The following is a 62,263-nucleotide window of genomic DNA, read 5'->3' as shown; positions in this document are numbered from 1 at the left end:
TTAGGGCGCCTGGGTGGCTCAGTGGGTTGAGCCGCTGCCTTCGGCTCTCGGGTCATGATCTCAGGGTCCTGGGATCGAGTCCCGCATCAGGCTCTCTGCTCAGCGGGGAGCCTGCTTCCTCCTCTCTCTCTCTCTCTGCCTGCCTCTCTGGCTACTTGTGATTTCTCTCTGTCAAGTAAATAAATAAAAATCTTTAAAAAAAGATTTTATTTATTTATTTGTCAGAGAGAGAGAGAGAGAGAGCGCACAAGTAGGCAGAGTAGCAGGGAGAGGCAGAGAGAGAAGCAGGCTCCCCACTGAGCAAGGAGTCCAATGCGAGACTCTATCCCAGCATCCTGGGATCATGACCTGAGCCCAAGGCAGTGGCTTAACCGACTGAGCCAACTTATAAAAAAATTTTAAGTAAACTCTACACCCAATGTGGGGCTTGAACTCATGACCCCCAGATCAAGAGTCACATGCTCCACTGACTGAGCCAGTCAAGTATCCCTAATAATAACTTTAAATCATAACCAAGCAAGGCTTATTCCAGAAAGTCAAGGATGGTGTAATATTGGAACTCTGTTAATATAATGATAATATTAATAGGAAAAGTAACGGGGATAAGAGCAGGTTTATCAATATACATGAACAGGGCATTTGATAAACTGCAACATATTTTTTTATTAACATATAATGTATTATTAGCTTCAGGGGTACAGGTCTGTGAATCATCAGTTTTACACGATTCACAGTGCTCACCATAGCACATACCTTCCCCAATGTCCATCACCTAGCCATCAACATATATTTTTAATAAACATTCTTGACAAAATAGAGTAAGATAAACATAAAAACAATCTAAATGTCATCTTCCTGAAGCTCTTTCATTAAAGTATGAAACAATACCTTCTTCCATTTATTCTTTAACCTTTTCTGGAGAAGCAGCTAACGCAATTGGACAAGAGAAAGAAATCAGAGGTGTGAAACAGGAAAAGAGTAGGTAAATTCATCGCCATTTGCAGATTATATTATTATAAACGTGGAAAACTCAAAAAGAATTAGCCAAAACACTATTTTTGTTCTTTTTTTTTTTAAAGACTTTATTTATTTATTTGACAGAGATCACAAGTAGGCAGAGAGGCAGGCAGAGAGAGAGGGAGAAGCAGGCTCCCCGCTGAGCAGTGAGCCCGATGCGGGGCTCGATCCCAGGACCCTGAGATCATGACCTGAACTGGAGGCAAAGGCTTAACCCACTGAGCCACGCAGGCGCCCCAGCCTAAACAGCGCTCTCAACAAACAATAAGAGAATTCAACAAGGTGCCATTTATATATGCTAACAAGAATGAGAGAAGATACAAAGGAAGAAAAGACATAAAACACCTAGGAATACACTTAACAGATATTCAAGATAAAGATGAAGAATATAGGAAATGCTGAGCATACAAAACACGTGAGCAAATGGAAAGGCCTCTCGTGTTCCTGAATAGGAAGAGACAAGATCACGAAGATGTCAAACCTCCCGCAGACATTTGATTAACTTGTTAATGCTAGCCTACCAAAAATGTCAGAAATTTCACAGAAACCATCTCCAACTGAAAAAAGCAAGATGCAAAAATGCCGTGCACAGTCTGCTACCATTTCTGTAAAAGGAAGGAAAAAACCAGTATTGGGGGATAGGTAGGTGAGTAGGAAGGCAGATAGACGGAGACTGTCTGTTGAAGGCTCTGTAGGAACTGCCTCTCACTGGCTGCTTCTGGTTAGAAAAACAGGAAACTGAAACAAGAATGGAAGGGCACTTGTCACCGTATAACTTTTTGGTATAATTCTGAACTGTACCGGGGCACCTGGATGGCTCAGTGGATTAAGCCGCTGCCTTCGGCTCAGGTCATGATCTCAGGGTCCTGGAATCGAGCCCCGCTTCGGGCTCTCTGCTCAGCAGGGCGCCTGCTTCCCTCTCTTTCTCTGCCTGCCTCTGCCTATTTGTGATCTTTCTTTCTCTCTCTCTCTCTCTCTCTCTCTGTCGAAAATAAATAAATAAAATCTTAAGAAAAAAAAAATTTCCTAAGGGCTCTGTGTTGCCAGCAAGGGATTTAGGTAGCCAAGACCTACCCCAGTTAGGTTCCAGATAACATTAATGATGGCAGCAGGAGGTGGGGACAGCAAAAGCCACCACCAGCCGCGCGGCCATCATGCAAGTCAGCAAACTACAGGGAACTACCGCCCAGGCCAAATCCAGCCCACCGCCTGTTTTTATAAATAATGGATAATTGCCACACAGATTGTAGGCCCCACAAAGCCTGACATATTTAGTGTCTGGCCCTTAAAAGAACACATTTGTTGACCCCTGATGTCAATCAAGTGGACTCTGGGGAGCCTGGGTGGCCAGTCAGTTAAGCCTCTGCCTTCAACTTGGGTCATTATCCCAGGGTCCTGGGATCGAGTCTCCCATTGGGCTCCCTGCTCAGCAAGGAGTCTGCTTCTCTCTCTCTCCCTCTGCCTGCTGGGCTGTCCCCCTGCTTGGGCTGTCTCTCTCTCTCTGTCAAATAAATAAGATCTTAAAAAAAAAAAAAATTATGTCTTTTTTTTTTTTTTTAAGATTTTATTCATTTGACAGAGGGAAAGGCAGCAAGAGAGGGAACACAAGCAAGGGGAGTGGGAGAATGAGAAACAGGCTTCCCCCTGAGCAGGGAGCCAAACGAGGGGCTCCGCCCCAGGACCCTGGGATCACAACCTGAGCTGAAGGCAGATGCTTAAGGACTGAGCCAGCCAGGTGCCCCAGAAATAAAAACAAGTGGAAGAAAAAAATCAAGTGGACTCCAACATCCAAGTTCTCCCAATCAAAGAGGGATACCCTCAACCCATCCCCTCCAGATCCCCCTGCCTTCTGTTCTACTCCAGCCTGCTGGTCTCCTCCCTGTCCCCCAGGAAGAAAGAGAACAGATTCCTCCTTCTCAGGTGCTGAAATGGAAGATGAACCAGGTTCCGGCTCCTCCTCAGCAATACTGGGGTCTGTGGAAAAGGAGACCAGGACTGGGAGGGGACCATCGGCTGCTCCCCAAATCCTGCCTCGCACCATCCCCAGCTGGAAGCTAATGGCCACAGGAGGGAGGGAAGCAGGCCCCCGGTTTGCTCTGTGGTTGCTTGCCTCCTGGAGCCTCCCAGATCCTCTCTATTGCAGCATAAGGGGTAATAGATGGAGCCTAAAAGCCCTTCTAGGAGACAGACCGCAGCCTCCCAGCCCCATTCAAAGGTAAAGCAAGAAAACAGCCCTCAGCCCAACACAGTCGTAAAAATTCACAAGCCAGAACGGGCCACAACAGAGTCCTGGTAATGCCTCACGGCTGCAGGGGTGGGCGCATACCCAAGGGGGAGGAGGCCAGAGAGGGTTACGACCCACCCTGGGGCGCAGTGGGCTGGGGCAGTGACAGTGTCTCCTGCTTCCTCCATCCTAACCCACCTCGACCACGCTGGGACGGGCTCAGTGTGCCCTCCTCACCACCCCGCCCCGCCCCTCGCTGCCGCCCCCCCCCAGCCCCGCCCCCAATCTGGGACCTAGGTCTCCCTGCACTTCCAGGCCAGACCACTGGGAAACATTACCCAGGATTAGAAATACTTTCCAATACTTTCTTGATCCTATTGAGACACACACCCTCCCTTTCTCTGCCAGCCTCTCCCACCCCGCCCTCCACCTTTGCTTTTAATTCAGTGAACACATTCAGAAATCTGGCGTGTTTGCGTTGGTTTTCTATTGCTGTTGGAACATAGGACCATCTCGTGTCTTAAAAAACACATCCATGGGGCACCTGGGTGGCTCAGGGCGTTAAGCATCTGCCTTCAGCTCAGGTCAAGTACTGTACCCAGGGTCCTGGGATCGACCCTAGCGCCGGGCTCCCTGCTCAGGGCGAGTGGTCTGCTTCTCCCTCTTCCTCTGACCCTCTCTCAACTAAATAAATAAAATCTTTTTTTTTTTTTTTAAGATTTTATTTATTTGACAGACAGAGATCACAAGTAGGCAGAGAGGGAGGCAGAGAGAGAGGAAGGGAAGCAGGATCCCTGCTGAGCAGAAAGCCCGATGTGGGGCTCGTTCCCAGGACCCTGAGATCATGACCTGTGCCAAAGGCAGGGGCTTTAACCCACTGAGCCACCCAGGTGCCCCAATAAATAAAATCTTTTTAAAAACCACATCCATTTCTTCTCTCACCGATCAGAAATCTAGAATGGCTCACACTGGGTGCTCTACTCAGCCCTCTGGGAGAAGGCGAAGTCCAAGTTTCCACCGGCTGTGATCTAACCTGGCGCTCAGGCTCCTCTTCCTAGGTCATTCCCGTGATTGGCAGGATTCAGTGCTTCGTGGGAACCTGCTGGACTGGGGTCCCCCTTCCAGTTGGCTGGGATCCCTCCAGCTCCTTGCTGCTGCTCTCGGGTCCTCCCCCAAGGCTCCCATCTTCACAGCGTTTCTGATCTCTCTGATTGCCTCACTGCCACCAGCCAGAGAAGCTTTCTGCTTCTCAGTCGAGGGTGCCGAATGACATGCTTACAGCGGTGATGCCCCAGCAGTCTTGTGGGTTCCGGGGATTAGGGCAAGACCTCTCTGGGGGGCTGTTTTAGAAATTCTCCAGACCCACCTGCCCTCTTCCCCACCCCCACAGGCAGTGGGCTGCATCCATGCTACACATTGCTCGCGTGGATTCCCTGACCGCCCCCCTCGTGGCCAGCACCCTGAGCTCCTCGTGGCTCATCTTTCTCCCCCTTCCCCAGGCTCCACTGCCCACCTCCCCCTTTGCCCACAGTGGCCGAACGATCTTCCAAATGCATGAAGCCGACTGGCTTACTCCCCAGTTTATTTTATCATTTTTAAAAGTTTATTTATGTGTTTTGAAAGATTTTATTTTAGGGAGGGGGTAGGGGCAGAGGGCGAGAGAGAATCCCAAGCCGACTCCCTGCCGAGCAACCCTACCATCCTCATGTCATGACCTGAGCCTGAGATGAAACAGCCAAAATCAAGAATCCGACACTTAGGGCGCCTGCGTGGCTCAGTGGGTTAGGCCGCTGCCTTCGGCTCAGGTCATGATCTCAGGATCCTGGGATCGAGCCCCACATCGGGCTCTCTGCTCAGCAGGGAGCCTGCTTTCCTCTCTCTCTGCCTGCCTCTCTGCCTACTGTGAACTCTCTCTGTCAAATAAATAAATAAAATCTTAAAAAAAAAAAAAAGAATCTGACAGTTAACTGACTGAGCCACCCAGGAACCCCTTTTGAATTAATTGATTGATTTATTTTTTTAAAAGATTTTATTTATTTATTTGACAGAGAGAAATCACAAGTAGATGGAGAGGCAGGCTGAAAGAGAGAGAGGAAGAAGCAGGCTCCCTGCCCAGCAGAGAGCCGGATGCGGGACTCGATCCCAGGACCCTGGGATCATGACCTGAGCCGAAGGCAGCGGCTTAACCCACTGAGCCACCCAGGCGCCCTTAATTGATTTATTTTTAAGATTTATTTATTTGCAGGAGAGAGAGAGCAAGTGCATACGCACAGGACTGGGGGGTAAGGGCAGAGGGAGGGCGAGAATCCCAAGCTGACTTTGTGCTGAGCACGAAGGCAGACTGGGGGCTTCATCCCATGACCCTGAGATCACAACCTGAGCCGAAACCAAGGTCTGATGTTCAACCAACAGAGCTACCCAGGCGCCCCTATTTATTTATTTATTCTTTAAGGGTTGTTTGTTTGGTAATTGCTACACCCAACGTGGGGCTCAAACTCATGACCCCAAGATCAAGAGTCACATGCTCTTCTGACTGAGCCAGCCAGGCGCACCTACTCCCCAATTCAAACTCCAGCAGTGCACCCCACCCCCCAGCGTGAAGTTCATTCACTCCAGTGTTTTCCGAGCACTCACTCCCTGCCAGGTATCCCATTCTGGAGCTTTCTGTGTCATAACACAGCAGACCCCCAACAAGAGAGCAAGGCTGCAGTGAGCACTGAGGGTGGCCATCCCCAAGGACCCTCGCCCCTCCTCCCTGCCCTCCCAGCTCCTTACTTCCAGGCATTCCCAGAACCCCTCCTCCAGGCATCTCGCAAATCTCAGCAGGGAGCAGGTTCCCCCAGATCCCTTCCAGATGCCAGGGCTATCTTCTCCCCGCCCTTAGCAAGGGCTTTCTCTCTCTAGTTCACTGTCTCTCCCTCCAAAGCCTAACAGACTCCAGCGGCTCAGTACGTTTTCTGGAATGAATGACAAGTGCCCTACGAGACCCAACGCCTCCCCAGCGTCCCTTCTACTCCCAAGCTCCGGCTGCTCAGCCTTCCAGCCCCGGGGAATGAGTGGCCCACGCTGGCCCCCTCTGCCCTGGCTTTGGCGGTGACCTGCAGCCGGAGCCCAGGATGGTGCTGCCTGGGGATGAGCTATTTAGGGAACAGAACAAGCTCCGCAGCATGAAGTCTGGCAGGCATGCCAATGCTGGTTCCAGGGGACTGTGGAAAAAGAGCACAGGAACAGACAATGTTCAGGAAGCACAGGCTCCAGAATCCTGTTCTACACTGGGGAGGTGGCATGGGACCCTGCAAAGAGGGCAGGTTACACGTGCATGCGTGTACGCACGCACACACCTAGTTACACCCCGCCAAGTTTTACCAAAACAGGAGAGTAAACGCCAGAGGAGAATCTCCAGCAGAGGAGAGCTCCTGGGAGATTTCGAAGCCCACAGCAGAGGGTGACAGACAAAGCCCGCCCCTCCCGACACCCACAGGCATTGGGATGGTGGAAGTGAGAGTAAGAATTGAAACAGGGCGACACCCCGCCCTCCCCCACCCCACCTCTTCCTCCAGGCAGCCCCAGACAAAAAAAAAAAAAAAAACAAAAAAAAACAAAACAGAAACAACCCAGCTGAGAAAAACACCTTGTGGACTGGTGTTGGTGGCCTGGAGTGGACCCTGCTTCAGGCTCTGATTAGGGCTGGAGTGGGCTGAATAATGCAGCCACCCCCTTCCCACCCCCAGTGGGAGCCATGGTCCACAGCCCCGGCTGCCCTTCTCTGCACAGGCACCCAACACAGAACACGGAGCACCTCGTAGAATTGCCTCAGATTCCCGTCTGTGAAATGTCTGGATTAGGTAATCCCCAGGGTCCCTCAGGCTTCCAAAAGTCCAGGCCGCCCCTTCTAATTATATCCCTGCCAGAAATCAGAGCCACATGTCAATGCCTGCCCCAGGCTACCAGCTGGGAAAGTGGAAGGAAGAGTCAGTGGTGAAGCTTGTGACCTAGTGACAGGAGTCCCTCCAGGCCCAGCCCTCAGTGCTATCACCACCCCAACCCGGCCAGATGGCCCACGAGGCGGCCACAGCCTCACCCCATCCCTCGGCTGCCTGTGGACCTCCAGATCATGCCATGCAGATGATGGACTTTCCAGTGCTGGGATGAATTGTGTCTCCCCCTCCGGCCCTCCCCCCCAAAATATCTGTTCAAGCCTTAACCCCTTATGTGCACACATGACCATCTGTAGAAATAGGGTCTTTGCAGATGTAGTCAAGATGAGGTTATGGCGGCAGGTCCTGATCCCATAGGACCCGTGTCCTTAGCAGAAGAGGAAAACGCCCTGTGGAGAGAGATGCCCAGAAGGCAAGCCACAGCAAGCCTTTCCCTGAGCTTGGTTTTACTTTACATGTGTATGTATGTATGTGTATGTGTGTGTGTGTGTGTGTGTGTGTGTGTGTGTGTGTGTATAAGATTTTATTTATTTATTTGACAGACAGAGATCACAAGTAGGCAGAGAGGCAGGCAGAGAGAGAGAGGAGGAAGCAGGCTCCCCATTAAACAGAGAGCCTGATGCGGGGCTCAATCCCAGGACCCCGGGATCATGACTTTTATCAAAGCAGGGGTGGGAGGGATGCATCCACAAGCCAAGGAACACCAGGGCCCAGTGGCAATTCCAGAAGCTAGGAGAAAAGTGTGGAACACATGTTCCCCTAGAGCCTTCAGAGAGAGCCTGCCCCGGCTGGCATTTTGCTTTCAGATTTCTCATCTCTAGAATGGCCTGAAGATATGTCTGTGCTGTTTTAAGCTACCTGGTTCGTGGTGCGTTGTCAGACCAGCCCTAGGAAGCTAATTCTGGGACCCAGTCCATCCTTTCCCAGTCCCTGCTTATTGACAGGATGGATACATCCCGCTCCCCACCACTTCCCCCAGCCCTGCCACCTATCAGTGAGGGAGGAAGGAGATGGAGGCCCACTCCTCACATTGGAGGGTTCAGAGCAACAGTACGGATGGGGTCCCTGACCCCCACCTCTTCTAGTCCTATCGGCCCCTCTCTGTCCTTATAGTGAGGGGCCCACCTGTGCATAAGAAGATGCCCCAAGGCAGATGTCTTCAGTCTGTCCACACCCCAACCACCCATGCCTCGGCCGCCCTTCAGATCTAGGGGGACAGTTTCCCTCTGAAGAGGAGATTGGGGGAGAGGGCTGAGCAGGTCCTGCTAATGGACTCAGGGACAGCCAGAGGATTGTGGGTGAGGGGACCTGAGCTCCAGGCCTTGGTCGCTAAGGTTTCCTCACCCCAGTGCTCTAACATCAGGCCCAGAAGGGAACCTGGCACATGGTCAGCCAGAAGCCTGAGAGCACCCTGGGGGTGCTTTCCTGGTGCTATCTCTTTCCTTCCATCCTCATCTGATTTCAAAGGCAGAAAAACCAGAAGCACAGTGAAGTTAGACAATGTGCCCAGGGCGGGGGGAAAAGCTGATAACCTGTCCACCCGGGATTCAAATCCTAGCCTGTTTGACGCCCAGGCCCTTCACCTCTCCCCATATCAAGCCTTTCCCTGGGCTTGGTTTTACTTTATATATATATATATATATTTTTTTTTTTAAAGATTTTATTTATTTGACAGAGAGAGATCACAAGTAGGCAGAGAGGCAGGCAGTGAGAGAGAGGAGGAAGCAGGCTCCCCATTAAGCAGAGAGACTGATGCGGGGCTCGATCCCAGGACCCTGGGATCATGACCTGAGCTGAAGGCAGAGGCTTAACCCACTCAGCCACCCAGGTACCCCTTTATTTTATATTTTTAAAATTTTATTTAGGGGTGCCTGGGTGGCTCAGTTGGTTAAGCAGTTGCCTTTGGCTCAGGTCATGATCTCAGAGTTCTGGGATTGAGCCCCACATCAGGCTCTCTACTCTGCTGGAGAGCCTGTTTCTCCCTCTCCCACTCCCCCTGCGTGTGTTCCCTCTCTCTCTCTGTCCAAAAAAAAAAAAAAGAATCTAGTACACCACAGAGGAATTTTAAATGAATGCACGGCTCAAGTAAGAATTCAGTAGATCAGTAGATAGCATCAGGACAGTGGCTGAGCCATCTGGAAGAAAATCAAGCTGGAGCCCAGCTTTGCTCCAACATCACTTTAAACCTGATGGATCAAACATTTTCATATAAACAGTGAAACCACAAGAGCACTAGAAAACTCTCCTCAAAGTACTAAAAGCTTTTCTAAAGTGGCAAGAGACAAACCCTATAGAAAAACTGGACAAGAATAGCACACAAAAGAGCTACAAAAATATGAAATATCCAGCTTTCCTGAGAACTAACGAAATGTAAATGAACATGAGACACCATTTGTCCCCACTGGATCATCACCAAGCTCCTTCCTTCTCAAAAAAGTTGCTAAAACCCAGTCTTGGCAAGTGTTGGCAAGACACTGTTCCGAGCCATTGTAAATCATACCTCTGTAGAGGATACTGGGTAATACAGCAGATAGCAAATTTTTTTTTTAAGATTTTATTTATTTATCAGAGAGAGAGGGGGGCAGAGAGCAAGCACAGGCAGACAGAATGGCAGGCAGAGGCAGAGGGAGAAGCAGGCTCCCTGCCGAGCAAGGAGCCCGATGTGGGACTCGATCCCAGGACGCTGGGATCATGACCTGAGCCGAAGGCAGCTGCTTAACCAACTGAGCCACCCAGGCATCCCGCAGATAGCAAATTTTAAGTGTTAGGAGTTTCTCCTGGAAAGACTCACAAAAGTACCAAAAGTATAATATTCACTGCAATCTCACTCAAAATAGTAAAAACACTAAAAACAAACTAGTCCATTGGTAGGGGCTCCTTAAATAAATTATGGAAATCAGGGGTGCCTGGGTGGCTCAGTTGGTTAAGTGTCTGCCCTCAGCTTGGGTCATGATCTTAGGGTCCTGGGATCGAGCCCCGCATCAGGCTCCTTGCTCAGCGGGGAGTCTGCTTCTCCCTCTGCCACTCTCCCTGCTTGTGTTTCCTCTCTCTCAGTGTCAAATAAAATCTTCAAACAAACAAACAAACAAAAATTCATGCTCAAGGGGCACCTGGGTGTCTCAGTCAGTTGAGGGTTGGGGCCTCAATTTCATCTCAGGTCATGATCTCAAAGCCATGTCTTGGGGCCCAGAGCTCAGTGGGGAATCTGCTTGAGATTCTCTCTCTCCCTCCATCCATACTCCCCCCTCGTGCACATGTGCTCACCCTCTCTCCTGCTCATAAATAAATAAATCTTCAAAAAAGTCTTCCTCTGCAGAGAAAGGGAAACCTTTCTACACTGTTGGTGGGAATGCAAACTGGTGCAGCCACTCTGGAAAACAGCATGGAGGTTCCTCAAAAGTTGAAAATAGAACTGCCCTATGACCCAGCAATCGCACTACTGGGTATTTACCCTAAAGATACAAACGTAGTGATCTGAAAGGCCAAGTGCACCCGAATGTTTATAGCAGCAATGTCCACAATAGCCAAACTATGGAAAGAACCTAGATGTCCATCAACAGATGAATGGATAAAGAAGAGGTGGTATATATACACAATGGAATACTATGCAGCCATCAAAAGAAACAAAATCCTGCCATTTGCGACAATGTGAATGGAACTAGAGTGTATCATGCTTAGCGAAATAAGTCAAGCAGAGAAAGACAATTATCATATGATCTCCCTGATATGAGGAAGTTGAAAGGCAAAGTGGGGGGGGGGGTGGTGGGTAGGGGAGGGAATAAATGAAAAAAAAATGGGATCGGGAGGGAGACAAACCATAAGTGACTCTTAATCTCACAAAACAAACTGAGGGTTGCTGGGGGGAGGGGGGTTGGGAGAAGGGGGGTGGGGTTATGGACATTGGGGAGGATATGTGCTTTGGTGAGTGCTGTGAAGTGTGTAAACCTGGAGATTCACAGACCTGTACCCCTGGGGCTAATAATACATTATAGGTTAATAAAAAATTAAGAATTTTTTTTTAAAAAGTCTTCCTCAATTTAAAAATGGGCAAAAGATCTGAACAGACATTTCTCCAAAGGAATGCAAATGGCTTATTGGAAAGTTGCTCACGATCATTAGCCACCAGGGAAATCCAAATGAAAACCACAGGGTGATTGAATTTCACAACCACTGGAATCACTACAATAAAAAAGTCAGATAACATCAAGTGTTGGTAAGAATTAGGGAAAACTGGAATGCTCATATGTTGCTGCTAGGGACAGAAAATGGTGCAGCTACTTTGGGAAACAGCTTGATGGTTCCCCAGAAAGTTAAACATAGAAGAATTCTAATTCTAGGTGTATATCCAGGAGAATTGAAAGCATATGCCCACACGGAAACTAGAAGCACTATTCACAATAGCCAGAAGGTAGAAACAACCCAGTCACCCATTAACTGACAGACGGATAAAATGCAGAACATCCATACAGTGGAATTTTACGTAATAATATTCACACATGCTGATACCTGCTGCAATGTGGATGAACCCTGAAAACATTACGCTAAGTGAAAGAAGCCAGACACAAAGGCTTCTTTCGAAAGGATTCCCTTTCGAAGGCATGCCCAGAACGGGGAAATCTATAGAAACAGAAAGTAAATGAGGGGTTGCTTCCAGCTGGGGAGGCTGAGGGGGTCAGAGGGTAATAACCACTGGGTGCAGGGGTTTTTTAGTGAAGGGGTGAAAATGTTCTCAAATCAATTGTGGTGATGTCAGTGCAACTCACAAAATATACTAAAACCACTGATTTGGGGGTGCCTGGGTGGCTCAGTCGGTTAAGTGTCTGCCTTCAGCTCAGGTCATGATCTCAGGGTCCTGGGATGGAGTCCTGCATAGGGCTCCCTGCTCAGTGGGGAGTCTGCTTGTCCCTCTGCCTCTCCCCCTGCCTGTGCTCTTTCTCTCTCCTAGTCTCTCAAATAAATAAGTAAAATCTTAAACACACACACACACACTGATTTGTACACTTTAAATAGGCAACCTGTATGGTATGTGAATTTCATCACAATTTAAAAAAAAAACCACCCTCCCCAGCTTTTCAAAAGATGGGACCTTAGTACATCTGGGTCTAGCTTTCTCACTTTACAGACAAGGGGCTGAAGCTGAGAGACTTTAAATGAATTGCCCAAGGTCACTTGTCCTTCAGAGCCCTGGTCTATTGCCCATTGGGCATAGCCATATTGTCTCACCCAGTCTACACTGCTTCAAGTGAGCTCCAATAGTCGTTAGAACAAAATCAGCGAAGTCACAGAAGCCACTTCACACTCAGCACAGAGGTCTGAGCCTGGTTTTAAAAATACAGGGGGGTGGGGTGGGGAAGGGACCTGGATGACTCAGTGGTTAAGCATCTGCCTTGGGATTGGCTCTGGTCATGAGGGGCCTGGGATCAAGCCCCACATCGGGCTCCTCCCTGCTCAGCGCAGAGCCTGCTTCTTCCTCTCCCTCTGCTGTTCCCCCTGCTTGTGCTTTCTGTCTCTCTGTCAAATAAATAAAATCTTTAAAAAAAAAATGCATGGTGGGGCACCTAGGTGGCTCTTCCGGTTAAGCATCTGCCTTCAGCTCAGGTCATGATCCCAGGGTCCTGGAATGGAGCCCCATGTCCGGCTCCCTGCTTGGTGGGGAGCCTGCTTCTCCCTCTCCCTCTGCAGCTCCCCCAGGTTGTGCACACACGTTCTCTCCCTCTCAATCTGCCAAATAAATAAACAAAAAATCTTTAAAAAAAAATGCATGGTGTAGTTGAGTGAGGACGTATCCCAGGGCACAGAGTGTAGGCTTGCAGATAAGTGGACCTGGATGGGAATCTAGCTTCGTGTGAGCAGGACTGAGCTATTTAGCCTGCGAGCCTCCATAAGTTGTGAATAACAAAGGTATTCTTTGTGAAGAAAGGATGAAATACTCCGTGTAATGTGCTTGGCACATACGTGTTGACTTCCTTCCTCCTCCGGCCCTATACGAACAGGGAGGCCTTCAAAACGGAGACCTTGGTAAGGTGAGTGAAGCAAAATTTCACTTGAATCAGGTTTCCGGGGGATGGAATTCTCTGCTGGCTGGAGTTCATCCTGCCCCATGCACACATCTTCCCATGGTACCTCTTTGTGACCCTGACGCTTTATCAGCGGTCTGACATGGCTGATAACGTTCACAGGAACACCACTCAGAACCAGGACTAGAGAAACAACCTTCGGGAGCACCTGGATAGTTCCAGCGGTGAAGTGGCTGCCTTCCACTCAGGTCATGATCCCAGAAGCCTGCATCATGGGTTCCCTGCTCAGCAGGGGGTCGTCTTCTCCCTCTCCCACTCCCCCTGCTTGTATTCTCTTCTCGCTGTCTCTCTGTCAAATAAGTAAATAAAATCTTAAAAAAAATTTTTTTTAAAATTCCGAAGTGAGAACATTATCCTGTTAGGTTGTGCATACAAATTTTGTTTACTTTCAAACTGTTTTTTCATTGCTTACAGAACTCATTTGCATTGTTCAATTGACGTATGTTTCTGTTTCTCTTTCTTTCTTTCTTTGTCAGAGAGAGAACACAAGCAGGGGGAGCAGGCAGAGGGAGAAGCAGGCTCCCCGCTGAGCAGGGAGCCTGATGTGGGACTTAATCCCAGGATGGTGGCATCAAGACCCGAGCCGAAGGCAGCCGCTTAACCGAGTCACCCAGGCGCCCCTGACATACGTTTCTATTTGTGAAAATTATTTGGGGTCCAAGGTTAGGATGGATTGGCTCCCGATTTTTCTCATTGAAATGCAAAATAGAAAAATCCGACTTGTTTTTTATTGAACGACTTTGCACTTGGTTCCAGGGTTAAAAGTTCAATTATTAAATTGGCTTAACAAACCCATTCTCCCAAGGGCCACCTGCATACTCCTACTAAAGTTCCACTTACCGGCCTGTCCCGCCAACCACCGCAAAAATGTCAGGCCTACTACACCAGGTCAAAGGCAGTTAATTCGTAGCAAAGATATAATCCCTAACCATCCAGTTTTCCAAGACACGGTGGAAGAAACTAGCCAGACGTACGAGATCCACGCCAGTCTGGTCCGGCTCACCTCCTCGGCGTCCGCATCTACTAACTCTCTAGGGTTACCTGCAGAGGGGGCGCCTGCTCGCAGCCGTCCCCCACCGCGCCCCGCAGCCCAGGGCCGGCTCCCCCAGTGTTCCCGGGGGAGGGGGGGCTCACGCTCTCCGCCCCTACCCCGCCCCCCCCCGGCCGGCGTCTCAGCCAGACCTTGGATTGTGCGTAAAGCCAGGCAGCCCTGGGAACTAGGAGGAAAACAAAGGGGCAGGGGCTGTCGGCGGGGACCGCAGTTTCAGGTAAGGCGGCAGAAGGGACCCTCTCTCGGGGCTAACATGAGAGCAGGTCGCTGCGGGAAGAGAGGCGCTCGTGAGTGGGGCGGTGGGGAGCACAGACTCTGAGCACCCACGTTAGAACGCAAGTAGCCCTTAGCCGCGCAGGGCTCACTTCACCTTGCCACCTGCGGCACCTCGCCCAGGACCACGTGACGGTCAGATCCCTCCCAGGTTTAGAATCCCCTTCTTCCGCTCCGTCGCAGACCCCGCCCCTCAGGCAGGAGGATCCTGACGTGGTTACGCCCCCACCGCCACCGCCTCCTCCTCCGCTCCCAGTACGTGCGGGGCGGGGCTCTCCGACCAGCCCCAGCCTGCAGCCTGGTTCCTTCCCGCCCTCGCCGGGCCCCGCCCCCCGCCGGGCCCCGCCCCCTGCCTCCGAGTCCTCTGGACGAGTCCCGCCTCTGAAGTGCTCCGCCCCTCCGCCCCCCGGTCTGTTTGTAAGGAGCTGAGCCTCAACGATTGGTTGGAGTCAGAGACTTCGTTCCCTAATTGGCTGCGGTGCACGGCCGGCTTTCCTCAGGACGCGGTGACCCGGAAGTGGTTCTGAGGCCCGGGCCGCGTGGAGCCCCCACCGCCGGCGCGAGCTACCTAGTTGCCGCGGCCGCCGCGATGACCAAAATAAAGGCAGATCCTGACGGGCCGGAGGCTCAGGCGCAGGCGGAGGCGTGCCTCGGGGAGCGCACTTACCACGAGCTGCTGGTGAACCTGAACCCCATCGCGCAGCCCCTGGCCTCTCGCCGTCTCACGCGGAAGCTCTACAAGTGCATCAAGAAAGGTGCTGCGGCCGCCGCGGAGGCCGGTGGTGGCGCGGGCGGCGGGCCGAGGCTCCCCGACTGACTTCTCTGTCGTTGCAGCCGTGAAGCAAAAGCAGATTCGGCGCGGGGTGAAGGAGGTTCAGAAGTTTATCAACAAAGGCGAGAAAGGGTAAGCGCCCCCCACCCCGCTCGGCGCGTTTTGCGACTCTGGACGGGTAGCACGGGTATCCCCGCTACTCGGGAGGTGCTCGGGAAAGTCCTTGGAGGTGATCCGGCCCCGGGTGGGTTCCCTCCCGTACACGTCGCTCGCCAGGGCTCGGAGGAACGCTACCGGGAAAGTGAGTTCCGGGGAAAGCGCGCCGAATAAGGCAGCTCGCGCAGGGTCGAGCCCAGCGGCCTCCATTCATGGAACGTCCTGAGAGGACTGCGAAGGGCTGTACAGGCTGCAGTGAGAATGCCTTCACGACCTCGTTCTGGCCCCCAGGCCAGGCAATAAACCCTTCCGAGGACAGGACGAAGCCTCTCGGTGCTTCACGTCTTTAAGTATGCGCTGCATTGTTGGTGCTCAAGAGCGGAGTCTCGCTGGGGGCTGTGATGCACAGTGGGAAGTCTGGTCTAGGGTGCGGGGCTTTCTGCCAGAAGATACTGGTCCCAGGCTGGAGAGAGGTAGTGGTGGACAGGAGCCTGGCCTTCTCCTGGAGCTTCCTAAGCCATGGTAGACTGAGTTTTTGTACTCAGAGCTCTGCCGGCCACCGAGGGTTAAAGCCAGGGAATGACAGGATTACCTTTACCCTCGTGAAGAGTTTTCTGGCAACTGGCGGGGGGGGGGGGGGGGCGCACAAGCAAATTGAGCTAAGAGGCAGCCCCAGTGTAGGACAGGTGATGGCGATGGCAATTAGGTTATTGGTGGCTGAAACAGAATTAAAGAGGATGAATCTGAGAGGACTTTGGGACTTGGAATGAGGAGGTCTGGATTCCAGCTGAGCAGAGGGCCCCTTTAGAGGGACCCGGCTTTGCGTGGGAAGATCATGAGTTTGCTGCTGTTTAGATATGGGACACACAAACACACACACACTCCCTGGCCCACTGGCAGAACTGTCAGATAGGCAGATGGCCACACAGACTGGAGGCTTGGAAGGGAGAGGCCAGGCAGAGAGAACAGATTTGGGATTTGTGCGCACATACATGGCACCTGACGCCGTGGCTGTGGCCCAGGTCAGCCAGGGAGAAGGTGCAGCCAAGGGTCAGGTTGTAAGGAGCACCAGCACTGAAAGGACACTTGAAGGGGTGCCGGCAGAGGACAGCCTGGAAGACAAAAGGAAACCTAGGAGAGTGGGCCCAGTACAGGGAACTAAGAGCTCTTTCCTTGTGTTTGTCTCTTGCCCCTCTCTGGACAATATTCTTCCTTGGTGTGTTTAGGATTCCCAAGGCTCTTGCCCCAGAGCCCTGACACCTTGCCAGGCAGGAGTCCTACCTGATGGCTCTCTGGCGAGCCTTCATTGCTTCCCTGTGACTCTTGGGACAAGCTCAGGCTTCCCAGCCTGGCACTGAAGGCCCCGAGGTTCTGCTGCTGCCAGTTTCTCTAGCCTCCTTGTCCGTCCCCATCACTTCCCTGGGTTTCAAAGCCATCCCAGGCCCCCATCAGCCAGCTCCTGGGTATGTGCAGTCATTCTGATTCTCTCAGTCTCAGATGCTTTCCCCTCCTCCAGCCCCTCCAAAGGCTGCCTGACACCTTCTTCATTAAGCTTTCTGATCCAGAGTTGCCTCCTGATTCCTTTTTTGGCTGGCTCTCACTCCTTGGTGTCACTTCCATACCTCACCTGTCCCAGTGGAATCCCACTTGTCACCTGTGTGGGGTATTTATTTACTTCTTTGCCAAGAACTAGGGCTCACCTCCCCAGAGGAAGTGATCACCAAACAAATTTGCATGCACTTTCAGAAGGTGGGAGATTCGCATTTGGGGTCCTTGAGGGTTGGGGGGCCATCTTCTCTGTCCAGAGGTAGCACTTTCAACTGAAAGAGGGAATGAGCAAGTTAGAAATGGTGTTTCTCTCACTATAGGATCATGGTTTTGGCAGGAGACACGTTGCCGATTGAGGTATACTGCCATCTCCCAGTTATGTGCGAAGACCGGAATCTGCCCTACGTCTATATCCCCTCTAAGACGGTAAGGAACACATGCCCGCCCCCACCCCTCCCCGATCTTGGTCATAACTGGAGAGGGTCTGGCATCAGGTTGGTCCAAACAGGCCACAGTGGAGAAATGGAAGCTTTGGAGTTGAGACTGATCTGAATGGATCCTTTGCTCTGCTGGTCCCTGGCTCAGTGTCCTTCTTGGAAACTGGGAATCCCCGCCCTCGTGGACCATGGGAATGAGAAAGGAGGTATACGAGGATGTGCTCTGGATGTGCTCTGTCCATGCAGTTGCTGAGCCCGTGTTAGTCCTATTAGGTGGTTGCAGTGCTTGGGGAAGTGGGGGCTGTTCAAGGGACTGGTAGCTGGCCTGATTCTCACATAGAGATGAGGAGAACATAGGCCCTGGCTTGGGCAGCAGCCTCTGAGGCCGGAAGTTCATTCACGCTTGCTACGGGGCCGTGTAGGCCCACTGTTGCCAGCCCACAGCTTGAAAGTTGGCAGATGGGACATGGACTGAACTGCACGTCTGAGGGCTGGATGAAGCCAGTGGGTCAGGGTTTTGTGACTCCCTGGCATACAGGTGGTGCCGCCTTTTCCCCCACATGGCCCTTCTTGCCTTCATCCACAGGACCTGGGTGCAGCCGCGGGCTCCAAGCGCCCCACCTGTGTGATCATGGTCAAGCCCCACGAAGAGTACCAGGAGGCTTATGATGAGTGCCTAGAGGAAGTGCAGGCCCTGCCATCCCCGATTTGAAGGACCTGGGAACCTGCTCCGGAAGCTGCAGGGCTGGTGGTGGGCCAGCTCTCTGCCCCTGATCGCCCATGCCCGCACCTCTTCCTGGGCCCCCTGCGGCCCGTCTTCCTCCCAGGCCACTCCTCCAGCTCTTCCAGGAAGGCAGAGCTGCATCTTCTCCCTTCGACACCAGTGCAGACGGTCTCCAGAATGGAGTGTGGGGGAAGTAAATGCTAAGACTAAAGTGTGGTGAGTCTGTGGGTGTTTTTTCGGTGGCAGCTGCTGGTGGGGCCAAGGAGGTGGTAGGCAGGAGAGAGTGGAAGCAGCCTTTCTCGCCAGAGAACCCAAAGGACTCCGAGGGTGTTTGGTGCTGCTGCTGGGCTGGCGAGGCTGGTCCCAGACTCCAGCTGAGAACAGACTCTGCTGCCCACCCCCAGCTTCCGCCTCCCACTAATGGGAGCTGTACCATAAGGCTGCTGGCAGACCCCATGCACAGAAGCCTGCGGCTGGTGTTGGGGACACCCCCATTCCTCTTTCCTCCTTCCCCTGCCCCTAAGGGGCTGAAGTGCCACTGGGAAACTTCTGGAAACAATTTAGTCACATACATAGGACATTTGAAGTACACATATGAAGCTGAAGATGAACCCCAGGCCAGCTCTCCTGCTTGCCATAATGACCCCAGTGACCCAGGCCCTTCAAGCATCTCAGGCTTCAGGTGCCTTCCTGCTCTCCAAGGCCCAGCACGGGGCTTAGTGGGGACACACAGCAACCAAGCTCCAGGCACCGTGGAGTCAACCGCAGAGAGCTTGGAATGGAGGGTCGGATCCAATTTCGATTCCAAACTCTCCTTTATAATCTCGGAGTCCCGTAGGGCAAGTCAGCGCACCTTCCGAGATCCTCGAGCACTGCTTCCCAGTAAGGAGGGTACAGGACTGGATATATTTTTGTGTAAAAGCCTCTGGCCCAGGGTCTGTTGCGACACCCCTGGGCCTTTTTGTCACCTAGCCAGAGATGCCGCATGCTGAGTTCTGTCTGGGTGTGGTGGGCGTGCAGTAATTCCTGTCGGTGAAGCCAATAAGTCAGGTAAAGTAAGGAGAAGGCCTGTGAATATATTTGCTCACTTAAAAAACCAGGGCAGTGGGTTTGAACCCAGACTATTTACAGTGGGGAATGGATACATACAGTCATGAAGAAGAACCACGGCTCAGGCGCCAGGTGCTGGCAGGACTGGAAGCGACCTGGCTGGGGCAGGGTCAAAAAGACGTCTGCATAGCTGGCCAAGTGCTTTGCTGCTGTTGACTGCTATGAAGTCACTGGCATACAGAAACAGGGCAGCCGCAGGAGGACAGAGGCCTGTGTCCCTACCCTTCCAGCCAAGGAGCCAGCTGCCCGGCACAGATGGGCTCCTCTCCCTTCTTGGCCTCTGTCCATGGTGGTGCTCAGCATTTGCTCTGAAATGAACCACAGTCTACTGAAGCCAACCACCCCCAAGGAGACAGAGCAAGGCTCGTGGGTGGAAAACCCCTCCGACAAAGTTCCTTCAAGGCAGGTATCAGAATATGATGCGTTTGCCATCTGCTGGGTTCTGCTCCATGGGACAGTAGGGACACTTCAGCCTGCAGAGGGAGGAGAGTGGAGAATGTCTCAGGGGCTGGCCAGCAGGGGAGCCGAGCCAGGATGGGGCAGTTCACGGGGAACTTACTTTCCTCCATTAATGAGCTTGTTGAGGGCGTCCCGGGAGATCACGTGGCCACAGATGAGCTTGATGGGAGGGTTGGAATCGGAGGTCTGCTGCCGGAGGATGGGGCAGGCGAACACTGAGTGGTACCAGCACTTCATGCCGAGTTCGATCTCAATCTGGGGAGGCCAGAGGAGGGGTGAGTCCCACTGCCAGCTGTGGCTGCCCTTCCCAGGGCCTTCTGCCTGCCCTCCACAGCCCCCTGCGCCAGGCCTCACCGGTAGCTCATCCTTGTGACTCCAGACCCCCGTGCACTGCCTCTGCTCAATCACAGCCTTGATGTTCATCAGCACAGGCAGCGCCACACAGCCAGAGGCAAAGCTGCGGAACAAAGAGCAAGGACTGCAGTGGCCCAGACCCAGAGCCCGGCACACCGTCCTCGGCCTGTGTCTTAGGGTGGGGTTCTAAAGTGGCACATGTCAGACTGGTCCTTGAAAGTCTCCCCAGTCGCTCATAAAGTGCCACATAGGTAGTTATGTGTGTCCGACTCTGGAGTCATTCTAATGTACCCCCGAGTTTGACGACCTATGGGAAAGACAAAAGAAAGATCCAGGGGGCAGATACCAGCTCGTCCAAACCACTGGAATGCCACTGGTGTGATGGGGACAGTGATCAGCTTGAAAGCGCCCCAGCCTGTCCGCTCCACCCTGCTGTCATGCCCCTCTGTGATGGGTCATCATCAGTGAGGGCACTTAGACCCCAGGCAGATCCTAATCTCACAGGGACTCCAGCAGGGGCGGGGCATTGACTGGCTGGGCTAAATACCTATGCTGCGCCCAAGAACCGTCCTGAACTGTCCCTGGTGTTCTGGCCGGGTAACACTATTTTTTAACCAGAATCCTTCCTGGAGTGAGGCAGGAGGGGACGTGCCATTCCACTGTGGTGCAGGGTGGGATTCTGGGACCAGGTCCACGGGCTCTTTATTCCCCATCAGGCCCTGGGTAAGTCCACACTTGCCAGGGGCCTGCGTGTTTTCTCATCTGTAAACCAAGCGTAACTACCTGGAATTCCCAGGGCTTCATGGAGTCCTGAGAACATCACGGTAAAGGAGCCTCCCAAGGGAAAGGTCTCCACACGTGCTACCCAGGCACTTCCCATTCTCTCCGATGGCTGGTGGTCGGAGAGGTGGCCAGGCTGCAGAGGCTCCTGTGGTAAGTCAGGGCTGAGGTGGCAGCAGCACAGAGACCTTATTCAAAAGACCTTACAAAAAGGGAACCTTGACCCCACCACTTACTGCAGCGACGTCAAGCCACAACTCTTCCTAACCTCAGTTTCTCCAGCTGTGAAAATCAGGTAACTCCTCCCAGAAGCATGACTAAGAGAGCCAATTTTGGTCTGAAACAACCAAGTACTGCCCCAGGCACACGGAATGGCCTCCACAGACTGTTTCCCTTGAAACTACTCTCCCACTCGCGCTGCCCCCATGGGGCTGCCAGTACCTGACACTGAGGGGTGACTCCACCGACAGCCCCAGCAGGGAACAAGCATCCCTGGTAAAGGTCTCGCAGATCTCTGCCCAATGGCTGTTGTCCAGGAGGTGGCAGTAGGGCGACTTCTCCAAGCCCAGCCGCAGGTACACCAGGCTGCCCATCATCACCTGGATCTCTGCGGAGCAACCAGGCACAAGTCAGGGCAGCAGGGGAGCGGGCTGGGGCAGCGGAAGGGCAGAGGGAGAGCAGGCTGGGCCCCTCGGCTCCCAGGCCCCAGAGCAGCAGGACCAGCCTGCAGAGATACCCTCAGGCAAAACTGGTTTTCGATAAAGTCCAGTGTGGAGGCGGAGTCTCGGGGCTGCTGCTGCTGCAGGACAAGGACAAGCATCAGCCACAGTCCGACATTCTCTTCCATCCTTCCAAGTGCACTGAGGAGCGAGTCTCAGGTTGGTGCTCACGTTTTTCTTCTCCAACACTAGCTACTCTCCCTTCTAAAAAGCTCTCAGATGATATCTAGATTTACTAACAGTGCTTGGTTTTTATGATTTCACAAAATGTGAGGTAATAAACAGGAAGAGTGGAGCTAAAGAACCAGTTACTACGGGTAGGAGTGGTTACTAATGGCGAGCATCTGGAAGGGGAGACTCTAGTCACAGCGGTCTGGAAATCCTGGTGGGATGGAAGGAAGCCGTGGAGAGGCGCCGAGTGAGTCTTAAGGAAACGAGTGGGCTGCTGCTAGGTGGGAGAGCTCAGGGCCGAGGCGCAGGGGCGCACATGGCCCCGTGTGCTGAGTGCTGGTTTGGCACATGGAGGGTGTGCCTGGCCTGAGACGAAGCTGGAAGGGTATGGCAGAGGGGGATGCGGGGTGCAGGGGGAGAGTTCACCTGGGAGGCTCTGAGGGAGGGCTCAGAGTTCTCAGGTTGGGGAAAGGCATCCTGGTTACAGCTCCTCAGGCGGGGCAGGAACTCATACCCCAAGCCCTGACCCCTGCTAACGCTGACACCCACCGGAGCCCGGCAGCCCAGAGCCCAGCCCCCTGAGTACTCACCTCGCTGGTGCAGCCGAGCAAATGGCTGAAAGTGCCGGGCATAGCTGAGGGCCTCGAGCTGCTTCTCGGGGCCGCCTGCCAGGAGGCGGATAAAGTGTAGGCGGTGCAGCTTGAACTCCAGGGAGCTGTTGAGCTCGAGCAGGCGCTGCCTGTGGGAGACGGCCCATCTGGGAAGAAAGGGAGCTCGTGGGGCAGGAGAAGGGACCCTGGTTGAGCCGGGATGGAGAGGTGGGCTCCAAAAGCCTAAGGGCTGGAGGCATGTCAAGTACACCAGGTGATGGGAAGACCATAGATGGGCCCTGTTCCCACATTAGCCCACCTGAGGGCCTACTTACTCCAATGCCGGCCCTAGGTCTTGTTCGTGCAGAGCTTCCAGGATTCGATTCAACTCAAGGAAAGGCTGCTTAAAGTCCAAGTCCACGTTCAGTGTTGATTCCTGTGGGGAGAGTGCAATCCCACTGCTGGAGGACTGTGTTTCCAGAATATTCCAGTTATGGAAGGCTGAGTGTTGCGGGCTGGCCTCCTTGGAGTACAGACTACAAAACCCACCCCCGCCCCAGGACCTTAGAGACCTGTGTTGAGTAGCATGGTAAGAAAGTTATTCTTCAGTCCTCTTAATCATATTGAGAAAATACCCTTACTTCTACTGCTCGTGTGTTTGTAACACTTAACAAGTGCCACTCTGTCATGTTACTAATCTCCCTTTTTAAGAAAGTGGTATCAGGCCTCAACTCAGAACCCTGACGGGCAACGGACCCCAGCTAGAGGTTAATGACTTTACTTGCCATCGTATATATTTGTGGAGCTAGCTTCTACTGATGGCAGGGACAATGATTTCCCTTCTAAAATCAGTGTATAGAAAGCATGACAGGAAGCAAATCGAAAGCCAACCATGAAACAGAAGCAGAAGAGGCTGCTTCTAGCACCTTTGCAGAGAGGCCATTACCTGGCACAGCTCCTCGGCAACGCTGAGCATGCCTTGCTGGTACAGGTGCTCCACGATGGCTGTCTGCAGGATCTGCTGCTGCTTCTCCCTCGAGTCCCACACCGCGTCGGAGACCACACCGCAAATCTCTGAGTCAAAGTTCTGCCGAGGACAAGAGACAAGGCTCTGTGACTCAGCGTTCTCATTTCCTGCGGAGCAACCCCCAGCCTCAGACACCAGCCCTGGGGTTCACCCACCCCCCGCCCAAGGCTGCTCACACACTCACCCTGTCGATGGCTTTGCCCACTCGGGAGACGCTGCTGTGAATGTCCTTATGGTCCAAAGCCAGCTTCTGCACAGTGTCTTTGATCTTCCGGCAGCACTGTGACATCACCAGGGAGAGGGTGGCTGACAGAGGGGTTCCCTGGAGAGCTACAGGGAAACACTGGCGGTGAATCAGGACACAGAGCAGCACACCTGGTCCCTCCTGGCTCTCTTCTCAACACCAGCCTGGAGGCCCAGGACGCAGCCCCAAACCCCAGGGTGAAAGACCCCGGCTTCTGTCCCAGGTCCTGCCACTCTTTAACTGCCTGCCTTGGAATTGGTCAAGTGGGCCAAGTGGCTTCATCTCTCTGTTCATTCATGCGGTGAAAGGACCTGCCCTGTCTGTTGCTGTGAAATGTAGATGATTTGGCACGTCCTATGGGAAAGTACTTTATTTTAGCTTCTTTAATCCTCCCCACCATGCTCTGCAGTGGACACTGTTAGTATCCTGTCCTGTAGCTGGGGAAGCTGAGGCCATGACTTGCTAGGTGACAACAATGACAGAGCTAAAACACCTTCTCACCACCACCACACCAGACGGCTCTTCACTGTCTTGAGTCAGATGCCACATGCAAGGCGGCTTTGGGTCATAAGGTACTATCCCCATGTTAGTGCCTCTTACCAACCCAGAGATACTGCCAGGGAAGTTCAGGATATTTCTGGCTCAGGACTCCCAGCCTGCAGTGGTTTCCACTGCCGCAGCTGGGCTAGAACCAGACCCACTTCCAAGAGCACATGGGACTCGGAAGAGAGGAGGACAGACAGAGCATCCGCCCCTTCCTCCAGCCCAGCACCAGTGCACCTTCTTTAGATGGCAGCGCCTTGGTTCAGGGAAATAAAAGTGACCCAAGAGAGCCAGGGAGGGTCTCAGCTCCAAGACCAGAAGCCCTGGAAGAGACATGCATTCTACCAAGTCACTGAACACACAGAATGGGAACTGGAGCTGCTGGAGCGCCGGGACCTCCTCGGGTCGGGGGGCGGGGGGGCACTGCTCTTAGAATGAGGACAGTGTAGACTGAGAGGATCACACAGGCACTTGGATCCAGGGGGGCCTGGACATTTCAGTCACCTGAGTCCATGAATCCAGTGTCCCCCACTCCCGCCTGTTCATTTAAGCTGGTCTGAGCTGGGTTCTGTACCTGTAACTGAATGCCTTCTGACAAATACCATCAGGAAGTGGGGGTGGGCCCCCCCCAACACCTTTCTATTAAAGTAAGCTCCATGCCCACCATGGGGCTTAAACTCATGATCCCAAGATCAAAGATCAGTCTAAGACAATTTAAGGATCAAAATAAAGAATAATAGTAATAAATTATAACCCAATGAATAAAATAAGAATCTATGTGGTGTGAGGGTGCCTGGGTGGCTCAGTGGGTTAAAGCCTCTGACTTTGGCTCAGGTCCTGATCCCAGGATCCTGGGATCGAACCCCACGTCAGGCTCTCTGCTCCACAGGGAGCCTGCTTTCTCCCCTGTCTCTCTCTGCCTGTCTCTCTGCCTACTTGTGATTTCTCTCTCTGTCAAATAAATAAAATCTTAAAAAAAAAAATAAGGTAAATTTTAATTATAGATCAACTTAAAAAAGGACATAGGAATCAGGGGTGACTACTGGTCAAATCTAAGACAATTTAAGGATCAAAATAAAGAATAATAGTAATAGATTATAACCCAATGAATAAAATAAGAATCTATGTGGTGTGAGGGCGCCTTGGTGGCTCAGTGGGTTAAGCATCTGCCTTCGGCCCAGGTCATGATCTCAAGAGTCCTGGGATCAAGCTGCACATTGGGCCCACTGCTCAGCAGGGAGCCTGCTTCCCCTACCCCTCTCTGCGCCTGTCTCTATGCCTGCTTGTGATCTCTCTCTCTCTGTCAAATAAATAAATAAAATCTTAAAAAAAAAAAAAAAAAAAAAAGAATCCATGTGGTGTGAACTGACAGTAAGGGAAAAAGCAAAGTTTAATGCCAACAACGACAGCCGATCCTTCAACAATATGGGGGTTAAGGGCACCACACCATGCACAATCAAAAATATGTATGTAACTTTTGACTCCCCAAAAATGTAACTAATAGCCTTCTGGTGACCAGAAGCCTTACACAGAACACAGTCAATTGACACATACTTGGTATGTCACCTGTGTTATATACCGTATTCTTACAATAAAGCTAAGAAAAAGACAATGTCATTGAGAAAACAATAAAAAAGAAAATACATTTACAGTTCTGTACTGTATTTACTGAAAAACAAATCTGCATGTAAGTGGACCCACAAGATCAAACCTATGCTGTGTAATGGCCAATATGAAGGAATGACAGAGCAGGAAAAGTCACCCATGTTGCTTTCTAATAACTGATTGAGGCAAGAAATCATCCCTGGATCAATTCGCTCAAGTACAAGAAAGTGCATATTTACATAGGCTCAAAGCATCTCCCCTCAAATTTCTTACTAATAAACTGTAAAGAAATGTTTTTTTTTTTTTTTTAAGATTTTATTTATTTATTTGACAGACAGAGATCACAAGTAGGCAGAGAAAGAGGAGGAAGCAGGCTCCCCGCAGAGCAGAGAGCCCGATGCGGGGCTCAATCCCAGGACCCTGGGATAGAGCCCGATGCGGGGCTCAATCCCAGGACCCTGGGATCATGACCTGAGCAGAAAGCAGAGGCTTTAACCCACTGAGCCACCCAGGTGCCCCTTAACTATAAAGAAAAGTTAATTTTACACAAGGAGAACCTGGCCGACACCAGGTGATCACAGTTCACATCACCGATCAGGGAAAACGAGCTGACACCTTGTACCTCCGGATATGATGCCCTGAGAACCAGATCACTTCCAAAGGACTCTGCTGCCCAAGATGCAACACCTGGGTGAGGAGGAGGACACAGCAGGCAAGCCCAAAGCAAGAGATAGTCTGTAAATTCGTTGGCCTTAGTGCTCTGAAAATGTCAGTGTCATGAACGACAAAGGCAAGTGGGAGAACTGTCCCAGGTTAAACAACCAAAGATGAGACATGAGAAACTACACGCAGCACCTGATTTTGGATTGGATCCTAGAATGGAGAATAAAATTAAAATCTTTTATGAGTGGCGCCTGGATGGCTCAATCTTTAAGCGTCTGCCTTTTGCTTAGGTCACGATCTCAGGGTCCTGGGATCGAGCCCCGAATTGGGCTCCCTGCTCAGCAGGAAGCCTGCTTCTCCCTCTTTCACACCCCCTGATTGTGTTCCCTCTCTCACTGTCTATCAGGTAAATCAAAATCTTAAAAAAAAAAAAAAAGTGGTTTATGAAAACTACTGGACAGTGACAAAACTGAAAAACTGAACTATATTTATTACATCATAATACTGCATTAATGTTTAACTTCTTGATTTAATAATTATACTGTATTTATGTAAAAGAATGCCCGTGACCTTAGGAGATATACACTGAAAGTTTAGGGGCAAAGTGGTATGATAGCTGCAACTTACTTTCAAGTGGCTAGAAAGTAAGAGTAGGCAAGAGAAGTGATAAAGCCATTATGGCAATATATCAGCAGTCAATGTTTTCTATAAATCTGAGATGATCTCAAGGTGTCTAAAAATTCAAAGTAGAAAAGCAAATGGAAAACAAAACATAAAATGAAAATAATCTTAGGTAAACTAATAATTTTTTAAAAAAATATTTTTATTTACTTCATGAGAGTCAGAGAGAGGGAGAGGGAGGAACGGACTCCCCGCTGAGCAGGGAGCCCGATGTGGGACTCAATCCCAGGACCCCAAGATCATGACCTAAGCTGAAGGCAGATGCTTAACAGAGCCACCCAGGCACCTGGTAGGTAAACTAATAATTTCTGTTGGACTTTTTGAAATAAATTAGAATGACTCCCATTATCCCACTGAAGGAGGCCTCCGCATCCACAGACTAATGTCCAAACTGTCATCCTTCTAGGAGCCTGTCACCTAGAGGCCTTGGGGGCTCCCAGGCTCCTGGGGAGGCAGAGCAGGGGCTGGAGGGGGGGCACTCACCTGCGCTGGCCAGCTCAGCCCGCAGCTGGCCCACATAGTGTAGGAGCTCCTCCAGGCTCTGCTCGCAGTGCTGCCCATAGGTCAGGAACTTCTGCAGGACCTTGTCCACCTCCCTTTCCACACTCGCACACTGCTCCATGGTGACCTCTGCCTGTGGGCGGGAGGGGTCAGCTGCATCAGGCCCCACCTGGGCTGGGGGTGGGGGGCATGCTGCGGAGGGCTCCCAGATCCCCCTCACCACACCCATGTCATTTATCAATACTCAGCAATTCCTGGCTTAACACGGGTGTCCACGGCACCCATCACCCCGAGCCACGGTACCCCAGAGAGACCAGGCAGGCATAAGGACAGATGTTTTAAATCATGGTGACAAAATTACTGTTCCCAACTCTTTTCATTCTATAATCTCTTTTTAATCAGAAGAGAGAGCAGGCCTCACAGAGTCCTCAGCAGGCAATACTGTCTACTAGAAATATGTATGAATACCGCCTATTTTCATATCTCATGTATGTTAAGCACCTTCTCTTCAATTAGTGGACTTGGTTTTCCACACACTACAGTGATAGAACCCCCGAAAGCAGCCCCTGAATGGCCAATAACTGAAAACACAGCCTAACGAACAGGTGCCGAGCACGTGGCCCTGATAGGCTTTGTCCACCATTCCAGCCTCAGTCTCCCCTGCTGCTCACCCTGTGTCTGGCCAACCAGAACCGCTGGTCCCTCCCAGCTCTGGGCTCGGGTTCATGTATCTTCCTCTCCCAGATATGCCGTCAGCCCTCCCCTTGTCAACTGCTCAAGAAGCCGGCTTATCCTTCCTGGGTCAGCCCAGAGACCACCTCCTCCAGCAGTCATCCCAGCCTGCTGCCACCGCACTCCTTCCACTTGGCACCCCTCTGTTTCAGTTTTGATCACTGGGTAAGGACCAATCTGAGGGGCCACCTCCCCCACCAGACTAGAACGTCTCTGGTTATAACGCACGCTTCCCTCCTCGTTACGCCACTGAAAAGAAAGCTGACTTTTCTGGTCCCACCACAAGGCGCCCTTCCTAAATTCCTTCCACTCTGGGGCACTGCTCCCCTCTATTTCAGAGCAGCCTTTGATGGTGACCATGTGAACACCCCTCAAAATGCTGGTGACAGACTTCCCTTCCTATATTTTCATCTAAAGGATTTGAAATTAAGGATTCTCTCAAATGTTCAAATCTGGCCAGCTGTCCATTGTTTGTCTCAAAGAAGGATCCAAAGTAATATCAGAAGACTTCCATGGCCAGTGTGACCACTGGGATGCTCCCAATTTCACCAGATTCCCCATTCCCACCAGCACCACCAGTCTTGGCCTCAACCTCCCGGCCCAGCCTACAGCCACCATCTCCTTACCAGATGAGGGATGAACGATGGGGAAATGGCAACCCAGGACCTGAGATGTGTTTCTGCCCTCTCTCCTTAAGCTGATGTCTTCATGCTACAATCTGTAATCATAATCATGATGTCCAGAAGACATGCCTTCCTCTTCATGACCCCTGAGCAAATACCCTATAACTGAAAATGACCCACGATGGGCAAAATACACCAGGGACTCCTGTCTGAAACAGTATCATAATAATAATCACTACTGCCATTATTAGTTAACATTTCATTGGGGCTTATTATGTGCCAAGCACCATTCTAATGATGCTGCATGCATCAACTAATTTACTTAATTCTTACCAAAACACTATGAGGTAGGTACAGTTATTAGACCCAGTTTATAGATAAGAGAATGAGACACAGAAAGATTAAATAACTTGCCCAAGGTGACACGGCTGGGAAAGGGAGACCTGGGGAAGTGAAGCCAGGCCTTCTGGCTCCAGAGCCCTTCTCTGAAGCACTCTGCATCACATTACTCTCTGCACCAGCTCAACAGCCCACCACCTCACCAGGAAGGGAAAGCGGCCATTATCTGTGGTTGGAGGAAGTATATAGCAGCGATTAATGAAGACAGGAAACAGAAGTCAACCACAGAGCCTGTGAGATGATCACCTAGGAAAGCTGGCAGCACAAGAGAAATGTGTGCCAAGAGTCTGGGCCCCAGATCACAATTTATCAAATAGAACTATAGCTCCAGAAAGGTCAGGACTTCACCAAGGTCAGACTGTCCCTGTCAACACCAACTAAAAAGGATGGTATCAGGGAACCCTTTAATATGTCTTTAATATGTCCAAGACATCTTGGACATATTAAAGAGCTCACAAATGGGACACTTGGGTGGCTCAGTCGGTTAAGCATCTGCCTTCGGCTCAGGCCATGATCTCAAGGTCCTGGGATCCAGCCCCATTGAGTTCCCTGCTCAGTGGGTAATCTGCTTGTCCCTCTCCCTCTGCTCTTTCCCCTACCCATGTTTGTTTCCGCTCTCTCAAATAAACAAAATCTTAAAAAAAAAAAAAAAGAAAAGAAAAGAAAGAAAAAGCAAGCAAGCAAGCTGGGGAAGGAGATGCATTTGAGGATTTTTTTTTTGAAGTTTTTATTTATTTATTTGACAGACAGAGATCACAAGTAGGCAGAGAGGCAGGCAGAGAGAGAGAGGGAGAAGCAGACTCCCCACCGAGCAGAAAGCCCAATGTGGGGCTCGATCCGGAGATCCCAGGACCATGACCTGAGCAGAAGGCAGCCACCTAACCAACTGAGCTACCCAGGTGCTCCTAGGGTGTGTCTTTTAAAAAAAAAACACAAAACTCTGCCTAAAACAAAAGACACATGCAAACACATCAGTAGTTTCCTATGGTGGGTGGAGGAGAAGAATGGAGATAAAAGCGAATACATCAATAAATAGAGAAGAAACAAAGGCCCTGCCTGAATCAATTAAATGTATAAGGAATTGAGAAGTCTGACTAGCTCAATAAACATCTAAAATAAAATTAAGAAGCTGGGAAACCTTGCAAGTATCCCACTCAGAAAATCCAGGAGGCTAACTCAGTCTGTCCATGGTGAGCCGCTCTGCTTGAACCCCACTGGGTCATCCTCACCAGGCACTAGGGTGGATGAGTGTGTGAGTCTCTCTGTGACAACTTCATGATGAATCCAGTGGAATTTCATGTCCATTTCAAGTCCTCCTCCCCCAGAAATGTACCCCATACATTTCTGTATAGAAATGACCCACCAGCAGGATCCCTCCAAAACAACACATCAGATGCTGTCACCCCTTGACTCAACACTGCATGGCTTGACACACAACCCCTGTGTGATTACACATTGAGTCCTCTGCTCTGTGTCCTTGGCTCAGTGGCACAGTAACTGCCCGTCAACAAGTCTCCCCTGAGTAGACAGTAACCTGCTCAGGCCTGGCCAGTTTTCTCCTCTTTCTCCCCACAGTGCCCAGCCCAGGGCCTGGGCCTCATCCACAGGGGGTGTTCAGTGAATGCTTGCTGATTAAATGAGCATCTACTTCCTAAATGAGCATCTACTTCCTCTGGGGCTAGAGGGCTTGGGCTCAAACCTGCAGGGGGGAAATGACAGGAAGAGACAAAACTGAAGTATTAACCCCCCCACTAAGGCATGCATGGGTTTTGTCCCCAGACTTTGGCATCCTGAAACAGAAGGGTCCCTTCTGGGGCTAAAGGGAAGAAGTTTGTGCAAATCGCAGACACAGAACTGGACACAGACACAGAAATCAACAGCCTCCAATGACCCATTCTCCACTCTGGCCACCACTCCTCTGCTTAAAACCCAATAGATTCTTACTGTACTCAGCAAAAAATCCCCCCTCCTTTTTAAAAATTTGGTTTTTTAGTATTCTCTGCAGCCAACGTGGGACTGGAATTCAGGACCCAGAGATCATGAATCGCACGTTCTCTGTCTGAGCCAGCCCAACGCGCCCCCACCTTTTTATGGCCTCAGAAGCTTTACTGAAGTCGACTCCCAACCACCCCTCCAGCCTCACCTACCACTCTCCCCCTCACTGGCCACACTCCAACCACACTAGCCTCTTTTCTGTCCTTGACAGTTTATTTCTGTCTCAGGGCCTTTGCACAGACCGTTCCTTCTGCCTGATACACTCCCCTCCGAAATCTTCCCAGGACTGGTTCCTTATCAGGGTCCAGTGTCCATGTCAACTCTTCTGAGATCTGTCTGACGCTGGCCCCTCTGCTCCACTCCCACGCCAGACACTCCATCTTATCACTGTTCCTTTTCTTCACCGCACGTCTCTAGTTGAAGTTTCAAATCTTTCTTCTGTCATTAACCAAAACTGGAGGGAGGGCAAAGCCCACCATTTCCCCTAGGCTGCAGCTTCTGCTAGGAGCTTCACCTGCATTAACGTGCAAATGACTGGCAAACTCCGCCTCATCCTTCCAAAGACCCTGCTCGAATGCCCTGTCTGGCCCCCTCATCCACACCGGGTTACCTCTCCAGTTCCTGGTCCCCACGCCCTAGGACTGAGGAGAAAGCCAGTCCAGGGGCAGGCTGGGGCCGCGGCTTGGTGGTGGGGGAGGTGCTCCGGAGAAGGCCCGGGGCCTGGGAGTCCGGCCGAGATGCCGCCCCCCGCGCCCCCGTCGGCAGTCCCGGGGCACCTCGCCCTCCGCCCGCACCTCCCGGCCCGGAAGCCAGTCAGTTCTCACCTGGTCCCCGCAGCTGGGACCTTGACTTCCGGCGCGTCTGTCATCGGAACCGGAAGCCGCGACGGTTGCTCGCCGGATCTGGACCCGCCCACTCACGGCCGCGCGGAGGGGTGGCCGTCCCGCGGAACAGCGGCTTCCGGTCCGAGCGCCGCGCTTCTCCCTGCCGCGCAGCTAGAGTGGAGTCGCCTGAAGGAACGCGGCTGCGGCTGGAAGCCCGGCCTCCCGCCCTTTGACTGTCGCCCGCGGGCTTCCCCGGGTACCCACAGCCTCAGGCCGCGACCATCCATCCCGGCCGGAAGGAACCGGGCCGACCCATGTGCGCGTCCGCGGGGGTGCGCGGGCCTGGGGTCCCGCTTCCCTCTCCTCCCCGAGATCCCAGCGCCCCACCTCCGCTCTCAGAAACCGAAACCCGAAAGGACTGTGCCTTCCCCGCGCCCCGCCTTTCGCCCTCCTGCAGTGAAGACAAACCCAAACTGCAGAGTGCATGCTAGGGGTCCAAGGGTTCAGTTTTCCTGCTATGGCTCCTTGGTGCCTTCTTTGAAATTATCAGCTGATCTTTAAAAGAAAAGTCGTTTTTTTCTACCCGGCCTCGCTGGTCCCCTAAGCCTGTACTTGATCTACCCACTGGGTATTCAACAGAAGGATTTTGCTGGGGGTCCCAGCCTCTGTCTTACCGCCCTCCCTGACGGACCTCCTTGGTGGCTGTCGGGGGGATTGCATAACCGTTTTTGTTTGTTGTTGTTGTTGTTTTTTAATATTTTATTATTTATTTGACAGAGAGAGATCACAAGTAGGCAGAGAAGCAGGCAGAGAGAGAGGGAGAAGCAGGCTCCCCGCTGAGCAGAGAGCCCGATGCGGGGCTGGATCCCAGGACCCAGAGATCATGACCTGAGCTGAAGGCAGAGGCCTAACCCACTGAGCCACCCAGGCGCCCCTGCATAACCATTTTAAGGAGGAAGGGTAAATGTTAGGAAGAGAAAGGCGGGCACCCCGAACACAGGGCAGGGCTCAATTCACGATCCTCCCAGGCCCCCTTGCTATGTAGGGGAGGGGCAGAGAAGCCTCCCCCTACCCCCATTTCCTTCGCAGGCCTCAGGGACTTTAACTAGAAACAGGCTCTATATCTCTGTTTCCCTGACTTCCTTCTCCCTGTTGGGGCCAATTGTCATTGCAGAGCAACCTCCCCTCCATCCCACTAGGCTTCCTCCCCGCCACCCCACCCCCAAACACCCTTGCTCAATCTTGTTTTCTGTATAGCGTTTGCACAATCCAGTTGTGTTTTCTTTATAGCATTAGGCTCGAAATCCTATGTTTATTCTGTCTTCCTGCCCCTAATGCGCGCACACACCGCTTTTAGGATAAAAGCATCACTGCTGTATCCCCAACAGCAAGTGCTTGGGAAAGAGTAAGTCCTTAAAAATACTCCGATGTAGCCAATATGCTCTATTTTAAGAACGAGGAAACAGCGGCTCCAAAACCTTAGGACACACACCGGGAGGAGGGCGGTCCGCGGCCCCGGGGAGCAGCGGGGGCGTCGTCGGAGCATCCCGGAGACGCCTGTCTGTGCACCTGGAGCCTGGGTGGTCCTGGCCAACGCCGGGACCGCGGGGGCGGAGAGTTGAGTGAACCCTGCCTGGGGCCACCGGCTAGGCTGAAACCGCCTCCAAGCCCGCAGGACCTCACAGACCTGCCCGAACGCCCTAGGCTTCTTCACTTCCTGTGGGGAAGCCCTAGCCTGCTTCACAGCCCAGGTGGGCGTGTGCAAAGTCTGGCTTCTCCAAGGACTTTGAATGTCCCGCCCGCGCGCACGCGCACCACACACACACACACACACACACACACGTACACACCCATCGGGCCATTCCACCTCTAGTTGTCATTGTCGTCCACACCGAAGGTGGCTTTCCTTGCACGGCTGTTTTGTTACTTCTCAGCGTGCACCGTTTTCTTACGCAGATGATACCGCCAGTCTTTGCTGGTTGGGACCGCGGCTTCTGTGGGGTGGGGCTGCTTTGAAGCAGAACTTAGCTGGTCCCCACTAACTCAGTAATGGTCCGTTTCATCTTTTGCTAGCTTCCTAGGATTTGATTTTTTTTAAATTTAACTCCTCAACACATGTCCATTTCATTTTGCAGGGGGTAGTGCAAGGTATGGCTTACATCCCCCCCCCCCCCGTTTCTGCCCAGTTTCTCCAGTACCTCTTATTAAATGATCCTATCTTTTCCTCTGGTTTGGAAGCCTTTTATCATAACATTAAGATTTTCTGTAGAATGGAATCTATTTCTGGCTCTTCATTCTTTCCATTGAGATGCCCTATTTATCTTTACATGGATGCCATATGGTTTTACTTGCTACTTTGTAGCATATTCTAATATGTGGAGGGAATATTCACAAAAAGAAAAAAAAGGGTTATTGAGAAAGCTGATCATTGGTTGCTGGGGAGGGGGCAACCGAGACATGGGAATTTGGGGGTGTGATGGAGCTATTCTGTATCCTGATTTTAGTGTTGGTTATGCATTTTTCTGTATTTGTCAAAGTTCTAAAAACTATACAAAGGGAGCATTTTCCTGTATGTAAATTATACCTTAATGCTGGCGGGGAGGTGTGGGGTGGGGAGGGACCAGGTACACAAAGAACACACCAGCTTAAAAAAGAAAGAAAAAGGGTTTGTGGCAGACAAGTTCTGGCATGTTCTCTGGAAAATACAGCCTTCCTTGCTTCCCTGAGTGAGTTGTGGAAGGCCAGGTTCGGAAAAGATGGACCCTGCCCTGATAGCTAGTTGGGATTAGGACAGCCAGCAGCTGTTGGCCCTCTGTGGAGACTCGGAGCATCGTGCCTCAGCCCATGCCTCCTCAGTCCTCTTCCTTCCACCCTCCAGGTGGCACCCAACCACCCAACCACCCAACCACTGCTCCTTTTCTCTGTTTCTGCCCCTCCTTCCAAGGCCTTGGTTCAGGCCAGGAGCAGCTACATCATTTGCAGACTCTGGAGCAAAATGAAAATGTAAGGCTCCTTGTTCAAACATCATTAAGTTCAAGATCAAGAAGCCGTGGGGCGCCTGGATGGCTTAGTCCCTTAAGCATCTGCCTTTGGCTCGGGTCATGATCTCTGGTCCTGGGATGGAGCCCCCATCAGGCTTCCCAATCAGCAAGGAGTCTTCTTCCCCTTCCCCACCCCTCTCAGCCCCGTCAAATAAATAAAATCTTCTGAGTGTGGTCCTGAGTGGTCACACAAGTCACACACACATAAAATTAGTCCTGGTTCTGGCCCTCCCCTTTGGCTGCCTGAGGGACCCACTCAGAGCCTCAAGTCCTCCTGTTCCTGTTTACCAGTCTGTCTACGGGCTGCCTTGCCTCCCCTTAAACCCTTATAGACAGGAGGGACCCTCCCACCAAAACTGCCCCACCCCTCCCTGTGTTCAATGCCAGGCTGATCCTGAATGCCCTCCTCACACGCTGCTCCTGAGGAAATCCCCACAATCTCCCTTTCTCAGAGAAGTTTATCGCTGTTAAAGAAAAAAAGCAAGTATGACATTTGTTAAAGAGTAGTTAAGGATGACTTTATTCCAGAGGGGTTACTGTCATGGGAGGGGGAGGTTTGTAGTATGGGGGAGAGAGTAGGCTCAACTCCAAATACAACAAAGAAATGCAGAATTTATGGCCAAGGAGCAGGGGTGTGTGTGGGGGGGGTCAGTGGACAAAAAATTACTAAGAGGACACCTCTGGAAGGTGGGAGGCAGCCTGGTGAAATGCAACTCACAGGAGTCTTGCTGAAGGCAGGCCAGCCATCACCTGGGGCTTGGTGGAAGATGAAGAACCAGATTCCATTAGGAGGGGAGTCAGATGCAGAGGATGGGGGATTCTGGCAGGAGTAACTTAATGGGAATCTTGCTAGAACCGGACTATATAAGAGGGACACCATCCAAGGTCAGGAGCAAAGAGAGGTTAGAAGTGCTTGACCAAAGTCTGGTCAATCTTTGTCACACATCCTGCCCCCTCCCAAGACACACCCCTCATCACCTGCAGTGAAGTGAGCCAGCTTTCTTCTGCACCCCACCTCTCATGACCTATTTCACTTTTGTTGCAAGAAATAGCACATTCTTCTTTTCTGAATCTGAGAGGACTAAGCCCCACCGACATGCGTGGTGAGTTCCTCAGTCTGAATTGTCACTGTGGGGCATGAACCCTCCTTGAAGAAGGGCACCCTGATACCCATAGACCCCCCCCCATCCCCACCCCAGTCTCAGAGAAATGTTGCTCCATGCTCTGCTGACTTGCCACCGTGGGGGCCCCCTCCGTTGTTGTCCCTGTGTGTATGTTTGCATTCTTCCCCCGCGCAGGGAAGGCTCATGGGGGTGGAGGCCTTGGCCACCGTGGCATCCTCCTCTGAGTACCAGGCCTGGACCTGAGGGAAACAGGTCATACCCCACTGGGTAGGAAACAGTGACCAGCTCTGCAGCCTGAGTGCTTGGCAGTGCACGCAAATGAACGAACTCGCAGAGCCGGACACTTCCCCACCCACGCCACTCCACCCCCAGCTCCAACCCATGCCAGTCAGGGAGGTCTGGTCCCCCTGGACTCCAAGGCCCCCACCTTGCCCAACAAGGCCACCCAGTGCCTTCTAGGCTGGAGCCAGCATAGGATCTGGGGATAAAAAAAACAGAAGACACAGCCCAGCCTGGCAATGCCTGCAGCCCCTTGGAGAGAGACCGACGATGTCAGCAAATAGACAGTTCTGTGGACAAGAAAGCGGGGGGGGGGGGGTGGCGGGGGAATGTCCAGGCAGGGCAGGGCATGAATTCAGGGAAGGCTTTCCTGAGGGAGGAAGACCTGTGAGGAGGCTCAGCCTGAAAGATGAAGGCCCAGGGGGGCTGCAAAGGGCTGCTGGGGCCAGAAAGGGCCATTATTATCTGGAGGCCAGGCTGTCAGAAGCCTCGAGTGATAGACTAAGGGGCCTGGAAGGGGCCACTGGAAAATGTGACAGTGAGCTGAGAACAGGAGAGATCAGGGGTCCAGAGCCCAGTGCGGGGAGCTCGCCTCGGTTCTCGAGAATCCGCTGCCTGGGCCTCATCTGCTGGGGGGAGGGGGCCTCTGGGCAATTGGGGAGCTGGTGGTTGGGGCCGCCTCTCGCAGGAGGGAAGGGTAGCTCCAGAGCGGTAGCCACTGCTGCGACACCTGTGATCGGCTAGAGCCACCCAGCCGGCTCGGGGACCAGGGAACTGGTTTGCCAGGCAGGAATGAGCTAACAAGGGATCCGGTTCCCTCGGAGCCACCCCAGCTTCAGCTTTCGCGGGCACCCGCCCCCTGCCTGGGTCTGGCCCTGGTTTCTGGCACAGCTGCCAAGTTTTGGTACCGCCCACCCATTCCCCGCCGGCTGTACTGGCCGGCCCAGCTCTCTAATTGCTGGGTGGGGAGCTCTTCTGAAGAGATGGTATACCGGAAGGGGGACCCCCGCCATGGTGGGGCACCTGGGCCCCCAGCATGACCAGCTCCAGGCTGCAGGGAGGGAGTGATCCAGGCTTTAGGTCAGTACCTAGCTGGGTGGGTTGGGGGGGAGCGGGCAGGGGTGCCTTCTGGAGGGTCACTGGCCCAGAAACCTCGGTTTGGAGGGATCTGTGAAACGGGTTCCTGGTCTGCCCAACTCGAGTGCTCCCAGTTTCCCTCCCCGGCAGAGGACCCGGGCTCAGGGTGGTCCTCAAAAGGTCTCAGCTAGGTGCAGGGGTCTGTCCTGGCCACAGGCTCTACCCCAGTCTGGGAGAACCAAGAGGGGCTGAGGCTGGGGCTGGCGGGAAGAAATGGAGCAGAACAGCAGCCAGGAAGCAGCCCTCCTGGCCTCCCAACCCAGGAGCCCCAAACACACCCCCAGACACACCCACCACCCACAAAATAGCTCCACATGCACCTGCCACTTACAGGGCCATAAACACACCATCCCCACAGCAGACAACTCACACACCCCATGCTCCACCCTAAAAAAGTGAGGCACACCAGCACATATCCACAGCCCTCTGTGGGTAGCCCTGCACAGTGACTCCACCAGGATCCACCTGCTGGGGGGTGTGAGGGGTGGCCAGGCGTGGCCTGGGAAGGGGGAATCATGGCTGAAAGGAGCAAACTGGGGTTTCTGCAGAAAACTTGTCTGAGGGTGCCGCTGCCCCATCAGGGCAGGAACTAGGAGACGAGACGTCTGCGAGCTGGTTCCCCTGGAGTGGGACGGGCATCTAATTCAACCCTGAGACCCCACACACCGAAGGCCTAACCGACGGTATGTGCTCAATGCAGTTAGAGTGATGCACCCGTAAGGATGCTGAACTTTACTGCAAGGAGTGGGGACGGGCCACCTTTGTGCCAGACTGGATATGTGCTCCAGGCTACCCACCGGGGAAGAAACAAAAGCCCAGAGGGGAAACCAGACAGCTGAGAGGCTGGGGGTGGGAGCCGGCTGGAGGGGTCTGAGGTCCTAGACCAAGGGTCAGGGAGCCTGGTGCAGGGCTGGAGGTGGAAGGTTCTTCCTCTCCGCACAGAGCTTTGCAGAATACAAACCGGATCGCATCTCACCCCTGCTTAAAAACATCCCTTGGCCTTCCATTGCCTACAGGTAAATGGCCACATGCCCTGCTGTGGTGCAGCCCCTTTACCAAGTAACCCACCCACAAGTTTTCTCGCCTGTTTCCTGCATGGCCCCGGGGGTGGGGGGGCTCCCATCCCTGCGGAAGGAGGGGCGTGCCACAGCCAGATGGAAAGATGGGAGGTGAGTTCTGGGAGGGCCAGGGCCCTCCTGGAGCTCTGATGGAAGCTGTCTTAGGGCCAGCCCCAGATCCAACAGGGGGCTGGGTACCTAGGGCCCAAACTTCCTACCAAGAGAATGTTTCGTGTTCTAGCAATGCCTTGGCTGACTTGCTCTTTTGTTTTTTCTGGGTTCTCTGGCATTGTTCCTTCTGCAAAATCCCACTGGTGCTGAAGAAAGGAATTTCAGCCCACACGGCAGCTAAAGAACCGTGTGGTGCTGGGGCAAGGATGCCCCCACTCCCCAACAGGCATGCCCAGTGGCTGCACACACGGGCACTGGGCACCCCTTCCCACCGCCCATGACCATGGAAGGGAGGAGCTACAGTCCAGGAAAAGAACCTCGCCCACCCCCACCATCCACAATCCTCTAGACTCAGGCCAAGGACAAGCCCAATGTAGCAGCCGGGGGCCTCTTGTAGAAAATGTGGTTTTATTCTGGGGGAGGCCCATGTTCCCATCCCGGCCTCCCTCCTTCACGCCTGCCCTTCTGCGTCATGGGGCTCTTCGTTCCCCTACCTCCTCCTCTGGGCCACATCTACTCCAGGAACAGGGCGGGGGCCCTGCCGAGGTGCTCCTCTGCCGGGAAGCCTTGCCCCCTGGCTCCTGCTGCAGGCCCCCTATCCGGCCTACAGCACCACTGGAGCCCTCCTCTCGGTGGGCCTCCCCACCCCTGGCCAGCCTCAGCAGGTTCTGCCTCCGGCCAGTGTAAGGAAGGAGCCAGCCGTCTCAGGGCAGGCTTGTCCAAACCATTTTCTGGCGGTGCTTCTGCCGCCCGCTCATCCACTGGCCTCAGATCTTGGAGGACTCCAGGCGGGGACTCCAGGGTGCCGGCGGCTCCCGCAGCGCCCGCAGCTCCTGTTCCAGCGCCTGGTTGCGACGGTACATGTCCAGGTAGCCTCCCTGGATCTCCCGCTGGTAGCGTAGCACCCGCTCCTTCTCCTCCTGCCACGTCCGCCGCTCCCGCTCGAAGCACAGTGCCTGCTCCTGGGCGCGCAGCCGCTCCTGCACCAGCTGGGCCCGCAGCTGCTCAGTGCCCCCTCCGCCCTCGCTGCCCCCAGCCTCGGCCAGCAGCCCCCGGCTTTTGCAATCGTCCGTCTCACAGCTGCCCGGGGCCTCCTCCCGCGGGCCCTGCTCCCGCGGGCCCTGCTCCCGCAGGCTCCGCACCGCCTCCCGCAGCTGGGCCAGCTCCGCGTCCTGCGCCTGCGCCTGAGCCCGGCTGCCCCGCAGCTGTGTCTTCAGGCTGAAGATCTCCGCCAGCTTCTGCGCCAGCTCTGCCTGCGCCTCCCGCAGCTGCTGCTTCAGGAGGCTGATCTCCGCGGTCTTCTGGCACACCTGGAGGGCACAGCACCGGCAGGAGTGGGCTCAGTCGGGGGGCGGGGGGCGGAGAGGACGGGGACAGAGGGTTTCTGGATGCCTGATCTCTCACCTCCCATCGGGCCTCCTCCTCCGGTCGGGCGCCAGGGTCGGCCTCCGGAAGGGCGCTGGGGGGCCGTGGCTCCGGGCCTAGGCCCTGCTGCGCCCGGAGCTCTTTGCGCAGACGCCGCTGCTCCTGCTGGGCCATGAAGAGTTGGAGCTGGAGGTTGCGCTCACTGCGCTCTGCCTTCTGAGCTACCTCGTGTAGCCGCTCCACGTACAGGCGCTTCAGCTCCGCCAGCCACAGCCGCTGGCGCTCCTCCAGCACCTGCCAAGGGGAAGAGACACCTGCCACGCCCGCACCCACGGACACCCTGCCGGGGTTGGAGGGGAAGTGTCCCCAACACGTGGCATGCCCAGGGAGTCGCTCTTCCTCCCTTCCCCACAACTCCTCAACAGCAAGGGCCGGCAGTGACATAACATCCCCATCACGTGGGGGGTGGGGGATTGGATCCCCTCCATCTTCCTTATTCTCTGGGGGCCCGAGCCCCCTAGGTGAACTGCCTGGGACCCCTCCTGTCTTCCCTGCACTCCAGTGCCAAGGGGCAAAACAGGACCCCAGGGAAAGGGGGCACCCTCACCTGTGAGAAGGGGTTGGCACCGTCCTCATCACCAAGGCCCCTCTTGAGATCCTCACAGGTGTCTGGCAGGACGGATACCACCTCCTCTGGGGTGGGGCAGGAGAACTCATAGGGCGGTGGCGGCTCAGGCAGGCAGCTCAGCATAGCCAGCGGCCCAGCCTCCTTGGGGACCCGTGAGGCCCGGTCCAGGGAGCCCCCCAGGTGGTTAATGTGGCCCAACGAGGAGCTGAAGGGGCCAGGGCCAGTGCCAGGACTGCGGCCAAAGCTGCCCCCGCTGGAGGAGTCAGACAGGCTGGGCTCCGGCTCGGGGCCGCCCTCGTCCAGGCTGAGGGCGTGTAGCAGCTGGGCACGGGCCTGGGCCTGGCTGGCCCGGGGCCCTGGGCTCAGCGGGGGGTGGCAGGCTAGCGTGTGCAGGCTGCCATTGCTGCGCCACATCTTCTGGCCCTTGTGGGCCGCCAGGCTCTGCATGGACAGGAAGCCCTTCCCGGCGCCCGCCACGGGCTTGAACACCGATGGGCGGATGCGGCACTGCCAGGAAGAAAAGGGCAGGTCTGAGGCCCTGGGCTGACCTCAGCTCTGCCCTCTGACAGAGCTGCTCCCACAGCACCCCCCAGGATCTTCTCTGAGAACCTGGGGTTCACGTCCCCAGGGCGTGGTGACCGGTGACCTGTGACCCGGCCTGTGGCAGGAGGTTCATGTCCCAGCCCCATCTGGGCACTTGGGTCTCCAAGGAGACCCCATACTCCCCATCCCCACCCTCCAACACTAGGGAGGAAAGAGGGCAGAGATGCACCTTGTCGAAGCGACCCCGCTCAGGCAGCGAAGTCTTGCTGAAGTCGCCAGCCCGAGGATGTTCTCGGTAGTAGAGAGTGGTGTAGTCAGCAGGCTCGTTCCGAGGGGCTCTCTTGGTGTTCTTGCCGTCCTTCTTGGGGAGGTGCAGGTAGCTGAAGAGCTCACGCTGGCCCAAGCCCTTCCGGAGGAGCCCATCAGGCTGGCGGGAGGTCCGGGACCCGGCGAGTGCTGCTCGTAGCTCTTCGGGGGAGAAGTCCTGCCGTTCCAACAGGCTGCCCACGCTGCCCATGGCAATGGCGGCAGGGCCTGGCACTGTGGCCATGAAGTTTCAACAGGGCACATGCAGCGGCTTCTGGGGATTGGGAGACTCCGTCAGGGGCAGGTGGGCACTTGCTACCCCACTTCCCTGGTCCCCTAAGACCAGGGGCATGTTCTCTGTGTCAGCTCCCTCCCTGGCTGGGGCCCAGGAGGAAGACAAGGGTCTCGGACAGAATCCAGGATGGGATTCCTAGGCTGGCCACGAGAAAGGGGCAGAGCCCCTAAAGCCACCAGCCTGGTGCCCCAGCTCCAGCCGGGGGCCGGTGTGATAGGGTATCGTGGGCCATCAGGCTCAAAGCAGTGGGAGAAGGCCCCTCCCAGGACTGGGCCAGCTGAGGACTCGGGCTCTGTCTTTGCCTTTGCTTGCTCTCCTACCAGGCTTCTCACCCAGTTTGGAGGGAGACCTATGACTCCCCGTTCCTTCTTTTTCTCTGAGGAGGGGGAAAACCCAGTGCAGCCCCTCTTCCAGCAGTGGGTCAGAGTTCCCCAAGGGAAGCACCTGGCACGGGTGGGGTTGGGGGCTGCAGTGGGAGGGATACAAACAGGAAGGGCCTAGGGGAGGAAGGATGGCGGGAACAATGGCCAGCTTCCGGAACAGGTGTTCACGTAGTCATATTGGCAGTGGCGGAGACAGAGGGAAGGGGCGGTGGGGGCCCTTGCCTAAGCTGCCACCCCAAAACCAGGCGGGGAGGGATCCCAAATCTTGACCCAGAGTGAAGCCAATCACGTGTGTGAATCTAGCTTCCTCGAGCAGTCTTATCACTCACGGAGGCTGGGGAGGATGAGCTGAGATAACAGGACAAAAGGTCCAGTTCAGGGCCTGGCCCATAGCCAGGGTCAACACAGACTGACCGAAGACGAGCTCACGGGCTCAGATGTGAACTCCTCCTCCCTGGCAGGGCAGTCGGCCCAGAGACCAGGTTAGGGACCAGCTCCCACCTGCGCTGAGATCACACCCTGGGGGGCAGGGGCCTGGACCTAGTCCCCCACCAGAGCCCCGTCCAGCCCAAGGCCCCACATGCAGTAGATACATGGACAGGATCTGCTGAATGAGCGACCACCACCGTCTTCTCTGCCTCCCGCCCCCCCCAAGCAGCTGCTCCCGATCCCCTACAGACACCCATCAGGCATGCAGCAGCTGTGCGCCCCTCACCCACCCCAATTTGCTTTCTGGGACACCCACTCCCACCTCAAACAATGGCCCTTAGGAGGTTCCATCTTCCTCAACCATTTCCAGGTTTTGTATTCATGGAAGACAAAGCTCTCTGTGAGTGAGAGGGAGGGGGGCATGGCCCTGCTCCCTAACCCCACCCTGTGGCCAGCTAATAGCCTCTGCGGAGGTCACAGGGCACGCAGGGTCAGGGGACTCATCCAGTCAAGGAAACACAGGTGCTGGCCACCTCCAGCAACACAGCCCTGGGTAGGGTCTCAGTGAGTCCCAATGACAGAGCTGTCATCCCTCTTTCAAGGCAAGGGCACTGGGGGTCCCAAAGGTAAAGTGACTCGGCCAAGGTCACAGAGCTGCTGGGAGTGAGACGCCTGTGATTTCAGCAGGATGGCTGCTGAATGCTTAATGGGGGCCGAGGACGGCACCCACAGCCCAAAGCGTTAGAGTTTGAGTGTCCCGCCTCCCAATCTGACGCCTCCTTACCATGACAGGCATACCCAGGGACACCCACTGTGTCTGAGTACGCTTAGCTCTTGTCGCTGTGTCTCAGGGTGGTGGACAGCCAAGAACTCGGCCTCCAGCCCTGTCCTCACACTGTCTGTCTACCAGCACCCAGCCACAATTGCTTCTCCTTCTGCCATGCCTCAGCTGCCCCATCTCGGAAATGGGCGAGACTGCCCGCACTGTCTTCCATTTGGGTTTCCATTACAGAGACGACGGATGTGAAAGGGCTCAAAAACGCCCACCTCTCCCCAAAACACACACCACATCACCTTCCCCTGGGGAGATCCTGATTTCCTGTCTCAGGGAGAGGTAACGGCCACGCTCTGTTCCCCACAAAGGGTCTCAGGTCCCAGGAGGGAGCCCATGATCTGGAGGCAGCCACGGGGCCACCAGAACACATTTACCTCCTTCCTCCATACCGCAGTCCAGTCAGTGAGCAGCGCAATAGCTCCTATGTTAGAGGACAGAGCACGGATGGTCACATCCAACAGCACAATCACGAACAAGGTCACCCTCACGGCGCTGAGCACCCTCTGGGACACACACACACACACCACACACAAACACTCCAGTACTACACTAGCAAGAAGACCCAGTGCTTCTACCCAGTCCCCAGGCTAGATGCAGAGAGTGTGTGTGTTGGGGGGGGGGGGGGTGAGGGGCTTCTCTCCACGTGTGACCTGAACAATTAGAAACAGCTGTGGAGCTGGCCGAAGGGGGCACAAACAGGCCCTTCCTTTCGTCTTTCCCCACCCTTCCCTTGCCCTCCACCCTTCCTAGGTAACTTCTCAGGCTGGGGTATCAGCTCCCCCAGTGGAGCTGAGGCCCCTGGCTTCTAGGAGGCTCCACCCTGCCCAGGTCTCAGTCTGGGGACAGTCCCTTTTCCTAAAGGGGTCCATTCCACCTCCCCTCAACACACACATTCCTTCCTCCGTTGCTTGGCGGCCAGGGGACTGGCCTGATCCGGCCAGGGCAGCTGTGCCGGCTGGGCTGGAGAGGATCCGGTGGGGGAGGAGGAAGGGGAAGACAGCAAGTGCCTTGAAGCCCCACTGCGAACATCAGAGCAAAAAGCAGGGCGTCCTCCCGAGTGCCTCCAAGGGCTCTCCTGCCCAGAGCTCTACTGAGGCTCAGAGCTCCACACAGAGCTGAAACCCCACCACCACCGCACTGGCTAGGTTCGGGCTGGACCTGGGCCATATTCTGTACAGGCCCCAGCTGGCCCCAACAGGAGCCCTGAGCATCTGTTCCCCAATCCCTGGGCCCGAGATTAGCCAGCAGCACTGAAAGCCCTGGACACAGAGGGGCATCTCTTTTGGATCAGCCCCTGGTGGAGACAGGAACATAAGGGTAGGGAGCCACCCTGGCCATGGGACAGAAGACAGGCCACGAAGGGAAGCACCCCCCGGGTGTCACCAGGCTCACAACAGCCTCACAACACACACAGGTGGGGAACACAGGTCCCCACTTCCGAAGAGGAAACTGAGGCCCAGGAGGTAAAAGCACATGCCTGAGGTCATGTTCAGCCTCACCGGAGAAAGCACACAAGCTCCTCAAGTTCAGAAACCCACCCTGATGGCTCAGTGGTTAAGCATCTGCCTTGATCTCAGGGTCCTGGGATCGAGCCCCATGCCAGGCTCCCTGCTCAGTGGGGAGTCTGATTCTCCCTATCCCTCTCCCCCTAGCCACTTGTTCTCTCTTTCTCTAATAAATAAATAATTTTTTTTTAAAGTGACTAATTAAAAAAAAAAAAAAAAAAAAAACAGCAGCAGCAGCCTCTGCCCCCCAACCCCAACCCCAGCGCATCTCTTCTAGACTGGCCCATCCAAGAGCATGTGGGCAGGATGCTCCCAGTCCGGCCTTGGCTGTGGTTAGCCCCTCCAGAGCCCAGGCCCCAGAGGAGGGTCCCACCACCTGCTGGAGGATCAGCTTTGCTGAAGGGAGTGTCTGCAGCTGCCCCTGAGGAATTGGACTGGAATGTCCCGGCTCCAAACAAGGACAGCGCGTGAGGGGGGCCCAGGGCTGGGGTGGGAGAGGCTACTATACTCCAGTTCCACCAAGACACCTGAAGAGACAGAGCCCAGCATCTAACCCCATAGGAGTGAGTCCTAGTAACATCACAGAGCCATGCAGAGGCGTAGACCACTCCACAGTTTCTGAGTCCTTTTATTTCATCATCTGAGCTCCTCTCTACAACAGTCTAGTGGGGGGCAGGTGAGGAAACTGAGGCCCAGAAGCCAGCTGCCCAAGATCCCACAATGATGAGCAATTCCAACTCCCTAGGCAAGGCTCTTCTCTACTGCTGGACCAGCCAGGGGCACAGGCAGCTGTGTATGTATGTCTGCCCAGCCCCCCATGCCCGCTTTTCCCAAGGGCATCCACCAACCACCTAGGTCTGGACCCCACGAAGGTCTGGTCCTGCCTGCGACTGGGTCAAAGTGAAATAGTGGAAGCACTGCTGCCTGGGGACTTCGAGCCCTAAAAGCTGCTAGTTCTAGAGGCGGTGGCGGGAGCAGGCCGGCCGCATTCATTCAGTCTCGCACATACACACCCACACTCAGCCAGCCGGCAGAGAAGCCCTGCCCAGGAGGGCCCTGGGAGGAGGCCGAACACTGGGCCCAGGATGGCCTCCAGCCTCGGCTCTCTTCTTGGTTGGGCAGAGAGGGCACGGGGCGTGGAGGGGGGGGGGGTAGGCCAAGGTCGCCGGTCAGCCAGGATAAGCCCCAGGTGCAAATGAGGAGAGCCCCAATCTGCATGGGGGGGGGGGGGCGGGGGGCTGGGAGCTGGGTGGGAGGTGACAAGTCCCAGCTCAGTCCTCTTCCCAGACACAGCCAGGGACCCCATGTTGCCCTGGCCCCAGGTCGGCCCTCCCTCTGGCGAAAGGTTCTGGCCAAACTGGGATGGTGCTCCAGCCGCCAAGAACTGGTAGTGTCCCCACAGGTCGGGATCCCGGCAGCGGGGATCGGCAGCGAGCCGGCAGCTGCCGCCCTTTCAGGACAGGAGACCGGAGCTGGAAGGGGGTATCCCGGAGAGGGCGGGAGAGTGGTCTCGTGGGGAAGGTGGAGGAGCAGACGATGTTGGCATCCCCATGGAATTTCCTCCCCGGGAAGACTGTGGCGGAGGCGTGGGCTCCCCAGAACTGCGGGAGGTCCTCGAGCTACCTGGGGGGCGGGAGGGGGCGTCTCTTGTGGGCTCCTCCCTGGGGCCTGCTCGGAGCGGCCAAGCTGGGGGACCGAAAGCCCGGGTCAGCCTCCCGCGCCGAGGGCGCCTGCCCACCTCAGCCGCGGCGCAGGGGTCCCAGGCGCTGCTCCGCGGAAAGCACATTTGCAGGGGTTGCAGAGAGCCGGGTAACCTGCCGTCTGCCCCTCCAGAGGAGCGTCGCGGTCGGTCCCTGACCCCGCGCCTCGGTGCCTCAGGGTCTGGAAGCAGTGGGCACCTGGGCGCACCCTGCTCCCCCCCCCCCGCCCACTTCTCAGACCGGCACCTCGCTGGCCCAGGGCTGCGGCTTGGCCAAGGTCACCGGGAAAGCGAGCTCTCGGAGACCGGCCCCACCCCCCACACCCAGCCCAGTCCCCGAGCCCCCGCGCGTCGCACTCACCATGCTGGCGCCGCTCCGCGCCCCCCGCAGTTCCCTCGCGCGGATTCGAACCCTCCTTCCAGGGGCCGGCTCCGGGCGAGTCTGCGAGGCGGGCGGGCAGCAGACTCCGGGGGGCGGAAAACGCGGCCGGGCGGGCAGACGCCGGAGCCGGATTGGCGAGGGAGGGACGCGCTCCGCGGCGCTCGCTCGCCTGCCCCAGAGGCGGAGGGAAAACCCGGCCTGACTCACCCGCGCGCCGCCAGCCCAGAGCCCGGCCGGGCCCCCGGATGTGGGGGGCGGGGACGGGGGGCAACCCCCGCCCACCGCGAGCCAACCTGGGCCCCGCCCCGGCTCGCCGCGCGCCACGCGCGGGAGCCGCCCGAGCCCTCTGCCCGCTGCGCCCAGCGCGTATCCCCGACTGGTCGGCAGCCCCCTGAGCGCCGCCGACGTCCCCGGAGGGCGCCCTGCCCGCCCCGCTCCTCCTCCTCCTGGCCTCGCCCGCCCCTCTCGGTTTCCAGAACTCCGCAGCTCCCGAAGAGGCGCGTTCGGTCCATCACCTCCCAGATCCTCGCGCCTCCTCTTAGGTAAGCACTATTACCGGTTCCGAGGTGGAGCAAAACAGTGCTCTGAGAGATGGAGAGATATAAGCGGAGCTCTGTGGCTCCTGAACGACTGAATTCGGCGCTAAGCATGCTTATTTATTTATTTATTTATTTATTTATTCGCCACCAAAGCCTTCTAGGAGCAGCAAATTCGGATGCCTTCAGGGGCCAGACAAATAACGTGAGTCAAACAGGTGAAAGACAGTGCAGGAGAGATGGAGGCAGGCAGAGATGGACACCTGAAGGTATCCAGAGTCAAACAGTTAAAACGCGTGCCTTCCTCAGAAAGTTAAACCTAGTCATCCTAGGACCCAGCAAGTCCACTTCTAGGTATAGTCCCCCAAATTGGAAAGTGGAACTCGGACAAGGGTTTGTACGGGAATGTTCACAGCCTGACCCTTCCCAGTTGCCCGAGGTGGGCGACACGATCCACAATGCCCAACCGCGGATGAATGGATAAACACATCGTGGTACATCAACGCGATGGAATAGTAGTCAGCCCTAAAAAAAGAAGGAAGCTTTCATACCTGGTGCAATATGCATGAATCTCCAAAAAACGAGGCTTGTGTGAAATAAACCAGACACAAAAGGCCCCCCTGTGGTGAGATTCCACTTAGATGAGGTCGGTAAATGCATAGTGACACAAAGCAGATTAGGGCCAGAGGCTGTAGGAAGAGACAAATGAGGAGTGACTGCTTAATGGGCATGGAGTTTCCTTTTGGGATGAGGAAATGTTTTGAAACTAGAGACTTGGTGGTTGCACAATCTCATGAATGTACTAAATGCCTTTGAATTGGGCACTTGAAAATGGTTGATTTTATGGGATGGGAATTTTACCACAACGAAGAAGTTGTGTCCCCCGTGGATTAGTCTGGGTCCACAGGTCACCAGTTTGCAATCCTTTACCTTTTGTGCCATCCTTCCTCATTTACTAACGATGGAAATACCAAACTTAAGGGGAAAGAAAACTAAGAAAACTCACTACTACTTTGGATGTAGAGCTCCCAAGTGGTGCCCCAGTCTGGTGCGGTTACTGGCTGGGACGGATGAAGGTTCAGCCCAAGGACATGCTTCACCTTTAGGGGGACCCGAGGAAAGGCCTTCTTGGGGAGATGGCTTTTGAGGTGGTACTTAAAGGATGCGAAGCATTTCCATGGAGGAAGGGGCTCACCATGGTCAGGAGCCTCTGGCTGGAGGGGCAGGGCACTTTCTGAGGAATGCAAGCTTATTAATTAGAAATAGGTGCCATTGGGGGATTGGGGGCGCCTGGGTGGCTCAGTTGGATAAGCCTCTTTTTTTTTTTTATTTCGCTCAGGGTCTCGGATGGAGCCCGGAGTCCGTCTCCATGCTCATCACAGTCTGCTCGTCTCCCTCTTCCTCTGCTCCTCCCCCTGCTCCTGCTCTCTCTTTCAAATGAATAAATAAATCTCAACAAAACAAAACAAAACAAAACAAAAAAACCCAAAAAACAACAAAACCCAAAAGAACAAGTAGGTTTCAGGAACCTCTGAGGCTTTGAGAGAGGGAGGTGTGAGGACCAAGCTGGACTTTGGAGTGCTGCGTACTCGGGCCCTGTGTAGAGGTCAATGCAGGGAGACTGGACTATTGGATCTCAGGGAACAGAAACGGAGCCACGTGTGGGGCACCTAGATGGCTGAGTCGGTTGAGCGTCTGCCTTGGGCTCAGATCATGATCCCTGGGATCTAGCTGCGTGACGGGCTCCCTGCTCAGCTGGGAGTCCACATTCTCCTTCTCCCTTTGCTGCTCCCACTGCTTGTGCTCTCTCTCTCTGTCAAATACATTTCTTAAAAAATTAAAAAAAGGAAACAGAGCCACAGAAGGCAGGGGCAGTGAGGAAAGGAAGAATTAGAGAGAAGGTTCATGAGATAGATTGATTGCAAAATTGTCTTTTTTTGGCAAGAAATTACGTGGGGAGGATCAAGGGTAAGTTCTGGTGAAAACTCAGATTCAGCCCCTCCCCTTTTTGTTGTTACAAACTTGGCAACTAATCAGAGATCTCATGACGCCCCCCCCCCCCAAATCCAATGTTCTTTCCCAGTACCAGGCTGCCAGAGGGAGGTGGGAGGGGAAGGGTGTTCAGTATTTTGGAACATCCCAGCAGGAGGGATGTTTAGCATGGGGAGGGGAAGGGAGAGAGCAGGAGGGTCCTGGCTGAATGGAATCCTTAGAAAGTGGCTCCCCCAGCAGAGAAGGGCAACTGCAGAGCAGAGGCCTGTGGAGCCTTGGAAGCTCAGTGGGGGGCTGGAGCCCCTTACCAGAAGTGGGCTGGGTGCAGAGTGCAGGGGACTGGACCCCCCGGGGGTGAGAGCCTCCTGGCTCTATCCCTCTAGCAGAGCTCTAGGTCAGAGAAACAAAACTGTCCACGCCCCCTCCAGCCTGGACAAGGCTGGCTTTCCCCCACCTCCTGCACGGGCTCTGGGCTCCAGGCTGCCAAGAACACCCCACACTGCCACCACCCCTCCCTGGAAGTTGGGAAGCTGGCCTGGCAGATGCTCCTTCCTGCTTGGCTTCTCTGAGCCCTTGGAGTCTGTCCTGATTCCCTCGGATGGGGAGTGCGGGGGCCCGAGGGGACCAGCTGCCCCAGGGAAAAGGCAGCTTGGGTCCCAGTCCAGAGAGGGCCTCCTTGTCCGCCTCCACATACCCTGTGCCCTCCACCCTCATGCCTTCCTGCACAGGTTTACGAGCACACACCTTAGGGTGTAAGCCATAGAGTGTTCACTTTGAACCCTTGGGTCCCTTCTGTCCGATCTCCTCTGATGGTAAAGCTCCCCCCAGAACACACAAAAGAACACACAACATTACTGGCAGAGCTGGGCCTGGGAGCTGGGTCTCTTTAGCCCGCCGTGCTCGGCTATAATGCCCACATACCAAAGGGTGAGGCCCAGAGGGCACTGGACCAGGGGAAGGGAAGCAAGTCCCCGGCTGCACCGCTTCCAGGATCGGCTGACCTTGGACCATTTACTTTCTCTCCCTGTACCTCGGTTTGCTCATCTCAGACAAGGGGCTCGTGGGAAATAACGTCCGTGAAGCATGCAACGCAGCTCTGGCAGGGGGCAGGCATCTGTACATGTTCGTTTGTCCTTCTCCCTTCCGATGGGAAAAGGGGGAAAGGTGATCATAAGGACAGAATGCTTCCTGGAGCCCGTCCTGAAGTGGCCGGCCCCCACCCAGTGTGTGCACTCGAGGTGCCTCCAGTCTGTCTCCCAGGGCTGGGGAGGCTGCACATCCTTGCTGCCTGAGACTGGCCAAGACTCCCAGATCGGGAGCCATTCGTCCAGTCTAGGAATGGTCCCTTCCTCTCTGGCTGCCACCTCTGGCCTCATCACCTTTCTCCTTGACTCTTGCCCCAGCTGTGCCCAGCCTCCTAGCTATCACCCGCTCTGCCCAGAGGGTGCGTCCCAGCCCACACATTCCATCCCCAGCCTCCCCTGCTGGAGCGGTGGCGGCCCCCGCTTCAGGACCGGTCCTGCTGCTCCTTCGGGCCTGACCTCTGCCCCATCCTGGTGTGCCTGTGCACTGGGGGCTGCCTCAGTGTCCTCATCTGTACGGCTGGTCTCGGGGAGAATCCGTTGAGGGTGCCCACTGCTCCCCTCCTCCCACCCCCTCTAACCCCCTCTCACCCCCCAGGCAAAATTACTCCCCCTGCCCCCATTGGCTGTCACTGTGGCAACACTTGTCGCAGTGCAGCTTTGGATCATCTGTCTGTCACCCTCAGGAGATAGCAAGTCCTGAACACACAGCGACTGGCCCCCAATCTATGTCCAGCCCCCTCCCCGCGAGGGCCGCCTACAGGACCTGCCGGTTGGCTGGGTTCCGTTCCAACACACCACGTGCAAAAAAATCCACTTGGTGGCCTCTTTCTACCAGGAGGAGGAGGAAGATAGGCTGGCCTGGCTCTAATCCCTGGTCTGTAACTTCCCGGTGACTGCCCTGAGCCTCGGTTTCTTTGTAAGCAGGCAGTGGCAGCTGCTGAAGGAGGGACTTGACAGCCTAGTGTCTCCTGCCTGCCCTCACTCTTGGCCTTGCCTCGCCCTCTCTCTGCTTGGCCAGGCCCCAGCCCGAGGGAGGAGGGCAGAGCACTGGGCTTTCTTGTTTAGGAGGCCTGAGAATTTCAGACCTCCGTAGATAGCGGGCTGGCAGGTCGTTCCCAATGCCTGTCCCCACTGCTGCCAGCTCCTCCCGGAGAGCACTGCAGCTGTTGGGGTCAAGGTAGTAGGACCTAGCACGGCCACCCTGCCACTGCACCCAAGGAGACGTGCCCGACACCCTGGGGTGAAAGTGGACTCCTGGGACCTGGACGGCCCTCCCTGAGTCACCTGTGCTGGGGAGGAGCCTTCACTCACCCCCCACTGCCCGCCCTCCTTCAGTGACCGGGGCAGCCGCAGGCTGTGGGTTAGGGTGGAAACTAAGAGCTGCCCGGGCTCGCTTGGGTGCCCTGGGGCACAGAGCTCAGACGGGCAGGAGCCAGCCGGGGCTGCAGTGCCAACGCCGCCCCATGTCTAGGCCTCCTGGCCGGCCCACTGGCTGGTCCCCAGAAACCTGCCCCAGGCCTGGCTGTGCCTCCCACCCCCACCCCAGATGGAGCTCTGGAGCTCGAGAGACCCGGCCTCCAATCCCTTCATCCAAAGGAGTTATGGGTGGGCCGGGGCACCATAAAAAGAAGTCTGGGGAAGTCACCGCAAAATTGTACCTGGACAGGGCAAAGGTATGCCAGAAACCGCTTGCACCGCAGTGCAGATGAGCACACCACCACTGAATGGCAGGCTCGTAGATGGTTTGGATGGTAAATCGCGTGTTAACGTGTCCCTTACCACAGTTGAGAAAATGTTCAAAGGGAGAAAAAAAAAAGTCAGGTCACCACGTTGAACACCTGGCGTGAATGTGACACGGTGTGTCAGCTACACTCAAAAGGAAAAACAGGGGTGCTTGGGTGGCTCGGTGGGTTAAAGCCTCTGCCTTGGGCTCAGGTCATGATCCCGGGGTCCTGGGATCAAGCCCCACATGGGACTCTCTGCTCAGCGGGGAGCCTGCTTCCCCCCTCCTTCTGTCTACTTGTGATCTCTCTTTCTGTCAAATAAATAAATAAAATCTTTTAAAAAAAAGAAAAGAAAAGAAAGATTAAACCCCCCCCCCCCCCACGGTAGGCTGATGTGAACTTGAATCCTCGAGGATGTTCCTGCGTCCCCTGAAAGTTGCTGGTGGCCGGCTGGTCATTTCCTCTTGAACAAGGACTTCACCTGGATTACTCTTAGAGCTTCATTACAGACATTCCCAAGTATGCACAAAGGTCAAGAGGAGAGAACAAAAACCATCTCAGGTACTGATCACCCCACTTTAGGATTTTATTCATCTACACATGAACCCTTCCTCCACGGCTCCTCCCCTTTCCCCTCTTTCGCTACTTGAAAGCAAATTCAGGACGTTAGGATATTTCATCCATCGATATTTTCAGTGTAGACAAACATTTTATATTGTAATTGGTGTTTGTCTTAGGACATGTGGTTGCTCGGGTACAATGGCCAAAGACAAGACTGAAAGGGTTCAGGCTCCTGGGGTCTGTTCGGGCAGGTCACCTGCCTGAAAACTCTCCCCTCTAGGAAATGCCAGAAGGAGTGATATTGGGGTCATCTGTGGGACTCCTGCCCATGAGAAATGAGCTAATATGCAGTAGGCGCCGTTTGGGTGCCGACAGAGGGCGCTTGCCCTCGGAGTACGGGAGCCACAGCCCTGAGCAGCCCAGTCCTGGGCTTGGCGGAGGGTCTCAGGCACCCGGCCACCCACCCACTACCTTACTTACGAGTCCATCCAGGGGCCCCTCACCACCCCTCCATCTGCCCACGTCTTGCCGGGGAGCCACGTCAGGTCATAGCCCTCGCTGCCCCAGGCCCCGGTATTTGAGGCGTCTCAGACCTTGAAGACTGAAAATCAGCACTCTCTCCCTGGCCTCTTCTGCTGAGGCAGAGGTTTTCCTCAGGCCCCAGCTCTCCTGCTTCCTCAGCCCACTGAGTAGATGTGCGCGACACGGCCTGCCTCTCTGGCTTCCATCCCCAACCCGCAGCAGGCCGGACTCACGGAGCTGTGCACCTGAACATTTACCCAGCCCCACCCAGGGGAAACCAGACAGGCTCACACACACCCTCACCGGCCTGGCACTGCCACGCCCCCACCTACCTGAGCAGCAGCTCCCCTTTTGCTCCACCCCTCAGAGATCCAGGCCCACCCACACACCCTCACGTTCTGCAAGGTCCTCCGGGCCCATGTTCATGCCCTTGGCAGGTGTGGAGGTCGGGTGCAGGCCCGGTACCTGTACCTGTACCTCTTACTTTGCCTATAGCTGCTAGCCCCAGGGGACTTACCAGGCTGTGGGGACACAGACCACCCCCACCCCTGGTCTAGGTTCCCCACATGAGCTGGTGGGAAGGTGACACAATCTATGGAATGGCTTGTTGTGGGTCGTTCTTCTGGGAGGCAGATACTGAGATGGGGTTCTGAGTGCAGGGGTTTATTGGCAGGAACACCTGTGAAAGAAAGGGGAGGAAGCAGGATTGGGCAGAGGGCACCTGCCGGCAGTATAGGACCCCCAGTGGTTCTGTGTTATTTGGAAACAGTTTTATTTTTATTTTTTTATTTTTCAAAGATTTTATTTATTTATTTGACAGAGATCACAAGCAGGCAGAGAGGCAGGCAGAGAGAGAGGAAGGGAAGCAGGCTCCCTGCCAAGCAGAGCCCGATGCAGGGCTTGATCCCAGGAACCTGAGATCATGACCTGAGCCGAAGGCAGAGGCTTTAACCCAATGAGCCACCCAGGTGCCCCTGGAAACAGTTTTAGACATAAGGTTGCCAAAAAAGTAGAGTTTGCCAATATTCCTGACTCAGCCTCCCCCTGTGTTAACGTCATACCTACCATAGCTCAGTAATGACAGTGGAGAGGTTAGCAGCCGACCAGTATTATAGATGACAGGCCTCATTGGGATTCAGCTAGCTTTCCCACTAACAGCCTTTTCTGGTTCATGATACAGCCACGTGCTGCACACTGTGTCTTTCATACACTTGGTCTTCAGGTAGATTGACCCGCCTATGGACCATGGATTTTGTCCTGCCTTCCTTCCCGTGTCCATGGTCTTTCCTCTCAGGTCATTTTCTATCTCTGCAAAAACAGACGTTAGCTTCCCATAACATGTAGCAGTCTGCTGCCAGCATGGTCACCTAGATTTTGTCTAAGAATGTCATGATTGTGTTTCTTTTTTCTTTTTCAAAATTTTATTTACTTATTCGACAGAGAGAGAGAGAGAGATCACAAGCAGGCAGAGAGGCAGGCAGAGAGGGGGAAGCAGGCTCCCTGCTAAGCAGAGAGCCCGATTCAGGGTCAATCCCAGGACTCTGAGATCATGACCTGAGCTGAAGGCAGAGGCCTAAATCACTGAGCCACCCAGGTGCCCTGATAGTGGTTTTTTTTTTTTTTTTTTTGAAGGATAGTTTCTCTAAGTATAGAATTCTAAGTTGGTAGTAATTTTTGTTCTGTAGGTGGAAGCTATTGTTTGACCGTCTGCTGCCTTCTGTTTTTGCTATTGAGGAGTGAGGTGCTGTCTAATGGTGTGCATTGGTCAGGTTTTGCTAGAGTATGCTGCAGTGACAAACATCCCCCCAGGTCTCCTTGGCTTGCAACAACAAAGGTTTATTTTTAGCTTGCTTTTCATACCTTGTGGTAGTCGACTGCACCTCACACCTGGGACATGCCAGTCTCCTGGCGGAGGGAAAAGAGCCATGGCAAAATCATGAATGGCTCTTGAAGCTTTTCCTGAGAAGTAACAGCACATGTTGCTTATCCTTAAATAGCATTAGACTGTGTGTCACTGGCCAAAGCCTTGCATCACCAGGGTAGAAAAATACTAGCTTCCCACAGCAATTGGTGGCAAATAATTGGGAACAAAAATGCTATCTACCATGTTCTCTGCGGCTCCTTAAATTTTTTTTTTTTTATTTTTTTAAGATTTTGTTCATTTGGGGCACCTGGGTGGCTCAGTTGGTTAGGCGACGGCCTTCGGCCCAGGTCATGATCCCGGAGTCCTGGGATAGAGTCCCACATCAGGCTCCCTGCTCCACAGGGAGTCTGCTTCTTCCTCTGACCTTCCCCTCTCTCATGCTCTCTCTCACTGTCTCTCTGAAATAAATAAACAAAATCTTTAAAAAAAAAGATTTTGTTAGTTTATTTAGAGTGTGTGTGCAGTTGCAAGTGGGGGGAGAGGCAGAGGAGAGGAAGAGAGAATCCCAAGCAGACTCCATGCTGAGTGCAGAGCCTGATGCAGGGCTCAGTCCCATGACCCTGAGATCATGAACTGAACCAGAATCAAGAGTCAGACGCTCGACAGACTCAGCCACCCAGGTGTCCCTTCTATGGCTCCTTTAAGGAGTTCTGGATTCCTTAGGGTCCACCTAGGAAAACATAAACCATGCTGGTTTATTCAAACAAAGGGGATATATATACAGAATGGGTTGTTCACACAGCTTTTGGAAGACCTAAAGAACAAAATAGTGTACTCAGGTTAGCCCAGTATACAATTTCCACCTCTAGGCCTGGGAAGATAAGAGGGATGAAGTAGGGTTAAGAGCACATAGGGTTTGGAAGAGGATCATCATCTGGCAACTCCAGCACCCTGAGAATAGGGGCCCTTAGTGCTTGAGCTATTGCCTGCAGGGGGATTTGGTGTGACTGGTGCTGGGAGTGTTGAAAGGAGCTGGAAGTGCCTGAAGTGAAGCTGATGGGAAGCAGAGACAAGAAGGAATACCCTTCTTCCACCTGCTAATTCCCTTTAGTGCCTCCCACTGGCAGAACCAAACAGGAAGTCAGCTGGCAAGGGGGCCTGGGCAATGTAGTTTGCAGACTGTAGCCCCAGCATCACAGAACAGGTTGTATCCTAAGAGACAAGAGGGAAGCAGCACTACCTATTATTTTCTTCTGGGTGCTTTTACTCTTATTTTTGTCTTGGATTTTCTACATTTTCACCATGATCAAGGGTCAAGGCGTGGATTTCTTTTTATGTATTCTGCTTGGGATCCATTTCAGCTCTTAATCCTATAGATAGATATCTTCCATCCATTCTGGAAAATTCTTAGCCATTATCTTTTCAAATTCTTAGCCATTATCTTTTCAAAATCTCTTTCTTCTCTTCTTTTGGGACTGCAGTTAGACATATTTGAGATCTTCCCGCTGTAACTTCCATATCTGAAAACCTAGTAGGTTACCCTTCAGTAACCTAGGACCATTCGTTATGGTATCTCCCCTTTAGTACCAGGAAGAGGAAGATATCTAGATCTCCAGGATCTGCTGTTGGTGGATAAGGCCAGCATGTAAAATCTGCATTATAACTTGACTGTTGTTTACAGGGCTTTTCCTGGTAAACCCTCCCATAACTGACTCCCACCCCCGGCATCCTTTGTCTTTAGTTGAAGATGGTATTTAAGATGAGGAACTTGGATCATTGGGTGGGGAGGATTGAGGAGCTGGGGGTAGGCGGGGGTGGGGCGGGAGTTACTCAGTTTTCCTAGGTCTCTCCCTTGTGTAAGGGAGGCATACATGTTCTTATACCTCTGTATGCTTTTCTCCCGTTAATCTTACATCAGTTTAATTATTGGACCAGCCAAAGACCGTAGAAGGGAAGAAGGTGACTTCTTCTTCTTCTTTTTTTTTTTTTTTTAAAGATTTTTATTTATTTATTTGACAGAGAGAGATCACAAGTAGGCAGAGAGGCAGGCAGAGAGAGAGAGGAGGAAGCAGGCTCCCCACTGAGCAGAGAGCCCGATGCGGGACTCGATCCCAGGACCCTGAGATCATGACCTGAGCCGAAGGCAGCGGCTTAACCCACTGAGCCACCCAGGCGCCCAAGAAGGTGACTTCTGCACCCTTCCACCATCCTGTCCCTGCACCCGTTCCTCTAACCACCCAGCCAGTGGTTCTCCTCCCTGTGGTCATGTCCCGCGCATTCATCCAGGCCAAGGCCACATGGACATGCCCCATGAGACCCTCTCTGTAATCTCTCTGCTGAAAGGTGCTCTCTGCTCCCCTCTTTGGGCATTCACAAAACCCCTGATGCGTCACCAAGCTACTTCCTCAGTGCACATGGACACAGGCAAATAGATTCCCAAGGCTGAGCATCCACGCTGTAGATGCCCTGGGAAAGGACAAGGACCGTGACCTTTGGGAGGGAGGGCCGAGATTCCCCTACGAAGGTAGGGGAGCCGCCTCTAATTTGGCAGAGGAGGTTTCCCTGGGAGCCCAGTCTGGGGGGTGCGGCGCCCCTGGAGCCCGGGAGAGCTTTCTTTCCTAGGAAGGGGGGTAGGGACCAAAATGGGGTGGAGCCAAGTCCCACAACGCCAAGTTTCAGATGTCTTGTCTCAGGTATAAAAGTAAGTGGCAGTCAGTGGAATTTTTTAAAGCAGAGAAGTCATGTAATGAGTTATCAGAGTTTGTGGAATATAAGAGCCATGAGGGGCAGGGATTCTGGTCTGTTTTCAGAAAATCGGGGTAACTCCCGAAAGATAATTGTGTAATGCATGAAGGAGTGAGTGCTCCCCTGCCCTCTGTTAAGTACATAAATAAAATCTTAAAACCAAAAACGTGGCAGAGATGGGATTCAGACCCAGGCCTGCCAGTCTTCACGTTCTGAGTCCTTACTTGCAGGAGAGATAAGACGAGCCGACGTGGAAGAGCCTAAGAGGTGGGATCAGTGCCGAGGCCCCTCGAGGGAGGCCTGGCTTGAACACAGGTCTGGAGTCCCAGGAGGGGAGAGGCTGAGGGGGCCTGCTCTCCAGAGGAGCCAGACTTTGCTGACCGAGTTCTGGCCACAGCAGGCCCTAGGGCAGGGGCTTGGGTGACGGGGGTGCACTGGGTGGTGGCAAGCAGGACTGGGGAAGGATTGACGGTTGCCTGGTCAGGACACTCCAGGCCAGGGTCTGGTGACAGATGATAAAGACCTGAAATGGTGGCTATGAGTGGGGGAGGACGGATGGATGGGACAGGTCAGCCACCACCTGAGTGTCACATCCAGTGTTGAAGCAGCGTACTTGTGAGGGGACGCCTGGGTGGCTCAGTCGGTGAGCCTTCAGCTCAGGTCATGACGAGGATCACAGAGTCTGCTTCTCCCTCTGACCCTTCCCTGTCTCATGCACTCACTCTCTCAAATAAATAAATAAAATCTTTAAGAAAATAGGGGCGCCTGGGTGGCTCAGTGGGTTAAGCCGCTGCCTTCGGCTCAGGTCATGATCTCAGGGTCCTGGGATCGAGTCCCGCATCGGGCTCTCTGCTCAGCAGGGAGCCTGCTTCCCTCTCTCTCTCTCTCTGCCTGCCTCTCCATCTACTTGTGATTTCTCTCTGTCAAATAAATAAATAAAATCTTTAAAAAAAAAAAAAAGAAAAAAAAAAAAAGAAAAGAAAGAAGTCGTGTACTGGTGCCCGCAGTTTTTGTCTGCCTGACTAGCGTTGACCCCTGTAATGCGGGTGCACGCATGTGTTAAATGAATCACGGACCTACAAAACCCAGATGTTTCGGATCCAAATTTCCTGTTGCTACTGGAAAATGAGATCCGGCCATGCCGGGCCTCCCTTCTTCAGCGGGTGGCTGACACCGAGATAGCTGTTTGCAGTAGACTCTCTTTGCCACAGTCCCCACCACTCCCTGTTCTGCACCCTGCCCACCTCACTCACTGCCCATCACCCATTTGACCCTCACAGGCAGAGTTCACAATCTTGACTTGATTAAACGGGAGCGTGCTTGAGTAGGGGCCAGACTGGCTGGTGACCTGAAACCTTGTCCTGTGGCCTGGGTCTGGAGCCGTGGGGGATCTTTACCCTCTCTGCAGGGGTGATCCTAGCCTTTAGGGTTAAAGAACTAAGATAGGAGGGGGACCTGGGTACTGAAGTTAGTTGGGCGTCTGACTCTTGGTTGCAGCTCAAGTCATGACCTCACCTCAGGTCATGATCTCTGGGCTGTGGAATGGAGCCCACATCAGGCTCTGTGTTTACCTTGGAGTTGACTTGGGATTCTCTCTCTCCCTCTGCCCCGCCCTCTCCTCCACAACTCCCATGTCCACTCACGTGCTCTCTCTCTCTCGCAAATAAATAAATCTTAAAAAATAAAATAAAGGACCAAGATGGAGGAGGGGTGCCAGTCTGTTATGTGAATCCCCAGAAGAAGACCTAGGACGGGTGAAAACACTCGTGGGAGAGGTGGGAAGGAGAGGCAGCCAGGAGGCAGACTAAGCTCCGCCTAAGGCGGACTTTTGAAGATCACGACTGCTTCTAGATGCCACAGATAACGTCAGGAAGTGGCCAGCTCCCTGGCACGGAGCTGGGGAGCAGCGTTTGGGCAGAGCCTGGGCAACTGCTTTGCCACCACCCTTTGCAGGGAATCCAAGTGTTGCGTGGGCAGCCGAACTGTGTGCCCTTTGTGGTTTCTTCCAGCCCTGGAGGGCTGGCTTCTGTGCCCACAGATGGGATGCCAGGGGGAAGGAGCAGGAAGGGCTAAAAATGGCTTGAACGCTGCTGGCCTGGAAGGCGGCTGCTGGTGGGACAAGTGGGGAATTTGGGATGCAAGAGAAGCAGGAGGGGCAGGATGTTAAGGTTTTGGGGTTTTTTTGTTTGTTTTTTGTTTTTGTGTGTATGTGTGGTTGCAGCAGGAGACACGGGCTTTGGGTCAGGGCAGTGGGATCTTTTAACATTCACACGCCTCCCTGTGTCTTCATGATAAAGTCTCTAACGGTTTTGTAAGAGGATTTAGAGGGAAACACGGCGGTTGGTAGAAGCTGCTGGGTAAAGGTGGGCACCTTCCCTCCCACCCCCTTCATGCCCTGCAAAGCCATACCGGTCCTGGAGGGAGTGTGCACAAAGCCTGGGTTCTGGTCCTGCCCAGACGGCCAGAAGCCTGACTTAACAGGATTTGAAGTCTCCTTGCATTACATAGAGGGGCCCTGCCAGTTCCAGGCCCCCTGCTGCTGAGTGGAGTGGAGGGCTTCCTGGAGGCAGCTACTATAAATGTACTTCCGAGATGGGAAAGGGAGCTGTGACACTGTAACAGAACAACAAATACAGATGTGGTCTTCATCCCAATTTTTTCCCCCAGAGCTCCTGAAACCCTTTGTATTTCTTAAGTGGGGAGAGCCACAAGGTGTCTTTTGTTACGTTAATGAGGCAACTTTGGGGACAGCACCAGGATGAGGGCTGGTTGCCTGGAGAACCAGCCATGTGATGGGAGGGTTGGAACCTTCAGTCCTGGTCGCCAGCCTTCCAGGGAGGGAGACGGGCTGCAGATTGAACCAATCTCACCCATGGCAGGTGATTTCATCACTCCAGCCTCTGTGATGATGCCTCCGTAAAAACCCCAAAGGATGGGGGTTCTGAGAGCTTCCGGTTTGGTGAACATGGGGAGAATTGGGGAGAGCGGCACTCCTGGAGAGCTCATGGACCCTCCGCGCCCCTTCCCCATGCCTTGCCCACTGCATCTCGCTGTTCCCGACTTCTATCCTTTGTGATAAACTGGCAATCTAGTAAGTAGAGTGTTTCTCTGAGTTCTGTGAGCCGCTCTTCTGGCAAGTTCATACAAACCTGGGAGGAGGTCATTGCAACCTGCTGTCTGTAGCCAGTCGGTTAAAAACACAGGGGACCACCTGGGTCTGCCACTGGCATCTGAAGTGGTGGGGGTGGGGGTGGGCTTATCAGGCTGAGCCCCTTACCCTGTGGCTCCTGACGCTCTCTACCTATAGACAGTGACAGAATTGAGTTGAATCCTGGGACACTGCGTTGGTGCCCGAGAATCACTCATGGTGGGAAAACACCCACAGGTTGGAATCGGAGGAACAAACTTCTCTGTGTTCCTTTTTTATATAGTTTTTGACTTTAGGATCACGGAACTGTTTGTACACATCCCCAAAGTAATGTTAAATGGAAAGGGAGGAAAGACAGGAAACCTGAAACCTGCAAAGAGAAAAAACAAACCTGATCCTATATATAGCCAATCAATAACATTACCACACACATACACTGACCCAGGCTTTGATTCCAGTACCCATTAACAGAGCCTTTTCTGAAGCTAAGAGGGACTGCCCTCCAAACCTCGAACTTTCCCAAAGCTTGTCCTAGAAGTGGTTTGATGGCGTATTTCTGAGATAATTATGTGTGTGCATTGCAGGAGACATGTACTTTCTTGTAACTTTAAAGAAGAGTGTTATTTGCTTGAGCTCTCCGGGACTGCTTACAGCAGAGCAAATATTTAA

At 54.0% G+C, this 62,263-nt stretch overlaps 3 protein-coding genes across 7 annotated transcripts; 1 reads left to right on the top strand and 2 right to left on the bottom strand.

Annotated features, from left to right (window-relative positions):
- Window positions 1-15,081: 15,081 nt before the first annotated feature.
- NHP2 (NHP2 ribonucleoprotein) lies at window positions 15,082-18,428 on the top strand. The gene is made up of 4 exons (XM_059416131.1): window positions 15,082-15,335; window positions 15,415-15,484; window positions 17,377-17,482; window positions 18,080-18,428. The coding sequence occupies exons 1-4, from the start codon at window positions 15,170-15,172 to the stop codon at window positions 18,203-18,205; spliced, it is 468 nt and encodes a 155-aa protein (XP_059272114.1). The 5' UTR covers window positions 15,082-15,169; the 3' UTR covers window positions 18,206-18,428.
- Window positions 18,429-19,273: 845 nt separating this feature from the next.
- RMND5B (required for meiotic nuclear division 5 homolog B) lies at window positions 19,274-32,620 on the bottom strand. Of its 4 annotated transcripts, none has more exons than XM_059416129.1 (11): window positions 32,238-32,620; window positions 29,023-29,114; window positions 27,647-27,797; window positions 23,612-23,757; window positions 23,347-23,487; window positions 22,736-22,836; window positions 22,401-22,567; window positions 21,362-21,527; window positions 20,141-20,243; window positions 19,887-20,041; window positions 19,274-19,800 (listed from the first exon to the last, which is right to left on the bottom strand). In XM_059416129.1, exons 3-11 carry the CDS (start codon window positions 27,783-27,785, stop codon window positions 19,737-19,739), a joined length of 1,182 nt encoding a protein of 393 aa, XP_059272112.1. In that variant the 5' UTR covers window positions 27,786-27,797; window positions 29,023-29,114; window positions 32,238-32,620; the 3' UTR covers window positions 19,274-19,736. The 4 variants fall into 4 exon arrangements, with proteins under 4 accessions (XP_059272112.1, XP_059272111.1, XP_059272109.1 ...); XM_059416128.1 differs by lacking the exon at window positions 32,238-32,620 and adding an exon at window positions 32,024-32,231; XM_059416126.1 differs by lacking the exon at window positions 29,023-29,114.
- Window positions 32,621-39,435: 6,815 nt separating this feature from the next.
- Window positions 39,436-47,680, bottom strand: N4BP3 (NEDD4 binding protein 3). Of its 2 annotated transcripts, none has more exons than XM_059416125.1 (5): window positions 47,397-47,680; window positions 41,813-42,160; window positions 41,020-41,547; window positions 40,452-40,706; window positions 39,436-40,357 (listed from the first exon to the last, which is right to left on the bottom strand). In XM_059416125.1, the coding sequence occupies exons 2-5, from the start codon at window positions 42,131-42,133 to the stop codon at window positions 39,815-39,817; spliced, it is 1,647 nt and encodes a 548-aa protein (XP_059272108.1). In that variant the 5' UTR covers window positions 42,134-42,160; window positions 47,397-47,680; the 3' UTR covers window positions 39,436-39,814. The 2 variants fall into 2 exon arrangements, with proteins under 2 accessions (XP_059272108.1, XP_059272107.1); XM_059416124.1 differs by having other exon boundaries at window positions 41,813-42,163; window positions 47,397-47,679.
- Between the last annotated feature and the right edge of the window lie 14,583 nt (window positions 47,681-62,263).

The sequence above is a fragment of the Mustela nigripes genome, chromosome 12 (genome assembly GCF_022355385.1).
Source record: "Mustela nigripes isolate SB6536 chromosome 12, MUSNIG.SB6536, whole genome shotgun sequence".
NCBI lineage: Eukaryota > Metazoa > Chordata > Mammalia > Carnivora > Mustelidae > Mustela > Mustela nigripes.
The sequence above is the reverse complement of the archived record's forward strand: the minus strand, read 5'-3'. Positions and strand labels throughout refer to the sequence as shown.

Bases quoted from the DNA above. Each gene is read 5' to 3' on its own strand.
- N4BP3 (XM_059416125.1), bottom strand. From the start codon at position 42,133: ATGGCCACAGTGCCAGGCCCTGCCGCCATTGCCATGGGCAGCGTGGGC. The intron at 41,548-41,812 runs GTGCATCTCTGC...TCTTCCTGGCAG, and splicing joins AGCGGGGTCGCTTCGACAAG to TGCCGCATCCGCCCATCGGT. The intron at 40,358-40,451 runs GTGAGAGATCAG...TGTGCCCTCCAG, and splicing joins AGGAGGAGGCCCGATGGGAG to GTGTGCCAGAAGACCGCGGA.
- NHP2 (XM_059416131.1), top strand. From the start codon at position 15,170: ATGACCAAAATAAAGGCAGATCCTGACGGGCCGGAGGCTCAGGCGCAG. The intron at 15,485-17,376 runs GTAAGCGCCCCC...CTCTCACTATAG, and splicing joins ATCAACAAAGGCGAGAAAGG to GATCATGGTTTTGGCAGGAG. The intron at 17,483-18,079 runs GTAAGGAACACA...CTTCATCCACAG, and splicing joins TCTATATCCCCTCTAAGACG to GACCTGGGTGCAGCCGCGGG.
- RMND5B (XM_059416129.1), bottom strand. From the start codon at position 27,785: ATGGAGCAGTGTGCGAGTGTGGAAAGGGAGGTGGACAAGGTCCTGCAG. The intron at 22,568-22,735 runs GTAAGTAGGCCC...CTTTCTTCCCAG, and splicing joins GACCTAGGGCCGGCATTGGA to ATGGGCCGTCTCCCACAGGC. The intron at 19,801-19,886 runs GTAAGTTCCCCG...CTCCCTCTGCAG, and splicing joins AAGCTCATTAATGGAGGAAA to GCTGAAGTGTCCCTACTGTC.